The sequence below is a fragment of the Budorcas taxicolor genome, chromosome 5, assembly GCF_023091745.1.
Source record: "Budorcas taxicolor isolate Tak-1 chromosome 5, Takin1.1, whole genome shotgun sequence".
Classification (NCBI taxonomy): Eukaryota; Metazoa; Chordata; class Mammalia; order Artiodactyla; family Bovidae; genus Budorcas; species Budorcas taxicolor.
This window is the reverse complement of record NC_068914.1, coordinates 157,437,786-157,508,073: the sequence shown is the minus strand read 5'-3', so window position 1 is coordinate 157,508,073 and position 70,288 is coordinate 157,437,786. Positions and strand designations below refer to the sequence as shown.

The following is a 70,288-nucleotide window of genomic DNA, read 5'->3' as shown; positions in this document are numbered from 1 at the left end:
GGGCTCCCCTCTCTGGGGACAGATCCTGGGCTGCCTACTCCTCTCTTTCCACGCCCTCAAGCCCACCTTTACACCTTCTGCTGCCTCCCCAGGTTGGCATCAGGGACCTGCATATTCCTCCAGGCTCAGAACTCTCCTCCTCCCAGGACAGAATTAATTGCTCCTAACCCAGCACCTTGTGTAAACAGACCTGGATTAGGCACACAGCCCATGACAGTCTCATTAAATGTTTACCTGTCTGTCTGCCCTGGCTCAGAGCAGGAACTAGTGAATGAGGACAGCCCAAGGGAACCAGATAATACAAGGTCCAACAGAACGAAGGGACTGGGCTCACAGGACAGTCAGTTCCTGGCCAGGGCACGCTGGACTGGACACGCTCAGCTTTTGAGAGGAGGCAGAGGTTGCGTGCATGGTATACAGCAGGGTCCCAACCCCTGGCCCACAAACCTGGATAGGTGCGCGGCCTGTTAACAACCCAGCCACACAGCAGGAAGTGAGCAGCAGGTGAGCGAGCAAAGCCTCATCTGTACCTACAGCCGCTCCCCGACGCCCGCATGACCACCCGAGCTGAGGAAAACAAGCTCGGGGCTCCCACTGACTCTGCGTGATGGTGAGCTATATAATTGTTTCATTCTATATCACAGTGTAATAATACCAGAAAGAAAGAGCATGATCAGTGTAGCGTGCTTGAATCATCTCCAAACCATCCCCTCCCCGCAAGTCGGTGGAAACCGATCACTAGTGCCAAAAGGGTTGGCGTATACAGTCAGTGCTCACTAACGGGAGGCTCTTGGTCCATGAACTTGGAGCTGAGCAGAGGTGCACGCCCACCCAGTTCACCGCTGGGATTTCCCGGATGCGTCATTGTCTGCAAATGGGAAATCCGCCCATCTCCCTGGCCGGCCTCGAGCCTTCGCTGAGTTCCATGCCAGACTCAGTGCCTCTGCCCAGACAGCCAGGTGGGCTGCCCGCTCCGGCCCCGAGCTTGCCTCTCCTCTCAGACTCTGGGTGACCCCGTGTCTTCTCCCACCTCCAGAAAAACAGGTTTACCAGCAGCGCCTGGCAAGGCCCTGCGGTGTTTTGTGTTGTCACAGCCCAATATTGACACTAGGGAAATCAGCTGCCCTCCCCAAGCCTGCCCCAGGGCCCTGACCACCAGGCCCGGCCTCTCCTGCCCGCCTCCAGGCCAGCGAGGGGCTCCGGCCGGGGAGTTATTTGCTTACATTCTGTATTTCACCCAGGGCCCAGCCCCAACCAACCCACGGCAGGACAAAGCGCCAGCCGCACACGTCCACTCAGACCCGCCGCAGGCTTCCTGGTGGCCGCCGACAACAAAACCCAAGCGTGCCGGGAACTTCCTTGAAACACCGAAGAATTGTTCTGGGCCAAGAGAAAAACAGTCCGACTCTCGTGGGATCCACTACGGCCACGGGAGGGGAAGCCAGAAGCCATTAATTGTCTACAGACTTAATGGGATCACTAAAAACAGGATGCTTTCCAGGGAGAGGGGGAAACACCTCGGAGGTCAGGGTCAAGACTCACTGGTGGATGGAGCCGTTCACCGAGGACCCCCGTCCACTTCCTAGATGACCAGACGTGAGAAAACAGACGGCCACTGCTCTCTCCTTTCTTTGCAGCTCAATTTCTGTATCTGCGCCTGTGCTCAGCCGCGTCTGACTGTGACCCCGTGGACTGCAGCCCGCCAGGCTCCTCTGTCCATGGGGATTGTCCAAGCAAGAAGACTGGAGGGGGCTGCCATGCCCTCCCCTCCACGGGATCTTCCCAAGTCAGGGAAGGAACTCAGGTCTCCCGCATTGCAGGCAGATTCTTTACTGTCTAAGCCACCAGGGAAGCCCAGTTTCTACACTTACTGACCACCTAATAAAACTTACAATAAACATATTGATGCATATAACCAGCTATGTTTAGAAGCTCTAACCAGCTTCTTCCCAGAGTGCCCAGGTTGTGATGGGCAGAGGGGATACTCTAGTGTGATCTTTCTCAACTCCTGCTCTGGGACTTCCCTGGCAGTCCAGTGGTTAAGACTGCACTTCCAGTGCCAAGGGGCTCAGGTTTGATCCCTGGTCAGGGAATTAAGATCCCACAAGCTGCGCGGCATGGCCAAAAAGAAAAAGAAAAAAATAATAATAAATTCCTGTTCCAGTGGAGCTACGGGCTTGTGTAAATCAGACTAAGTGAGCAGGTGTAATTTCCACACTGTCTTAGAGTCCTGAAAACAATACAGTAAAATCCTCGGCCAGCCCACACTGTCAGTAGAGTGTATTTCTCCCAAGGCTGTTCCCGCTATTCTCTATTCTGTCTACAGCATGTGTATCTCTCTAATAAATTCACTTCTTACTTATCAAAAAAAAAAAAAAAAGAGAGAGAGCTTTAGGGCAGAGGAACCCCCAGGAACAGAGGGAGGGCTGCAGCTCGAGACCAGGTATTCACAGAAGGCTTCTCGGAGGAGGAAGCAATTGAGACAGTGAGTCTGGCATCCAAGGGGCGCTGCTACAGTGCATCACTCCACTTATTTTAGGCCTCACCCGCTCCCATGGAAGGCGGCACAGAACCTCTGGTGCTTAGAGAAACATTCCCATCAAAAAAATAAAATAAAGTCACCTGGCAGCCATCTTAGAGGGTAGATTAAAAATGTTTCCTGCCCCGAAGGACATTCCAAGGCACTGCCCCCCAGAAGCCACTCTCCCTAGACCCCACTCCTCCCAGACCAAACACAAGCAAAAGTAAACTTGTACAATCTAATGTTGGTAAGGCTGGAGAAGCCACAGTGACCTTGAGGTTAAGACAGTGGGAAATCCCCAAATCCTGGACTGAGAAGGGAAGGGAGATGAGACCGTGGGGAAGACCAGCACCACCAGCCCAGTGCTAAGACTGGGATCCCGGCCACTGAGGCATCAGGTGCCAATCACCCCAGATGTGCTGCTCCTCCTAAGAACTCATTCCAAGGGCAGCCCAGAGTAAGTAGAAATAGAGTTAAACAGCTAACTCCGGAGAAGTCACTAACGGCCACCAACACTCGGGAGTGGTATTCCTCCAGCCCTGGTGAGAAACCTCATGGACCTATTTTACAGAATGAGCAACTGAGGCTCAGGGGTGCCAGAACCCAGCGAAGACAACACAACCAGAAAGTGGCTGCGTGGAGAGCTTGGCTTGGCTTCTAGGAAACAGCTCTGGGCTTTTTGGCTAGACAGCATTTATAACGCCTCCTGAACTCAGGCTCAGTTTCTCCAACCGTACAAGGAGGCCTCCGGTCCTTGGAGGCCGGCCAGCACAGAGCCCTCCCTAAAGTGGTAAGGATAAAGCCATAACCCTCCCTTCCCGGGGAGCCGCAGCAAAGCTTAGGAAGGAAACCAAGCCGCATAGGTGCTCGGAAAATGCTACAATAGCAGCAGCGGCAAGAACAACAACGTCCTGGCGAAAACTATAGTAACAATTAACGGTTTACAAAACGACTCACACCCAGGAGGTGGGGAGCCCGGACCCCCTGGGGGCTGGTCCTGGCCGCGGGGGGCTGGCGGCGGGACGCCTCGCGGTCCCCGGATGGGGCGCGCCCGGCGGTCCCTGCTTTGCACCAGCGGCCCGGGCGCCTTCCCCGCGGGACGCACCTGCCCCGGGCGTGGGCAGGCAGAGGGCGCCGCGCCCGCCCGGCGCGCAGTTCCTGTTCCGGACTTCCCCGCGTCCCGCGTCCGGCCGGGCCCGGGCCCCCTGGCCGGTGCGCGGCGCCCAGGCACCCCGGGGCCGGCGGGAACCGGGGTCCGACGCCATCTTCCTCCCCCCGCCCCCATCCTTTTTCTTTTTTTCTTTTTTTGGTGGCCGCGCCGTCGCGGCCCTGGGCTGGCAGCCCTGCGTTCGGGTCCGATGCCCAGAGGACCTGGGAGTCCGGCCTCGGAGGGAGGAGAAGGGCGATCGGGCGCCGGGTCCCCTGGGCGCGGCGCAGACAGGCCGCCCCATTGCACAGATGCGGAGACTGAGGCCCCCAGGGGCCGCGGATGCCAAGATCGCCCACCGGGGAACTGGAGCTCCCCCCACCTCGGCCAGCGAGGTGGGTGTTTCGGAGCCGGGGTCCCCAGACGTCGCCCGCAAGTAAGTAATCCAGTCGGGACAGGAAAATATGGGGCCACTGGCCTCTCTACCTTCCAGCGGGCGCCCAGGGCAGCCCCGGGGCGCTCACCTGCCGGGCTCGGACTGGGCGGAGCGGCGGCCGGCAGCGGAGCGAGGGTCACAGCAGGGGCGGGAGGGCTCACCTCGCGTCCGGCGGTGGCAGTGGCGGCGGGTGGCGACGGCGGCGGCGTCCACAGCGCTCCAGCCGCGAGGCGTATTGTCTGCGGCGAGGGGCCCGCGTGCGCCCGGGTGTCAACCGCCGGCCCCGCCCCGGCCCGCCCCCAGGGCCGCCTCCCCGCCAGACTCCAGGACCTAGCGGGGTCCAAAAGGCAAACAGAACTGCTAGGGGGTGATCTGGTTACTCGTTTAGTGTTTCTGCCTCCTGCGCTCTACAAGTTAGTGGTTCGCTCCGCAGAACTGTCCGGATGAATTCCCGACTGCATTTGGGTGGGCGATCCAGGGTCTTGACATGGATTGCCTCCAAGAAGTCCTTAGGGCTTCTTGATGCTTTTTTTTTTTTTTCATCCACATGCAAGAAAGAGAACTTAATGACCTGCTAAATGACAGCGTGACTTCAGTGCTCAAATATCCCAGCTCTCCGTGCTGGCAGCTTCAGGAGTTCAGTTTTGTTTGGGTTTGTTTTTTTCTTCAACTTTTTTTTTTTTTTAATTGCGCGGAAAGGCACAAAACAGAACGTACCATCTTCACTGTTTGGAAGTGCACTGTGTAGTGGTGTTCATGTCGTTGTTCAGTCCCTACAGTCGTGTCCGACTCTGCAACCCCATGGACTACAGCACGCCAGGCTTCCCTGTCCGCCACTATCTCTCAGTGTTTGCTCAGCTCATGTGCATTGAGTCAGTGATACCATCCAACCATCTAATCTTCTGTTGCCCCTTTGCCTCCTGCTCTCAATCTTTCCCAGCATCGGAATCTTCTCCAATGAGTCAGCTCTTCAAGGGTCATGGTGAAAAGTTCTGACAAAACGTGGTCCGCTGGAGAAGGGAATGGCAAAGCATTTCAGTATTCGTGCCTTGAGAGCCCCGTGACCAGTATGAAAAGGCAAAGCGCATTCATAGTGCTGTTCAACCATCACCACCAGCCATCTCCACAACATCCCATGTTTGAAAACACCTGCTAAACAGTAACTCCTCCTCCCTCCCCCAGGCCCTGCAACCATCAGGCGTTAGGCTTTTTTTTTTTTTTATAATTTATTTATTTATGGCTGTGCTGCGCCTGTGTGTTGCTCCCGCGGACTCTTTCTAGCTGTCTGGGCTTCTCACTGCAGCGGCTTCTGTGGAGCAAGGGCTCCAGGCAACTGGACTCAGTAGTTGTGCTGCAGGGGCCTCGTTCCTCTGAGGCATGTGGAATCTTCCCAGACCAGGGACTGAACTTGTGTCCCCTCCATTGGCAGGTGGATTCTTTCTTTATTTGGCTGTGCCAGCTCTTAGTTGCAGCATCAATTCAGTTCAGTCGCTCAGTCGTGTCTGGCTCTTTGCGACCCCACAGACTGCAGCACGCCAGGCCTCCCTGTCCATCACCAACTCCCGGAGCTGCAGTATGCAGGACCTTAGTTCCCTGACCAGGGATCGATCCCCAGGCTCCGTGCACTGGGATCTCAGAGCCTTAGCCATTGGACCATTGGGGAAGTCCCAGCAGGTGGATTCTTAACCACTGGACCACCAGGGAAGTCCAGGCTTTAGGTATTTTTAAGTCTTTTTCACAGATGTGAAAAGTCAGACTCCAGCTTTGTAGAAACAGCCTCAGCGGCATCCTACCAAAGCCAGGGGTCTTCCTGCCCCCGCTTCCTCCCACCCCCTATCCTTCCAGCTGTACCATCCACCTCACCTGTGTTCCTATTGCCATGGTGAGGACAGCCCCCCACTGCTCTGGGGCTCCTGGGTCTGGGGGGAAATGGGTGGCAGAGAAGGGCCCCAGAAACCTCCCGGGAGAGAGGAGGAGACATCAGAAAAATTCCAGGAGGGGTGGTCCCCAGCCCTGGGACGGTTAGGGAGGAGTAGGGTCTTGAGTTCCCAGCCTGATATTAAGCTGGAGTGTGTGGAGGTGAAGGAGGGCAGGGCAGAGCACTGCGATTACAAAGGAGCTGTTGTCCCAGGAACACGCAGGCTTGTGTGCCTCCATCCTGCTGCCTCTTCTGAGAGGGAAACAGCAGGTTCCGGGGAGCTCCCCTCCCCTGAGTTCTGCTGTTTGCTACCTACTGGAAGTCCCCCCACCCCTTCTCCCCGCCTCTGGAGTGACGACATGGGTATATATTTTTTTTTTCCTTCATTGTTCTCATCTGTAAAATGGGATGGCAGCATGCCCCTCCAACCTCCATCCTACAGGGTTAGAGGGAGGGTCAGAGGAGATAGTCATCAAAGGTTTAGTGAATTCCCAGCTGGAGTTTCGGCTTCAAGACCCCTCCTTCCCTCTCTTCTGGCCCTTCTGATATTGTAATCCTTTCTGTGAGAGCCTCTCAAATCAGGTGAACTCTAAACCCTACAAAGCCTGGATTGTGCTGGATGGAAGGAGGAGCCTTCCAAAACAGGGACTTCTCTCTAAACGCGCTCCGCAGATGAGAAAACAGACGCAGAGAGACGAAGCGGACTCCCCTGCTGGTCCAGCGGCTGAGGCCCCACGCGCCCGATGCTGGGGGCCTGGAGCTCATCTCTGGTCAGGGAACTAGGTCCACTTGTTGCAACTAAGACCTGGTGCAGCCAAATAAATACAAGTAAGTATTTTTTTTTAAAAGAGAGAGGGACAAAGCAAGCCATGATCTCATTGATATGTGTAAGAATGTTTCCAGAGGGGTCTCCAAGGTGAAGACATGGTGTCAGGCATATAGTAGGCGTGCTGCACTCAATAGGTCTGCAAATTTGGAAAACTCAGCAGTGGCCACAGGACTGGAAAAGGTCAGTTTTCATTCCAGTCCTAAAGAAGGGCAATACCAAAGAATGTCCCAACTATCGTACAACTGCACTTATTTCACAGATTAGCAATGCTATGCTCAAAATCCTTCAAGTTAGGCTTTAGCAATACATGAACCAAGAACTTCCAGATATAGAAGCTGAGTTTAAAAGGCAGAGGAACCAGAGGTCAAATTGCCAACAGTCATTGGATCTTGGAGAAAGCAAGGGAATTCCAGAAAAACATCTCCTGCTTCATTGACTACGCTAAAGCCTTTGACTAGGTGGATCACAACAAACTGTGGAAAATTCTTAAAGAGATGGGAGTACCAAACCACCTTACCTATCTCCTGAGAAACCTGTATGTGAGTCAAGAAGCAACACTTAGAACTGGATATGGAACAACAGACTGGTTCCAAATTGGGAAAGGGGTATGACAAGGCTGTATATTGTTACCCTGCTTATTTAACTTATATGCAGAGTACATCATGAGAAACGCTGGGCTGGATGAAGCACAAGATGGAATCAAGATTGCCGGTAGAAACACCGACAACCTTAGATAAATAGATGATACTACTTTAGTGGCTGGAGAAGGAAAAGAGAACCCACTCCAGTCTTCTTGCCTGGAGAATCCCATGGACAGAGGAGCCTGGCGGGCTACAATCCATGGGGTTGCAAGGGTCAGAACACGACTTAGCTACCAAATCACCACCACCACCACCACTTTAATGGCAGAAAGTGAAGAGGAACTAAAGAGCCTTTTGATGAAGGTGAAAGAGGAGAGTGAAAAAGCTGGCTTGAAACTGAACATTTAAAAAACTGAAATTATGGCATTTGGTTCCATCACTTAATAGCAAACAAAAGGGGGGAAGTGGAAGCAGTGACAGATTTTCTTTTCTTGGGCTGCAAAATCACTGGGGACAGTGACTGCAGCCATGAAATTAAAAGACGCTTGCTCCTTGGATGGAAAGCTGTGACAAATTTAGACAGCACATTAAAAAGCAGAGGCATCACTTTGCCAACAAATGTCTAGTCAAAGCTATGGTTCTTCCAGTGGTCATGTACAGATGTGAGAGTTGGACCATAAAGAAGGCTAAAAGCTGAAAAATTGATGCTTTGAAATTGTGGTGTTAGAGAAGACTCTTGAGAGTCCCTTGGACTGCAAGGAGATCAAACCAGTCAATCCTAAAGGAAATCAACCTTGAATATTCATTGGAAGGATTGATGCTGAAGCTGAAGCTCCAGTACTTTGGCCACCTGATGGAAAGAATGACTCTTTGGAGAAGACCCTGATGCTGGGAAAGATTGAAGGCAGGAGAAGAAGGGGACGACAGAGGATGAGATGGTTGGATGGCATCACCGACATGAGTCTGAGCAAATTCTGAGAGATCGTGGAAAACAGAAGAGCTTGGTGTGCTGTGCAGTCACAAAGAGTCGGACACAACTTAGCAATCGAACAACAGCAACAAACATTAGCAGAACAGATGGAGGGAAAAGGACAGTTTAGGGACAGATAGGGGATAGAAGTGCCCCAGGAAGGGGTGGGTGAAAATATTTGCCTTGCAAGGTTCCCAAGTAATATGCAGATTAAATGAACAGGAGGAAGCAAAAACTGTTTGAATAGGAATTGGGCCTGTAGCAGGCCTTGGCTTCCTGTCAGTCCAAAAAAGGATCAGATGGCACATGATAATAGCGATAACAATAACAATAGTAGCTTGCCATGATCCATTCAGATCCCTCAATCCCAGTGCCAAGCATGTTCTATTATTGCCTGCAGTCCTTACCTCTGTCCCATGTTACAGACACCGGTGCACATGAACAGTCCATGTATCAGTACAGGCAAGAGAATCCTGGTGGCCCCATCTTACAGATCAGAAACCTGAGGCTCTGAAAAAGAAGGCCAGCCACTTGTCAGAGACCAACCAGCCCATGGAGAGCAGAGGCAGATTCAAGCCCGAGTCTCCCTACTCTGGCTGCAGCGTCCTTTCCACCCACCAGAGCTGGCCTCAGCTTCCCTTTCCCCACTGAGAGTTGCTGGCCTGTCCCAGGGCCAGTGGACTGTGGATCCTGTTATCGGAGAGCAGCCCACCCCCACAGGGAGTCCCTTCCTCGCCTGGGAGCCTCCCTCCCAAAGACTCTCTGGATTCCCCTGGCCATAAGTAAGCCTCTCCTGCTGGGGCCACGACCACATCTCTCTGCAATTCAGGGATCCATGGGCCAGCAAACCCTCTGTGCCAACTTAGGGTTGAGTTTTATTCTTACTGTGATTTGCTTTGATCATTCATTTAGCAGATATTGACTGACACCTACCGTATGCCTGGCTGGGGTGTGGGTGACGGAGATCTAGAGATGACGCGTTCATGGCAGTGATACAGGGCTCCCTGCCAAATGGGGGACACAGTGGAGGAGAAACCAGCTGACCAGAAAATAGAGCTCTGGGCAGCTGCGCACACAGCAAGCACGCAGGGCAGAAGAGCAAAGCCCGGGAGTGCGAGGAGAGTGGGGGAGGGGTGGGCCCTTTAGCCACGATGCCCAGGGAAGCCACAGTGAGGATGCAGTCTTCCTGAAAAGACTTGAGAGACGCGAGGACATTCCCATGTCGAAGGCCGGGGACAGGAGGAGAGGGCAGCTGGGAACCCCAGGGAGAAGGTTGACCAAGCGTGTTTGCCAAGCGCTGGCCTCAGCATCCAGGGCCCACCCTGGGGACCCAGGGGTCAGAGCAGGTTTTATTTAATTTTATTTTTCTTTACTTTTACTTTATGCCTTGCCACGAGATATGTGGGATCTTAATTCCACCACCAGGAGTCAAACCCATGTCTTCTGCTTCGGAAGCATGGAGTCTTAACCATTGGAGATGTCCCCAGTGCAGGTTTAAAATGGCTGTCTCTCCATGCGCCATCCCAGACTTTTGTCCCAGCCTTGGGAACCTCTTGAGAGTTCCTTGGGCTGCAAGGAGATCAAACCAGTCAATCCTAAAGGAAATCAACCTTGAATATTCATTGGAAGGACTGATGCTGAAGCTGAAGCTCCAATACTTTGGCCACCTGATGTGATGAACTGACTCCCTGGAAAAGACTCTGATGCTGGGAAAGACTGATGGCAGGAGGAGAAGGGGATGACAGAGGATGAGAGGGTTGGATGGCATCACCGACTCGATGGACATGAGTTTGAGTAGGCTCCAGGAGTTGGTGATGGACAAGGGAGGACTGGCGTGCTGCAGTCAGTGCGGTAGCAGAGTCGGACACAACTGAGCGACTGAACTGAACTGACTGGGAACCTTGTTGGGAAAATCCTGCAGCTTTGACAGAGACTCTGTGATACCAGAAGAGACCCACCTGAGGGTTTCGGGGTTCTCTCCTGAGCTGGGCCTGAGCTCCTTGCCAGGAGGTAGAGCAAGCAGCTTCTCACAGTGTTCCACTCGTACCCGCTTGGTGGACGCTTTGTGGGGGCACCTTCCCAGGATGAGAGGCCACTGAGAGCCTGGTGGGCTGGGTGTCTTGCCTGGATGGCCCCCTGAAGGGTGGATCGCCCCATTGCACAGGTGGAGAAACTGAGCCTCAAAGAGGGGTCCTGATGGGTCCACGGCCACACAGTCAAGAGACTGGAGGGCTGGGGCTTGAACCCAGGACTTTCTGACCTGTCTGACCTGGGGGTCTGTAGCTAACCTTTGGGAAGTCTGTGAACCCCTTTGTTCTTCAGTCGCTTCACCCAGTCCTGTCCGACTCTTTGTGACCCCGTGGACTGCAGCACTCCAGGCTTCCCTGTGCTTCAGCATCTCCCAGAATTTGTTCAAACTCATGTCCATTTGAGTTGGTGATGCCATCCAACCGTCTCATCCTCTGTCGTTCCCTTCTCCTTCTGTCCTCAATCTCGGGTAAAAGCATTTTCTGAGTCAGGAACCTGCAGCCTGGTTGGCGAGGGCTGAGACTCCGGGTCACACAGCCCTGAGTTAGAATCCTGTCTCTGCCAGCTATAACTTGTGTGGCCTCAGGTAGCAATTGGGCCTTTCTGAGCCCATCCCCTGTGAAGTTCCCCCCGCCCAGGGCTGCTGTGAGGATGAACGCACAGTAAGCTCTCAGCACGATGCCCGATGCATAGTAGGTGGTGGATAAACCCAGAGGATGTTATTGAAGACAGGGTTTAAGAACTGATGAAGAGTTTGAGAGAATCCCCTGGTGGTCCAATGGTTAGGAGTCCACGCTTTCACTGTCGAGGGCGTGGATTCAACCCTTGGTCAGGAACGAGGATCGCATAAGCTGCATGGTGTGGCCAAATTAAAAAACAAACAAGCAAAAGAAACTGATGAAGAGTTTGACATGTTCACACAGAAACTGTTATCTTGGAGGTACATCATCTATTTAATGAAATACGCTTTACAAGTCAGTGTGTCCAGTATAGTCCAACATTTAAAGGAAATCCATACAGAAAATTCTGGAAGGAAATTCAGTCCTCGGCTAAGACCCCATGTGAGGGGTGTGTGTGTAACACTTCTGTGGTCATCCCTGGAGCTGTGGGGGAAGGAAGGGGTATTCATGAGGAGCTCATGGGGATCGGTCTCTCTCGAGCCTGGTGATGGTGGTCCAGGGTGGGAGAGTTGAACGTGTGCATGGGCAGTGCCCCCTGGGCCTTGGGCTCAGAGCCTGGGCTAGGCCAGCCCCACCTGGACTTGCTGCCAGGCTGGTGTAGGCTGACTCTGCAAGGACCAGGCTGTGTGACCTGTGTTGCACCAGGACCCCGGGCTTCAGGCTCTGGAGTCCAGGCTGTGTGACAGCTGCGGGCACTCTGAGAACTCCCAGGGACTGCGGGGCTGACTGAGATCAAGACCCAGGGCTGGGACCCCACCGTGTGGTGGGCCTCCGGCCGGGGGCCAGTGGACATGGAGAGGAAGTTGGAGGTGGGTTGAGAGCCCTGGGTGCCCGTCTGGAACCAGATACTTCTTCAGGTCCTGGGGAGAGGCCTCTGGGGACACGAGACCGCGGCAGTGAGCTTCCTTTTGAAGGTCAAGGCCGGTCCTTGGCAGCCTGAATGACACCTGGGAAGCCCAGAGGAGGGAGTGATCCCCGCCGCCATTTCCCTCAACTCTCCCCCGAAGCTTTGGCAGGAGCCTCCTCACAGCCCTGAAGACACTTGCCAATGGATTTCTGCCCTCCGTGGCCCCCTAGAATCTCCCACCTGTTGCGAACCCCTGAACATGAGCCAGTCCGGCCCAGGCTCCCCGGAGCTGAACTCCTGGGCCCCTTGCAGCCTCAGCCGGCTCTGCTCAACCAGGGCCTCTGAGCGTGAGGAGCTGGTGTGGGGGGTGCAGGGGGCACCTGACGCAAGAGAGACTCTGGCCTTGGAGGGAGGCCACAGCGCTGGCTTGTCTAGAGCCGGAGCGCCACAGAGAGTGGGACACCAGGGCCTGAAAACAGAGGGCTAAGACTGCCCCCACCCCACCCCGCCCCCAGGAAATGGAGTGGAGAACAGAAGTGGGCAAATCCTAGACGACAAAGAAATTCCTCCATCTTTGGGGACCGTTTTCTAAGGAACATAACGTGAAAGTCTGAGGTCGACCCACCATCACTAACTCAGAAAGACATCTATACTTGCGCCGTCTCAACTGAGATTCAAAGGCTGTAGAATAAGTCTTAATATGATGTGAGTCGATTCACATAGAAGACTATTTTTCATTTGCCTTGAAAGTTGTGTGGCTCAGTTGGTAAAGAATCTGCCTGCAATGTGGGAGACCTGGGTTTGATCCCTGAATTGGGAAGATCCCCTGGAGAGGGGAAAGGCCACCCACACCAGTATTCTGGCCTGGAGAATTCCACGGACTGTATCCATGGAGTCGCAAAGAGCCAGACACTGAGCGACTGAAAGTTGTGTAAGGAACATACCGGAAGGTTAAGATCGGGTAACAGGTGTGGGGATCACTCAGTGGTCTTTTCTTTCTCTTGTACAGTATTTGTAACTTTTGCTATTCATGTGTATTATGCTTCTAGTCATGAAACAGTAACTTTTTTAAATAAAAAATTTTGACTGTACCATGCAGCTTTCAGCATCTTCAGTTCTTAAACCCTGTCTCCAGTAACAGTGTTTGGGTTTCTCCACCACCTATATCATGCTGAATTCCCCAAACACTAATTTTTTTTAAATATATATATTTACTAATTCATTTTATTTTTGGCTGCGCTGGGTCTTCATTGCCGTGTGTGCTTTTCTCTAGGCGCGAGGAGCAGGCTTTCATTGCGGTGGTTTTTCTTATTGCAGTGCATGAGCTCCAGGGTTCTCAAGCTCCAGAGCGAGGGTTCAGTAGTCGTGGCGCTCGGGACTTAGTTGCTCCATGGCGTGTGGGATCTTCCTGGATCAGGGATCGAGCCCATGTCTCCTGCAATAGCAGGCTGATTCACTGAGCTTCACCGCTGAGCCACCAGGGAAGCCCCCTCAACAGTAACTTTTCAATAGACATTATGCTGAGTGAAGGAAGGTGGAAGAAGACACAAGAGAGAACACACTCTGATTCTGTTTGTATGAAGGTGGAGAGCAGGCGAAGTGGGTCTGTGTGATGGAGGGGCCAACAGCCACCTCTTGAGGTGGGGTGGGTGTTGGCTGGAAAGGGGCACGAGGGAGATTTCTGTCCCACACAGTGGTTGGAGGGGTATGTGTGTGCGTGCTCAGTCACTCCGATTGTGTCCGACTCTTTGAGACCCAAGGACTGTAGCCGATCAGGCTCCTCTGTCCATGGGGTTCTCCAGGCAAGAATCCTGGAGTGGGTTGCCAGGCCCTCCTCCAGGGGATCTTCCGGACCCAGGGATCAAACCTTCGTCTCCTTGCACTAGCTGAATGCTTCAGATTTGTGCACTCTGGGGTTTGTAAAATAAAGCTTGATACAAATTAAAATGCAATAAAACAAAGCACAGTGAATCAGACCTGAAACAGCCAAGAGTGAGGATTTACTCAAGATCCAGATTCCTGGCTGCCAGGGGTACTTGGCAAGCTGAGCCCATGGTGGAACCTGAGGAGAAGCCAGCGGTGCTGGTGACAAGGGGACTATCACAGTTGAAAACAGAGCCAGCACGTTTCAGAGCAGATTACGAGGCTTAACCAGCCAGGCCACTCCACTCAGAGCCAGGACAATTTAATAGGCACGCGCTCCGGCCAAGAACCGAAATGGCCGGTGTGACCAAAATAACCTAATCTCCTGCAACCTGTCAGGGGGATGGAGACCAGGCCTCCACTCTGTCAGACAATTCCAGGAATCCGGGGTCAGGGAGGGGGTGATATCTGCTCCTGAAACACTGTGGAGGCCCTGGGCAGCCGACTGTGGACATCCTGCAGCGATGGCCACCAGTGTCCCCTGCCAGGAGCAGGCTCAAGGCCCCAGGTTATCTCTCAAGTCGGGTCTGGTGGGAGGGACGAGACCCATGTGGGTGCCGGCAGGAAGGAGCCCCAGTCCCGCAGAACCTCCCTTCACCCAGAAATAACATCCCTCCTGACAGCCGAGTTTATCAGCACGATAGCAGATTTTTTCAAAACAATAACAGAGGTCCTAGCAGCTCCCTCGGCCCACACTCAGCAGGAATGACAGGCCATGGTGTCAGCAGCCGCTGCTGTCCACGCCTCTGCTCCAGGAAGGCCCCGTCTGTAAACCCCCGGAGGGGAGGCCGTGTACATGTTCACCCCTCCGCACCCCGCGTGATGAGCCCTCGGTAGACGTCTGTTTCACAGATGAGTGAATTTCCCCTTTGCCATCCTGGTTTTCAGTTTGATTTTATTGATTTGTTTATTTTTACATGCACACACTACTCTATTTATTTCTGGCTGCGCTGGGTCTTCGTCATGGCACGTGGGCTTTCTCTAGTTGGGGCGAGCGGGGGGCTACTCTTCCTTGCGATGGGTGGGCTTCTCGTTGCAGTGGCCTCTCTCGTTGTGCAGCACAGCCGCAGAGTGTGTGGGTGTGGTAGTTGTGACACACAGGCTTAGTCCACATGCCCTGGGGCATGTGGAAACTTCCCAGATTGAGGGTCGAGTCTGCGTCCCCTGCACAGGCAGGAGAATTCTGAACCCCTGGACCACGAGGGAAGGCCTTCCATCCCGTTTCATCATCAATAACAACCCTATAGGATGAGAACTGCAGCTCCCATTTTACAGAGGAGGAGACTGAGGGCCCGCAGGTGATGAGGTGCCTGCGAATCAGGACCCGGCTTCTCATTCCAGGTCCTGGGGTTTCCTCGTCTCACAACTGCTGATCATGGCAATCTCAGCTCCCCTTCCCCTGCCTGGAAGAATGATGAGGGGCTGGGAAACCACAGTGTTCAGGGCTGTTTTCTCTCATAGGAATTGTTTATTTATTTATGGCCTCCCCAACTAGGGATCAAACCTGGGCCCTTGGCAGTGAGAGTGCGGAGTCCTAACCACCAGATTGCCGAGGAACTCCCAGGAAATAATTTCATTTTATTTTAAGTTCTGCGGGGGGAAATTCCCTGGCAGCCCAGTGGTTAGGAGTTGGTGGTTTCACTGCTGAGGCTGTGGGTTCAAGCCCTGGTCTGGGAACTAAGATTCCCCCAAGCTCACTGGAAAGGACTCTGATGCTGGGAAAGACTGAAGGTGGGAGGAGAAGGGGACGACAGAGGATGAGATGATTGGATGTCTTCACCCACTCAATGGAGATGAGTTTGAACAAGCTCTGGGAATTGGTGATGGACAGGGAAGCCTGGCATGCTGCAGTCCATGGGGTCGCAAAGAATCGGACACGATTGAGTGACTGAACTGAACTGAACTGAAACTTCACGGAGCAGCAAAAAAAAAACACACACACAACGAAGTTCTGCGGTCTAGTCCTGTTTTCTGAAGAAGCGTATATCCCCATGAATAACGAAAGGAACGCACATAAAACAATACTGATACCGCCCAACGTGTGAGCCGTTGATAACACCCCGCGCGGGCAGAGCTGCGGAAACCCTGTCTTCTTGGGCAGCTGTACCGAGAACACACATGGATGCAGCCTCTCGGGAGGGCAGCTCGGTGCCTCAAAACATGCCAAACGCACGTTCTCTGACCCCGATCGTTCACGGGGGTACATTCTGGGCCGGAGGGTAGCGTGAGGAAAGGTGTGGGGGCTGGAAGCTCAAGACTGGACGTTTGCCTTGGAAGGAAGGGAGCTGTTCACCCAGCAGGTGAGGGACTGGGCTGAGCCCCCCTGAGTGGACCATGCTTCCAGAGAAGCAGAATTCTGGAGAGGAGGCCCTGGCCTGAAACCTGGTGGTGGTGTTGTTCAGTGGTTCAGTCGTGTCCAACTCTGCGACCCCATGAACTGCAGCACGCCAGGCTTTCCTGTCCTTCACCATCCCGCGGAGTTTGCTCAAACTCATGTTCACTGAGTCCACGATGCCATCCAACCATCTCATCCTCTGTTGCCCCTTTCTCCTCCTGCCCGCAATCTTGCCCAGCATCAGGGTCTGGAAACCTGCATAGCCGCCTACATTGAGCTGGTGCCCACAGCCCTAGGAGCCCGTGCAGCATGGAATTCTCTTCTCTCTAATCTGGGGAAGCACGCTCTAGGAGCCCAACTCACAGACGAGGAAGCCGCCAGGCCAAAGCCCCAGCTGGAACTCGGGTGGGACTGACTCCCAGCTTCAGAGTCCCTCACCTGTTCACTCCCAGCCTGCCCTTGGCGTCTCCCCTGAGCAGCCTGACTCTGGAGACAATGCAGGGCATCCAGAGCCCCTGCCCTTGGGGGCCTTAGCATCTAGACGGGTGGTTGGGTTTGGGAAAAACTATTCAGCCGACCCTGTAGAGGTCTGAGTCCTCTGATACCCGGCGTCTGTGAGGTGGGGCTATTGATTCTGGGGGAAGAAGCGAAGCCCCATGCAGCACTGTCAGGACCAAACATCCGCCCCTGTTAATCTTCTGCGGGGCCTGGGCCAGGTCTACATGGGCCCCAGGAGAACCGTGAGACCTGAGGCTTCCCTGGTGGCCCAGTGGTTAGAGTCTGCCTTGCAATGCAGGGCTTGTTGGTTCCATCTCTGGTCGGGCATCTCTGATCCCACATGCTGCAGAGCAACTAAGCCCGCATGCCACAACTAAGACCCGACACAGCCTGATAAATAAACTTTTTTTTAAGTTTGTTTTTTTTTTTAAGAAGAACTGTGAGGCCTGGGCCAGCCTCCTTGCCCCCACGAGCCTCACTCTCCAGCTGTGCTGAACAGGGAAATGGTGTCAGCCTTTGCAGCCATGGAGATGTGACACAGAGACCACGGTGTGACCTGGGCCAGGGGTGGGGGCGTCGTTTAATTCATCAGCCACTGCTTAGTCACTCCGTCATGTCCAACTCTTTGTGACCCCATGGACTGTGGCCCACCAGGCTCCTCTGTCCATGGGGACTCTCCAGGCAAGGATACTGGAGTGGGCTGCCATGCCCTCCTCCAGGGGATCTGCCCGACCCAGGGATCGAACCCACATCTCTTGTGTCTCCTGCACTGGCAGGTGGACTCTTTACCACTAGCGCTACCTGGGAAGCCCACTCATGCGGTGAGGACCCAGTAAGTTACGTTTCAAATGAATTGTGTGCTTTCTAATGCTGGTCCTGCCCTCTAAACAGAGCTCACAACCCACTCTTGGGCAACCATGGTGTCAAGAAATAAGCTATTCCTGAGGGGTTTTCCCAAGGGGGTCCAGGTCTTCATTCCCTCCCCATTTCTGTTCTCACCCATTTCTTTCTTTTTCTGGCCATGCTGTGCAGCTTATGGGATCCTAGCTCCCCAACCAGGGATTGAGCCCAGGCCCTTAGCAGTGAAAGCAGAGAGTCCTAACCACCCGACCGCCAGGGACATCCCCTCTCACTGAGCTCACAGGAACTCTGCTCCTTTGGCTCCAGACCAGACAGCTCTCACCCCCAACTCCCACTGTGGGTCAAAAATGGGTGTGACAGAGCCAGGGCCAGTACCTGAGCCCAGCCCCCTCCTCAGTCCTTAGAGCAGTGGTCCCCAACCTTGTGGGCACCAGGAACCAGTTTTATGAAAGATAATTTTTCCATGGACCAGGGTAGAGGGGTGGCTTCGGGATGATTCAAGCACATGGTATTCATTGCAGACTTTGTTTTTATTATTATTACATCAGCATCATCTCAGATCATCAGGCATAAAACCCTGGAGGTTGGGGACCCCTGTCTTAGAGGATGCTCAGTCTGGATCTTGGTTCTGGCCTTCTGGCCTCCACACAGCAGGGGCTCCGAGTGAGGGTGCTGGGGGCCTGGCTACACCAGGGCCTGAGCGTGGCACTGAGGCTGTAGGAGGCTTTGAGGGGGGGCGGGACAGCATTAGTGGGGGGCAGGTGAGGAGGCTGTGGGGCTGAGGGCCGTGTGCCTGCAGGGCCAGGTGTGCCGGCTGGCCTGAGTCTAAGCAGGGCGGTGGCTTGTGCTGGTTGTCGAGCAACACTGGGCACCCCTGGAGGTTCGTCATGGCCTCAGGGAACTGGGCTGGGGCTCCACCAGAACCCTCGAGTGGTTCTGGCTGGCACTTTGACAACGGCAGGCTGGCCTCCTCCGCAGCAGCATGAGTCAGTCAGGGCAATCAGTGACCGTCTCAGCTGGACTGATGATACGAATGGGCTTCATGGCATTGGGCAAGCTATTTCCTGCCTCCAAGCTTCAGGTTCCTTTTTTTTTTTTTTTCAGGTACCGTATTTAAAGAGTAGGGAAATCATATCATATCATCCTTGCTACTGAGATAAATACATAAACCTAACAACAGGAAATAAGTGTTGATGAGGATGTGAAGAGATTGGGACCCTTGTGCCTTGTTGGAGGGAGTGTAAAATGGGACTTCCTTGGTGGTCCAATGACTAAGATTCTGAGTTCCCAATGCAGGGGGTCCAGGTTTGAGCCCTGGTCAGGGAACTAGACCCCCACGTGCTGCAACTAAGAAAAAAAATAAATGCTGTAGCCAGGGTGGTCAAGGTGTGGAATCGGTGGCTGCGGCCTCTGGGCCACCAGGCTCAGGGTGCAGGCAGGCAGGGGAGCCGGGCAGGACCCACGGCCAGTAGAGGGGGAGCTGCTGGACTGATCACTCCTGCTGCAGGACTCGCAGGCTGTTTTCTGCCTCCACTCAGGTCAGGAAGCATATGGAACCTCAAGCAAAACCAGTGTTTCAAAGTCCAAATGTGCCTTCCGTGGCGGCTATGACAGAGGTGGGCTTGAACCCCAAAGGACAAAACGCGAGGCAGCACTGGAACCGGGCCTGAGTCTTACTGCCGATAAGGAAAGGTGAGCAATGTTTATCAGTGGATTATGCTTCTAAATCACAAGTACAGGGAGCATCTCCTCACATAGCAGTCGAAAATCAATGATGCTAAAGATTTACTAGAGGGTCAAGTTAAAACATGAAGTAAATGGATGATGGGTTTTTTTTTTTTTTTTTGCCAAGCTGCACAGTTTGTAATGTCTTTGTTCCCCAGAGACTGAAATCAGGCCCTCCACAGTGAGAGTATGGCGTCCTAACCACTGGACTGCCAGGGAGTTCCTGTATGGTGAAGTTGAAGTGCTTATTCATTTATGTACCGGCTTCCCTGGTGGCTCAGATGGTAAAGAATCCACCTGCAATGCTGGACACCCGGGTTCGATCCCTGGGTCAGGAAGATCCCCTGGAGGAGGGTATGGCAACCCACTCCAGTACCCTTGCCTAGAGAATCCCCATGGACAGAGGAGCCTGGCAGGCTGCAGTCCATGGGGTCGCAAAGAGTTGGACATGACTGAACGACTAAGCCCACACTCACGCACCAGCTTTTTTTAATAACGTGCCTCAAAACTTAAAAAAAGTTGTAGCCACTGTAGAAAACAGTATGACTGTCCCTCAAAAAAAAAAAAAAATGCACACAGAATTGTCAAAGGATCCAGCAAGCTCATATTTGAGAATATATCCAAAAGAATGAAAGCAGACCCTTGAACAGATATTTGAACACTCATGTTCAGACTTATTCACAATGGTCAAAAGGTCATTCACAACTCAAATCCATGCCCACTGACTGATGAATGAACAAGCAGCATGGTAAATACATACAGAGGAATGTTACTCAACCTTAAAAAGAAAAATAAACATTCCCACACAGGCTACAACAGGGATGAAGCGTGAGGATATTATGCTAAATGAAACAAGCCAGTCACCAAAAGACGCATTCTAAATGTTTTCACTTGGGTGAAACACCTGCAGGAGTAAGATTCGTGGAGACAGAAAGCAGGATGGTGGTCGCTAGGGCTGGGGGAGGAGAATGGGAATTAGTGTTCAGTGGGAAAAGTTTCCGTTTTGCAAGATAACTAAGTTCTAGAGATTGGTTACCCATGGACATACTGGATCACAACACTGAACTGAACACTTTAAAAGGGTTAATATAGGAAATCAGTCCTGACTATTCATTGGAAGGACTGATGCTGACGCTGAAGCTCCAATACTTTGGCCACCTGATGCAAAGAACTGACTCACTGGAAAAGACTGTGATGCTGGGCAAGATTGAAGGCAAGAAGAGAAGGGGACGACAGAGGATGGTTGGATGGCATCATCGACTCGATGGACATGAGTGTGAGCAAGCTCCGGGAGTTGATGATGGACAGGGAAGGACAGGGAAGCCTGGTGTGCTGCAGTCCATGGGGTCACACAGAGTGGGACACGACTGACTGAACTGACTGATAGTAAATTTTATGTTGCATGTATTAATATTTTACCACGTTAAAAAAATAAGTGTGAGATAAAACCACTCACCAGGTAGGGTCCTTGAGAGAGTGTAATGAAGGGAGTTCTGGCTAAGATCTTAGGGTGCTGTCCTGTACACAGGAGGGCGGGCTTCATGGGCCGGCCACCTGGGCAGCCGCCCAGGGCCCCCATGCTCAGATTGGCCCCTCACGTGGTTAATGCTGCTGTAGTTGTTCTGAAATTCCTAATAATTTTTGAACAAGAGTTGCCACATTTTCATTTTGCATTGAACCTCAAAATGGCATAACTGAGAGTTCTGGCCCTCAGTCAATGAGAAGCTGGTGGTTCTTAGCAAAAAAGACACCGGGAAAGACTTTGTCATCAACCTTGTTGGGATGAGCTGGGTGAAGGACATGCCGTGTTCAGGGTGGAGAAGGGTGTGGGGGCCGCATGAAGACAGCACCCCTGCCTGGGGGCGGGGGTGGGCAGCAGGCCCACCTGCCAAGGAAGCAGAGAGCCATAGACAGTAGAGGCTGGGAAGGGGCTGGGCCAGATCACCCCGAGATGGGGTCTTGACCCCACGGTGTTGTTCAGTCGCTGAGTCGTGTCTGACTCTTTGTGACTCTGTGGACTGCAGCACGCCAGGTTCCTCTGACCTTTACTATCTCCTGGAGTGTGCTCAAATTCATGTCCATCGAGTCACTGATGCTATCTAACCAGCTCATCCTCTGTCTCCCCCTTCTCCCCCTGCCCTCAATCTCTCCCAGAATCAAGGTCTCTTCCAATGAGTTGGCTCTTCACATCAGGTGGCCAAAGTATTGGAGCTGATCCCATTCCTTGCTGGTATTTCAAGACTCCCTTGGTGGAATATGACCCCGAGGAACCAGCCTCAGAAACCAGTCACTGCAGGGACGTCTCATCTGGGAAACAGTGTTTATTGAACACCTGCTACGAGCCAGCAGTAAGCACATCATCTGTGAACTTCTGGTTCTCATTACCTCCCGGGGTTAAGGGCTGAGGCGGGAACCGAGGCAGGAACCGAGGCGGAGCAGGGGCAGCAGCAGGGTGCATATTAACTCTGGCTCCACTAGATGGCGCCAAACATAAATGATGATGGACCCAAAGCACTCCCGGGCCTGGGCAAGGCGGTGCGGAGGCCTCCGGAAGCCTGCAAAGCTCACAGCATCACCTTGAAAGTGCACCCATCTCTCCGGGAGGTGGCTCTTTGCTTTTTTGCTTTCAGGAGGCAGTAGTGTGAACCATCAGCCTTCGTAGGTTCAAATCCAGACTCTGCCACTTAAAAGTTCCACACATTTTCACAACTTAAAACTTTTATTTATTTCCCTTGCTTAATGTAAGTTTTATAGTCTCATTAGCTTTTCATTACTTTTTTAAAAATTCACAATTTTTAATTGATTAAATCAAAATAGAATAACAACTGAGATCTACAAATGAGACCAACGGATTTCTTTGGGGGTAGGAGGGGAGATAATTTCACTTATTTGGGGTACAAAGTTAGTGTGTTCACTATCATCAAATCAGTTGCAAGTGGTCACAAGGAAACAGCATTCTTAGCTTTCTGGAGCAGGTAGTGGGCTGGATTTGACCGATTGTTTGCTGACTCTTGATCTTGTGTATTAACTGTGTTAATATAATAGGGAAGAACATTTTTGTATTCTATTACAAGTTAATCACTGAAGGAATGCTGCCTATAAACTTAAGTTATACATAATGGCCCATCTCTGGGGATCCTGCTCTCCCAGTAAAGAGTATTAAGCTAAAATACCTTTGTTTAGCTCATAGGAAACCTCCTGACCAGGTTCACCTGTGAACGGTGGCAGGAGGGAGAAATTAACAAATCCCCTCTGGAGGCTGACAGAAGCCAAGAAGTGTTTGACTTTACTCCCTTCCCCTTTTAGTATAGAAGGAGTCTGAATTCTAACTCAGGCAAGATGGTTCTTTAGGACACGTGCCTACCATCTTCTTGGTTAGTCGGCTTTTTCAATAAAGTCATTATTCCTTGCTCCCAAAACCTGTCTCTCGATGTATTGGGCTTATTGGCCTGTCATGTGACAAGCAGTATGCGCTTAGACTCTGTTTCCTTGGCATTGTTTCCTTTTTCCAATTAAAGGTTTGTTTTCTGATGTCTAGACCTACATGTGCACTAATTATAAAAAAGTGTTATAAGCAGTGAACTGCTGCAGAATGATATACACGGCAGCTGCAGATTTGTGCCCTGTAATAATGATGTTGGTGATTAACAAATTCAGAAGAGTGACAAGCACTAATGCATTTTGCGTGTCATAAATAATGAGTTACTCTTTCAGGAACAAATGCTAAAAGAAAGGTAAAAAAGAGAGAGAGACTGCAACTGCCCTATGCCCAGACACCTAGAACGTGACAGAGCAGGTTTGTAAATTGTTGCTCCTCTTTTCACGCTGCCTTCAAGGATATTTTCATGGCTGACAAATGTCTGGGGTACGTGCTGTTTTATTGTGTATGAATTCAACAAATATTTGAGCAACTAGTGTGTGCTATACAGAAGCACCTTTAAAAATTCTTTTAAAACTAATCTTCCCAACAACCCTTCAATGTAGGTGCTATTGTCTCCATTTATGAATAAGAAACTGAGGCTCAGACAAGTGACATGACCTACCACAAGCCACAGAGCTAGTGCATTCTGGAGTGAGGGTTCAATCTAGACCTGGCTTCAGTTTTAAATTTCTCACTAGCCCGGTTGCCTTTTCCTAACAGATGGAGTTTCAAAACTTTTCATGCAAAGTTGGGCACAATGAAGGACAGAAATGGTTTGGACCTAACAGAAGCAGAAGATATTAAGAAGAGGTGGCAAGAATACACAGAAGAACTACACAAAAAAAGATCTTCATGACCCAGATAACCACGATGGTGTGGTCACTCACCTAGAGCCAGACATCCTGGAATGTGAAGTCAAGTGGGCCTTAGAAAGCATCACTACGAACAAAGCTAGTGGAGGTGATGGAATTCCAGTTGAACTATTTCAAATCCTAAAAGATGATGCTGTGAAAGTGTTGCACTCAATGTGCCAGCAAATTTGGAAAACTCAGCAGTGGCCACAAGACTGGAAAAAGTCAGTTGTCATTCCAATCCCAGAAAGGCAATGCCAAAGAATGTTCAAACTACCGGATAATTGCACTCATCTCAAATGCTAGCAAAGTAATGCTCAAAATTCTCCAAGCCAGGCTTCAACAGTATGTGAACCATGAACTTCCAGATGTTCAAGCTGGATTTAGAAAAGGCAGAGGAACCAGAGATCAAATTGCCAATATCTGCTGGATCATCAAAATAGCAAGAGAGTTCCAGAAAAACATCTACTTCTGCTTTATTGACTACACCAAACCCTTTGTGTGGATCACAACAAACTGTGGAAAATTCTTCAAGAATGGGAATGCCACAGATCGGAATACCAGACCACCTTACCTGCTTCCTGAGAGATCTGTATGCAGATCAAGAAGCAACAGTTAAAACTGGACGTGGAACAACAGACTGTTTCCCAATTGGGAAAGGAGTATGTCAAGGTTTATATTGTTCCCTTGCTTATTTAACTTATATGCAGAGTATATCATGCAAATGCCAGGCTGGATGAAGCACAAGCTGGAATCAAGATTTCCGGGAGAAATAGCAATAACCTCAGGTATGCAGATGACACCACCCTATGGCAGAAAGTGAAGAGCAACTAAAGAGCCTCTTGATGAGAGTGAAAGAGGAGAGTGAAAAAGCTGGCTTAAAATTCAACATTCAAAAAACTAAGATCATGGTATCTTGTCCCATCACTTCATGGCAAATAGATGGAGAAACAATGGAAACAGTGACAGACTTTATTGTTTTAGGCTCCAACATCACTGCAGATGGTGACTGCAGCCATGAAATTAAAAGATTCTTGCTTCTTGGAAGAAAAGCTATGACCAACCTAGACAGCATATTAAAAAGCAGAGACATTACTTTGCCAACAAAGGTCCATCTAGTCAAAGCTATGGTTTTTCCAGTAATCATGTTTGGATGTAAGAGTTGAACCATAAAGAAAACCGAGAGCTGAAGAATTGATACCTTTGAACTGTGGTATTGGAAAAGACCCTTGAGAGTCCCTTGGACTGCAAGGAGATCAACCCAGTCGATCCTAAAGGATGGAGTATATTCAGTCCTGATTATTCATTGGAAGGACTGATGCTGAAGCTGAAACTCTAATCCCTTGGCCACCTGATGCAAAGAACTGACTCCTTAGAAAAGACCCTGATGCTGGGAAAGACTGAAGGCGGGAGGAGAAGGGGACGCGACAGAGGATGAGATGGTTGGATGGCATCACTGACTGGATGAACATGAGTTTGAGCAAGCTCCAGGAGTTGGTGATGGTCAGGGAAGCCTGGCGTGCTGCAGTCCATGGGGTCACAAAGAGTTGGACATGACTGACCAACTGAACTGAACTGAACAGAACAGGAATTTTAAAAATCTAGTTTGAGGAATTATACCTGTCCCACGCTCAGGGAACACTTCATAAATGAGGTGACCTTTGAGTAGGCCACTTACTATTACTTGCTGATCGCAACTTGTATGTTATCCCTATGACAAACCCTACGTAGTTGGTGCTATGAACAGTCCTAGTTTTACAGATACTGAAGCTGAGCAACAGAGGAGATGAAGAGAGGGACTAGAGCCCAGGGCCCCAGGCATCATACTGCTCTACTTGCCACTATCAGGCTGGATCCCAGGCCCTGATCCCTTGCAGTCTCATTTCTGGGCCCCTGAAGGTTGCGAGACCCCTGGGGATGGTGGTCTGGGTGGTTCCTCGCAGGACATCTCTCAGTCAGTTCAGTCGCTCAGTCGTGTCCGATTCTTTGCAACCCCATGGACTGAAGCACACCAGGCCTCCCTATCCATAGCCAATTTCCAGAGTTCACTCAAACTCATGTTCATTGAGTCGGTGATGCCATCCAACCGTCTCATTCTCTGTCGTCCCCTTCTCCTCCCGCCTTCAGTCTTTCCCAGCATCAGGGTCTTTTCTAAGGAGTCAGTTCTTCGCATCAGGTGACCAAAGTATTGGAGTTTCAGCTTCAGCATCAGTCCTTCCAATGAATATTCAGGACTGATTTCCTTTAGGATTGACTGGGTTGATCTCCTTGCAGTCCAAGGAACTCTCAAGAGTCTTCTCCAATACCACAGTTCAAAAGCATCCATTCTTCGGCACTCAGCTTTCTTTACAGTCCAACTCTCACATCCATACATGACTACCAGAAAAACCATAGCCTTGACTAGACGGACCTTTGTCGGCAAAGTAATGTCTCTGCTTTTTAAAATGCTGTCTAGGTTGGTCTTAGCTTTTCTTCCAAGAAGCAAGCATCTTTTAATTTCATGGCTGCAGTCACCATCTGCAGTGGTTTTGGAGCCCCACCCCAAATAAAGTCTGTCACTGTTTCCATTGTTTCCCCATCTATTTGCCATGAAGTGATGGGACCGGATGCCACGATCTGAGTTTTCTGGATGTTGAGTTTTACGTCAACCCCCGAGCGTAGCGGGCTGTGCAGGTTGGAGGCGCAGCTGCAGAAGAGGGGACAGTCTAACCCCGGAAGCAGTCGCGGCGCCGGCAACGCCGCGTCTCCGGTTGCCAGGGCGCCGCCCCGGAAGTAGCGCGCCACGGGTGGAGGGCCGGTCCGCGCCGGGTAAGCGGGCCGTGTCCTCCGGCGATTGCTGAGTGGGGCTGGAGGCGGGGCCGGGCCGTGGCGCGGGGCCGCCGTGCTCCGGGCTCCCGGGCGCTTCTCAGCGCTCTGCGCCCACAGGTGAGGCTCCGCCACCGGCGCCGCCGCCTCCGGGACCGAGGGTGTGGCCGTGCTGGGTGGGCGAGTGCGCATGCGCGAGCGCTTGTGGGCGCCGGTCTCCGCGGTTTAGCTGCTGCCGGCCCGACTCGCTGTCCCTGGGGGGAATCCCGCGCTGACCACTGTGCTCCTTTTCTTCCTCCGAGTTCCTATGACTTGTGCCTCTCGATCCTTGTAATTGCATTCCTCTTATCAGTTATTCCAGAATTTAATTGTGCCTCGGCTTTTTCATTCATTTGCAATCTGTATTGTTTCTGTAGGCGTCTTGCAGGGCACCGTGTACCTGTGGCCAGCGCTCTGGACGGGAGACAGGAGATGAGTGTCCCCCCGCTCCGCTCGCCTGTCTCTGGGGATCTGAACGTCGGCGTTTCCCCTCTTTTCCCTCTCTGTTTTCCCATCATTAGAGGGGGTGAGGTAGACATACCCCCTTCCAGTAGCCGATGCATAGGGGGATTCATTCTGGAACTAAAAATATCTTATTGTTGTAAGCCGTTTGGGGTTTGCAGAGCGACTTTTCTTAAAGGGAATGTTCAGAACCGTAATTGGGGGCTGGGTTGTGCCGGTACTAAAAAGATTGGCCCTGCCCTGCTCTCAGGGAGTTACATGCGCCGGTCAACACGTGCGAGCAGTGGGAATGAGGAGACTGACCGGGCGACGCAACTGTAACCGGATGCACCGCGCCCATGTGAAGTCGGCGTTTCTATTATGGTTTTATTTCTAGGTGGCTCTTTTTTTTTTTTTTTTCAAAAAAAGACAAGCTAAAAAGGGATGCACATGTCCTGGGATCCTGGCGGAGCTGGGACTTTATTGAAACTCATAGTGATCAGACTGACTGGGAGAGTGGGATGAGGGCAGGGCAGAGAGTGCGTCCATGGTCCTATAGCTGGAAGAGTGAAATGACTCCCGCGAATGTGGGTTCTGCCCGCAATCTGCTTTTTCTCCTGAGAGGTTGTTCTGGCTTTTGTCCGGGAATAGTCAGTCGTAACTCCAAGAGGTAGAGGCCTCTTGGCAGAGTTCTGTCTTCCTGGGCACAGAGATTCCCCAAGACGTTCCACTGTTCAGCGGAAATCAGCTGGACTCCCTCCCGGCCTCCTACTTCTCACCCGGATAAATCTGTAGAAGTGTTTACGGATGACCGTGTCCTGGGTGTCCCCCCTGCGAGACTGATGGCCGCCGTAGGGCTAGGCTGCGCCTGCTTCACTGCTTGGCACTTGTTTGCATGTGGCAGGAATTCGTGCCTTTTTTTTTTTTTTTTTGGCCTCGCAGGGTCTTTTTGCAGCATGTGGGATCTTCAGTCTTCATGATGGCATTCGGGATCTTTAGTTGTGGCATGTGTGATCTCGTTCTCTGACCAGGGATAGAACGTGGGCCCCCTGCATTGGGAGCACAGAGTCTTAGCCACTGGCCCACCAGGGAAGTCCCTCATGTCTTTTGTTAAGTCATCAAATACTGACTGACAGCCTGCTGTTACCAGACGCTGTTCTGGGTGCTGGGGGTTCGGCAGAGATAAGATGGAGCAGCATTCCTGCTCCCATGGTGACATATGTATTGAAGACAGGTGGTCGCCAAGGGACCAAACACGTGAACTACACCAGGTCTTTTCAAACTTGAGCACTCAGGAATGCCCTGAGAACTTAAAACACAGATTCCTGGGGCCCACCCCCAGAGATCTGAATGCATTATCCTACTGCGTGTGCGTGGGTTGGGGTGGAGGATTTGTGTTTCTGATAAGCACCAGGTCATGATGCCGATGCTGCGGGCTCACAGATCGTGCTTTGAGTCGGCACCGGATTAAACAGTCATGTACACCATGATCGCCATAGAGAAGTGACAACTTGGTAAATGGGGAGGACTGAGATGGGCTTGGGAAGGCTGCTGTGAGGGGTTGGCCTTTGAGAAAGGGCCAAATTTGGGGGATGAGCAAAGGCTTAAGAGTGGACGTCACTTGGTAGGCGAGAGGGCTGAAAAAGGCTGGAGCCTGGAGAGGGAAGGCGGGTGGAAGGATGCTGGGGGACAAGACCTGAGAGGCATGGGGGGGCTGCAGGTGGACTGCGAGCTTTAATCTCAGCACAGCGGGCGGCTGCTTGCAGGCTCGTGAGCAGAGTGACAAGGTTTGCTTGTGTGTGTAAAAAGATTGGCCTGCTGCTGGGTGAAGGATGGCTAAAGTGGGGTGACAGTGGGACCAAGGAAGCTCGTCATCGGGCCTGCTGTGTGTGTCCCTGATTGTGGGGACACTGGGGAAGTCTCTGAACGTGGAATCTTTTGGGTAGATTGGGCATGATTTGCCGCTGGCCTGGATTGATGGTCACTTTCTCCTCAGGACTACAGTTGAATTTTGTTGGGCTCTTAAAGCACTTGGAACACATTTCTTTTTTTTTTTCCTTTGGCTGTACCTTATGGCATGTGGGATCTTAGTTTCCTGACCAGGGATCACACCATGCCCCCTGCATTGGCAGTGTGGCGTCTTAACCAGTGGACTGCTGGGCAAGTCCCTGAATGCATCTCTTGCCTCCTCTGGATTGGGACTGTCCGGGAGAACCTGGTCCCAGGCAGCTCTGTGTCTCTCGTCACCCGTCTGACACAGAGTGGCTGTCAATGCCGAGTGAAACCAGACAGATGAGAAGCTAGACTCTTGGTGGCCCGGACGCCCAGGGGTGTCCCTGGGGAAACCAGTTCTCAAGCTTGAGCACATCCTGCCCACTTGCCCCAGGAGCGGGACCCTTAAATAACCAGCAGCTCTCTGGATTCGGGATGGCCGACATACCTCAGCTGGTGACAGCCCACTCTGACTTCGAGCTGTGTTCAGCATGAGGGCTCTCTCAACAGTCTCTGCTTTTCCTGCTGAGGTTTTTATGGTGCTCAGTTTTGAAAGTAGCTGACCTCGTGGCTTGAAAGTCTGAGGCGTCAGTTCCTATGAACCGGTAGAGAGGTGAGGTGTCAAGTTCATTACACAATACCACTAATCCTGCTTGGTTTTTAATTTTTTTCTATTTTAGGAGGAAATCTCAGGAAAACAATCTGACAATCAGGTGTTTATTTACTTTTCTAAGGAAAAGGATTTCTCAGGTTTGAGGAAATGGCAGCCCACTCCAGTATTCTTGCCTGGAGATTCCCATGGGCAGAGGAGCCTGGTGGGCTACAGTCAGTCCATGGGGTCGCAAAGAGTCGGACACGACTGAGCGACTTCACTTCGCTTCACTGGCTGCTGTACTGCCGGGACTGGGCTGATGGCTCCTTTGTTCTAAGACGATTCCTGAGCCCCCTCACTGGCCGTGGCTGGGTGCTGGGGTGCCTGGGGCCAGCGTGAGGAACTCCGCACATGGCAAAGGTCATGAGGAAGGAGGCTTGGCATACGCAAAGGCGTGATCAAGCCTCAGGAAACCCCCTGTTCCCGAGCATCTACCCCAAAACCAGAGTCTTATGCTCTCACATCTCTGACTTTACGGGGGGCTCTCCCCCATAACCGTTTCTCTCGGAGAAGGAGTAAACGTGCAGCTCCAAGGCAATAAAAATTCTTGGGCGTGACAAGAGTGTTTCAGCTTACTGACTCCTCTGAAGGTTATCTAGCCCACCTGTATAGGTTCGTCCGGCCACATGTGATTGTTTACAGCCTCCCAATCTGAGAGGCAAGAGATGTTTTAGACTTACTAAAGGCAAATTCTTTTGGGGAGTTGGAAATTATTAGTATAGTGGGTTGGTTAGGAATTATATTAGTGAAGGGTTTTTCATTTGTTGTGCCAATAATTGCTGCTAATTCCCTGCCCTGGGTGTGACAAGGATGTCTTAGGTCAAACCTCTCTGCTGACAGACTAGCTTGTGTGACAGGATTATCCATACTCCTGCCACTATGCACATGATTGTTTACTACCTCTTAACCATAAACAGCACAGAGAGTTTTGGAGTATTTTGAGAGTCTTAATTAGCATAGGGCTTTTCTCATTGTTGAGTCAATGATTGCCGCCAGGCCTCCATATCCTTAGGCACCTGGGACTATATTAATCAATGTATTGGGAATATAGAAAAGGAAATATAATAGTTTTAAGGTTAGCAATACTAGACTTTTGAGTTAAGGAATTTTCTCTTTTGTAATAGATCACTGTGCTTTGTTATAAATCACTGTGTCCTTGCTATGTAAAAATGTAACTATCACTATCTTAAGACTAAATAGATCTTAAGGGGAGCATTGGTGAAAGGATTTTCATTTGTTGGGCTGATGTTTGCTGCTAAATCTCCATATTCCCTGCCCTTATAATGAATATAACTAACATACAGGAGAACTAAGTATTAACCTTTAAGCATATAGGAGAAATAAGTATTAACCTTTAAGATTAATCATGTGAACCTTGGGTTAAATAAATTCCTTTCTTGATTGTAACTCACTACACCCTCACCCTATAGGAATGTAACTTTATTTGGAGGGTGGTGCCTGGTTTAAGAAAAAACACCCTTGGAAGAAATAAGTTTTTTGGTTATCAGAAAGAAAGGATCATAAAATGTCAGCAGGGCTCACTCATGGCCAGAAGATGATGTAAAATCCCTAAGACCTTTTTATGTGAAGCACCTGATTTTGATAAAGGTCAGGACTGCTGACCCCCACGTGACTCTGTATTCATCCCTATGTGTAGCAAAAGGTATATAAGCAAACCCAAAAATAAAGAAATCGGATCAGTTTCCGGAAAGACTGATTCCCCCATGTCGTTTCTTTCTTGCTTCCCGTTTTTCTGGCTGAATTCCCATCTGGAGCATGGATGCTATTCCACGTAAGCCAAGCTATTCAGCCTCTTTTTCTCCACTGATTTTCCTATTACACTCTCCGTTTCTAACCTCTCTATATATCTACAATTAAATATGTATTTTTCCAAGGACGCCGACGCCGTCCCCACCTTCGAATTCCCTGGAAATCATTTAAAGTTAGTAAACAACCTCTCCGCAGCTTTAAAGGGGCATTATCAGTTTTTAAAATTTTTGGCAGACCTGACTATGAGAAGCAAGTAAAGAGGTGTTGCACAATATCTTTATAAGCTTCTCCAGTTATCCTTTTGTAACCTAAATCTGGCCTATAGCTTTTTAGATGACAAGCAACCATCCCATCTTTGATTGAATATCTCCCACAACGGGGAACTCACTACTCTCCAAGGTTTTAAACTCTCCCTCACCTTTTCCTCTGCAGCACTTCCACTCCGCATACCACTTTTTAAAATCCCATCAACTCATTTTCAGTAGTATGGGTGGGCCAGGAGCTGGGCCAGTAAAGATCTGTTAAAGGCCTAGAAGGCGTAATTTTCTGCACCCAAAAAGCTAGATTACTAGATCCAAATCCTCTGGGGCTCTTGGCTTGAGAAGTCAAAGTTTTTCCTATCTGAAAGCAAAAGCTGTGCTATTTTTTGGCCTTTATTAATTTGCACAGTTTTAGTAGGCAGCGAGATCAAAACTTTAATTTTCCCAGTATAACCAGAATCTACTACACCAGGCCGATATTCTTTGAAAAGAAATCGAGCTATGCCCTAGCACAAGTCCAGAATGTCCTCAGGCAGGGGGCTAGCCACGACCATTGGAATCGGAGTTACTGCCACAGGAGTTAATATTGATGCGGTGGTGGAACTGAGGTCTAGGCCTGAGCTACCTGGGGTTGATTGGCACGGCTTGTTGTCTCTGTTTAGCAGGACACTGCCGACAAAGTGCCTCATTTGGCCACAAGAGAAACACTTTTTATTTTTAGAATCCTTTTTGTTAGGATTACTTTTCTTTTTTCCTTTTTTTTTTTTTCTCGTTTTCTCTCTTTTTTTTTTTTTTTGCTTGGGTGAGGCCCACCCGAGGGGGTTTTCTGCTAGCAGCAGGCTCTGCTTTAAACGCTCCTTTGTTTTAAAAAAAATTTCCCTATCTTTTTCAACTTTAGGCAATGTTCTGGGAGGCTTTTGAAGTGAACTGAACTGAACTGGGAGGCGTATGTGGAGGTGGGGTGGTCGCCTTAAATCAGAAAATGTTGGATAAATTTTTAAAGGTTTGCGTAGAGGGGGAGGTGGCTCGGCAGGGCGCCCGGCCGCAGCGTCCTGTAAGTCCTCTCCTTCCCCGGGAGGTATAGTGTCCCTCCTTTTGTTCACCAATGGCAGAAAATATGATCTGCGTAGAAGGTGGAGACCCACTACCAACCACCGCTATAGCCTCTCCCATAGTCTATCTAACAGCCTCATGACGGGGGTCCAGAACATTTCTAATCATATTCCACAGAGCAAAAGCATTTACAGGCCCATGTAAAGTATAATAAGTTTTTAGCTGTTTCCTTAGCTTCACCCAAGTATCTAAGTTCACAGTGTCCTTCTTCCGGAAACCAAGGACACTGGTCTGGTACAAATGAAAAAATGACTGAATATTGGATTTCTTAACTTTAATTCCTCTCTTACTTAATGACTTCAAAATTACTCTTATAAAAGCTGTCTTTCTTTTGACTCACTGTTACCCATGTCAGAAAATTAAGATTTATAGAAAAGTCTGCCTCAACAAAGGTTTTACCTTTGCAAGGGGGGTTTTCTTTTCAACCCTAAGAAAGCAGGTTTCCTTCAGCCTCTACAAAACCAGGTTTCTCTTAAACCCTTCAACACTTCCCACTCCTACTCACCCTGTCTATCCTACAGGGGGGTCCGCGGCACCCTAAGTGGGGTCCTATCCGTCCCCGAACACTCTACACTGGGGGAACAACAGGGCTGATGACCCTAGCTGTCCAGAGCAATAGGGCTGATGACCCTACTTGCTCCAAGGGGGTGGCAATAGGGCTGATGACCCAATTGCTGGGGGAACTTACCTTCGAATAGCCTGTTCTGGGTGCCACTTGCCGGGGTCCAGCCCCGGTGGATCCAGGGAATTCGAAGGTGGGGACGGCGTCGGCGTCCTTGGAAAAATACATATTTAATTGTAGATATATAGAGAGGTTAGAAACGGAGAGTGTAATAGGAAAATCAGTGGAGAAAAAGAGGCTGAATAGCTTGGCTTACGTGGAATAGCATCCATGCTCCAGATGGGAATTCAGCCAGAAAAACGGGAAGCAAGAAAGAAACGACATGGGGGAATCAGTCTTTCCAGAAACTGATCCGATTTCTTTATTTTTGGGTTTGCTTATATACCTTTTGCTACACATAGGGATGAATACAGAGTCACGTGGGGGTCAGCAGTCCTGACCTTTATCAAAATCAGGTGCTTCACATAAAAAGGTCTTAGGGATTTTACATCATCTTCTGGCCATGAGTGAGCCCTGCTGACATTTTATGATCCTTTCTTTCTGATAACCAAAAAACTTATTTCTTCCAAGGGTGTTTTTTCTTAAACCAGGCACCACCCTCCAAATAAAGTTACATTCCTATAGGGTGAGGGTGTAGTGAGTTACAATCAAGAAAGGAATTTATTTAACCCAAGGTTCACATGATTAATCTTAAAGGTTAATACTTATTTCTCCTATATGCTTAAAGGTTAATACTTAGTTCTCCTGTATGTTAGTTATATTCATTATAAGGGCAGGGAATATGGAGATTTAGCAGCAAACATCAGCCCAACAAATGAAAATCCTTTCACCAATGCTCCCCTTAAGATCTATTTAGTCTTAAGATAGTGATAAAGTTACATTTTTACATAGCAAGGACACAGTGATTTATAACAAAGTACAGTGATCTATTACAAAAGAGAAAATTCCTTAACTCAAAAGTCTAGTATTGCTAACCTTAAAACTACTATATTTCCTCTTCTATATTCCCAATACATTGATTAATATAGTCCCAGGTGCCTAAGGATATGGAGGCCTGGCGGCAATCATTGACTCAACAATGAGAAAAGCCCTATGCTAATTAAGACTCTCAAAATACTCCAAAACTCTCTGTGCTGTTTATGGTTAAGAGGTAGTAAACAATCATGTGCATAGTGGCAGGAGTATGGATAATCCTGTCACACAAGCTAGTCTGTCAGCAGAGAGGTTTGACCTAAGACATCCTTGTCACACCCAGGGCAGGGAATTAGCAGCAATTATTGGCACAACAAATGAAAAACCCTTCACTAATATAATTCCTAACCAACCCACTATACTAATAATTTCCAACTCCCCAAAAGAATTTGCCTTTAGTAAGTCTAAAACATCTCTTGCCTCTCAGATTGGGAGGCTGTAAACAATCACATGTGGCCGGACGAACCTATACAGGCGGGGTAGATAACCTTTAGAGGAATCTGTCAGCTGAAACACTCTTGTCACGCCCAGGAATTTTTATTGCCTTGGAGCTGCACGTTTACTCCTTCTCCGAGAGAAACGGTTATGGGGGAGAGCCCCCCGTAAAGTCAGAAGTGTAGGTGAGAGCATAAAACAGACTCTGGTTTTGGGGTAGATGCTCGGGAACAGGGGGTTTCCTGAGGCTTGATCACGCCTTTGCGTATGCCAAGCCTCCTTCCTCATGACCTTTGCCATGGGCGGAGTTCCTCACACTGGCCCCCGGCACTGGGGGACCACCTGCTGCCTTGCGAGTGGTCGATGATGCCTGACAAGGGGGCTGCATGTAAACTGAGGGTTGACATCCCATGTGGGAGGGAGGCTGTGTGCGTTCCCTCTTACTCTCTGAGCCCCACTCTCCCGGCTGTAAGTGGGGACAGTACCTGCCTCCGGACGTCAGGTGAGCTGTAACGGCGTGCCCAGTAGACAAGGATCTGCACAGACTGCCCAGCCCGGAGCCCGGCGTGTCCTGGTGCTTCGTGAGTGGTGGCTATCATTTCAGTGATGACAGAGACATGTCATCACTTCCTGCGCGAGGTGGGCTGGTCTCCGGACCCCAGTGGCGGGAGTGTGCAGGGCCGAATCAGGGGCAGCTTCACGGGCAAACTCTTTCCGCCTGACACACTCGATTCAAACTCAGTTGACTGTTCGGAGAACCTGCCGTGTGCCAGGGCCACGCCCGCCTGACCTTGCGGTAATCCCTGCAGTGCCGCTGAGGGGCTGTCACTTTCTTTTTCCATTTATTGCACTGGGGAGGCTGAGGCCCCAAGGACTTGCCAGGATCCGTGGCTCAGACGTTTCTGTGCGGGAGCGAACCGGGTCTCTGAGCCTCGGGTGTGGAGGGCGCCTCCGTCCTGCCTCTCTTCTCAAGGTGCCTTTGCATCAGCTCAGTGGTGGAGTCCACGTCGATTTGGTGTATTTCTGAAAAGAGGTTCTTTTAAAGGAGAGGGGGCCTTACTTTCTTTCCCTTCTAACCACGAATGACTGTCTTCTTGCTCAGCACTTTATACCATGCTCTGCTTCCAAAATTCGTATGCATGCAGCTCCTTTTGTGTGTGAATTTCTTCTTCTTTTTCCCCTAGTGTTTAGGATGGTCATGTCTTGTGTTGGTTTCCTAGGCCTGCAGTGTCAAAGTGCCACAAACTGGGCAGCTCCGTGAGGCAGGAGCCTGGAATCAGCGGGGGTGGGGGTTGGCAGAGGTGTGCTCTCTTGAAGGATTCCAGGGGAGTGGGTCCTCGCGGCAGCCAAGTTCCGGGAGCCCCAGGCATCGTGGCAGCATAGCTCTATAACCTCCGCCTCCGTCTTCCCACGGCCGCGTTCCCTCTGTGTCTGTCTGTGTGTCCCCTTGTCTTCGCAGGGTGTTGTCTGCCCCATGTGTGTCTGCGTCCAGCTTTCCATCTCGTAAGAGTATGTGGCGTTGGATTAAGGCTGACCTGAATGACCTCATCTTTTTTTGAGAACAGTTATTTATTTGGCTGGAAATTAAGCCCTTGTCAGTCACATGATTTGCAATTATTTTTTCCCAGCCCGTAAGTTGTCTTTTCATTTTGTTTATGAGTTCCTCTGCTGTACGAAAGTTAATAAGTTGATTAGGTCCCATTTGTTTATTCTTGCTTTTATTTCTGTTTCCTTGGGAGACTGACCTAAGAAAACCTTGGTACCGTTTACGTCAGGATGTTTTGGCTGTATTCTCTTCTAGGGGTTTTATGGTGTTGTCTCTCGCATTTAAGTCTTTAAGGCGTTTTATCTTTGTGCATGGTGTGAGAGTGTGTTCTAACTCTGTTGGTTTACACGTAACTGGCCAGCTTTCCCAGCACCACTTGCTGAAGAGACTGTCTTTTCACCGTCGGACATTCTTCCCTCCTTTGTCGAAGATTAATTGGCTGTAGGCTGTGTGGGTTTATTTCCGGGCTCTCTGATCCTTGTATCTGTTTTTGTGCCAATCATTTGTGTATTCGTTTTGTTTTAGGTAAGAACCCGAGGCAAGAGTCAGGGAAACTGAAGAGAAATTGGATGTTCCTGTTGGCTCCATAAATACCTATGGTAGGTCAGGCGTGAGATGTTTCCCTTGGTGACCGCCTGTCCAGGTGGCCGAAGGAGAGGGCAGGGGGCCGGGAGGAAACTGCCCCTCCTTGGCGGCTCCACTTCCTGCTGTAAAGTGAGGATGGGGCTTCCCTGTAGCTCAGACGGTAAAGAATCTGCCTGCACTGTGGGAGACCTGGGTTCGATCCCTGGGTGGGGAGGATCCCCTGGAGAAGGGAATGGCAACCCGCTCCAGTATTCTTGCCTGGAGAGTCCCCATGGACAGAGGAGCCTGGCGGGCTGCGGTGCATGGGGTCGCCAAGAGTCGGACACGATAAAGCGGGTAACGGTACAGTGCGGCACTCAAGTGAGGGTAGGAGTATTCGCCCCATCCGGCTTCCTGGGTTTGGGGTCGTGCCCCTGGAAGCATCTTCTGCCTGTTTTGTGACTGGAGCACAGTGTGGATATAAAGCGCTGCCTGTGCAACTGCGTTACGTTTCTGCTCTTACTTCTGCGTCATCTCCAAGTGGACGTCTGTGACAGGGATGAGGCCGCCCAGGAAGGCTGATGTTCAAAGTGCAGGGCGTGGGGTGTGGTTTTGGCCCTGCCTGGCTTCGGGGTTGATTCTCACCCAAATCCTGTGTCTGCAGTTGGACTCTAGGGGGCAGAGTCGGAACAGGATCCCTCAAAGAGGCAGGGCTGTTCAGGGTGAAGTCAGATTACAGGCTGGCCTCCCAAATACTGCAGATTCCTGCCCAGACTACCCCAGTGAAGTGACTGTTGCAAGAAAGCAAGTCACATGAATGTTTGGCTTCCCTGGGGTATAATAGTTAACTTTATACCATACTGCAGACTGTTCTAGGCATTAGCTACTTGTCTAAAACCGTGTTGTTGCTGCTGCTGCTGCTGCTGCTAAGTCGCTTCAGTCTTGTCCAACTCTGTGTGACCCCATAGACGGCAGCCCACGAGGCTCCCCCATCCCTGGGATTCTCCAGGCAAGAACTGGACTGGGTTGCCATTTCCTTCTCCAATGCATGAAAGTGAAAGTGAAGTCTCTCAGTCGTGTCCGACTCTTAGCGACCCCGTGGACTGCAGTCCACCAGGCTCCTCCGTCCATGGGGTTTTCCAGGCAAGAGTACTGGGGTGGGGTGCCATTGCCTTCTCCGTAAAACCGTGTACGTGGCCTTAATTTAAAAATGTTGCTGCTGCTGCTGCTGAATTGCTTCAGTCATGTCTGATTCTTTGCGACCGTATGGACTGCAGCCCGCCAGACTCCTCTGTCCATGGGATTCTCTAGGCAAGAATACTGCAGTGGGTTGCTGTGCCCTCCTCCAGGGGATCTTCCCAACCCAGGGATCGATCCCAGGTCTCCTGCATTGCAGGCAGATTCTTTACCATTGAGCCATCAGGGAAGCCCTAATTTAAAAATACCTTATTGCTAAAAGGCTTCCCTGGTAGCTCAGCTGGTAAAGAATCCGCCTGAGTGCAGGAGACCTGGGTTCAATCCCTAGGTTGGGAAGATCCCCTGGAGAAGGGAACGGCTACCCACTCCAGTATTCTTGACCTGGAGAATTCCATGGACTGTGTAGTCCACGGGGTCCCAAAGAGCCGGACACGACTGAGTGACTTTCACCTTATTTCTAAAAAATGTTAATCACCACCTGAGCCTTCAGGGAGTCATGGTAGTAACACCAAAGATCACAGGTCACTGTAGCAAACAGACAATAATGAGGGATTTCTTGGCAGTCCAGTGGTTAAGACTCTGCACTTCCAGTGCAGGGGGCGCAGGTTCAATACCTGGTCAGGGAACTAAGATGCCACGTGCTTCATGGTAGGGTCAAAACAGATAAGTGAAAGGTGATCATGAAGACGTTAGAAATATGATAGGAATGCTGTGACACAGAGACAGGAAGTGAGCAGACGCTGTTGGAAAAATGGTGCTCATAGACTTGCCCCATGCAGGGTTGCCACAAGCCTTTGGTTTGTATAAAAAACAAAACAGTGCCTGCAAATTGCCTGTAGTAGAAAAGCACACCCCCCCCACCAAGTCGGCCTCGACACCGCTGTGCGGGCCGGGCTGGTGGGGTTTGCTCGGGTGCGGACTGAGCTGCCAGCAGGTGGGGGCCTCGCGGAGCTTCTGGCGTCACCCCGAGGCAGGGGCTGCTGACCTTCACGCGGACCATGGCTGATAGGTTAGCAGCCTCCCGTGGCAGTTACATGACACCTAGCGTTTGCAGAGACCGGTTCCGTTTACCCCTCACTTTGACCTTGTGAGCGTTGGCGGCATCCTGAGGAAGCCACGTTCACAGAGGGAAGGGGTGATGGGCTGTGGAAGAAGCAGTGACGTTAGAGTAGGGTCACTCAAGCCACCATCGTGTCCTTTGGTCCTTTCTTACACTGGCTCTTAGGAGCCGCGGCTTCCTCATCCGTAAACAGGGATGACGACGTGATTCCTTCCGTGCCAGGCGCCCTTCTCAGTGCTTGACGCGTGTTCACTCGTCTACTTCTTACTTTCACCTTCGACGCAGGTCAATACTGTCGTCACCCCCGTTTCACAGATGAGGAAACAAGTTCAGAGAAGTCAGGTAACTTGCCCAGCGTCACACAGCGAGTGCGTGGCAGAGCTGGGCCTCGAGCTCCACAGGCTGAGCTTGCCCACAGCCGCGCCCTACTGGGCACCCTGCAGAGGGTGTGGCTGCCCTGTGTAGCAGCGCCCCGAGCTGCACCTGGTGGACAGACACTCTCAGAGACTGCCTTCCCGTTTCCTCTCCCAGGCAGCGCGTACCGGAGTCCCCACCTCCACATCCCATGCTTTTTTCTGCCTGGTGACGTTGCTCCAAATGTGAAGCCATGACAAGGAGGATGTGCGTCCTTCATAAAAGGCCCTCGACGTCCATGGGGCCCCAGGGCTTCGAGCCTGGGCTGGGAAAGCCCTTCCCCTCCTGTCTTCAGGAGTGTAACAAGGCAGACTTGGTCTGGTGGGAGCTGGGGGAGCCTGGAACCCTGGGCTGCTTGAACAGCTCAAAACCCACAAATTCAGAGGAGGAACTAGGTGCAGAAAGGTCCCGTAAGCCTAGAGTCCCACGGTGGCACTGCCAGGCCTGGGACCACGGTCGCTCGTTCTCCCTGAAGTGATGATCTGCTGTGTGCCAGGCATGTGCCAGGCCCTGGGCACGAAGCGGGGACAGAAAAGAGGCGACTCCTGCCCCCCAAGCAGGGACAGAACTACAGGTGCCGAGGGGCTAGGCAGCTGGTCTGGAGAGTCAGAGAGGCTCTGCGGGAAGTGACACTCACTTCTGCCTGCAGACAAGCGGGCAGTAGCTTAACTGGGCAGAAGGGAGGCTGGAGTGCTGCAGGCAGAGCACGTGCCAAGGTCCTGAGGTAGACGGGAGTCCGGGTTGGCCAGAACAGTGGGTGAGTGAGACGGTGGTGCGTGACGCATCTGGAAAAGCAGGAGAGGAACAGGGCACTGCACATTTTAGGGGCGGTGGGAGTCACGTTGGTTGTTAAACAGGAGCGATGTGGTCAGACAGACGCTGAGATCACCCACTGTGAAGGGGTGCACTGGTGTAGGGCAGGAGGGCCGCAGGGAAAGTATAAGCAGGGCTTGAGGGGCTGGGTGAGGGGTGGTGCACGGATTAGAGCAGGTACTCTCATCTCTGCCCGTCAGAGTCAACTCCAGGGTCCCCTGCCCAGGATACCCTCCCACCCGCTGACCCAGCCCCCACTGCCCAGGCATGGCCCCTCGTGGCGCCTGCCACAGCTGCCGTTCAACGTGTGTAGCCTTCATTTCCTGCTTGAGCAGACTCTCAGGCTCAGCACAGCTGGTATTTGGGACTGGGCGGTTTGCTGTGCGGGGGTGAGTAGGCATCCTGCACATTGTGGGGTGTCAAGCAGCTTCTCTGGTCTCTGCCCACGAGGTGTCAGAGCCTCCCCTGAACCCCGCTTGGTCCTGACGAGCGAGATGCCTTCAGATGTGGCAGGATCCCCCAGGGGTGTGTTGGGGAGACCTCATCCAGGCTGAGAGCCTCTGTCGGGGAGACGGAGCTCGGCGCACAGAGGACTCCTTCGGGCGAGCGGAGGTGAGGCGTGGACGTTCATGGCTCTCATGAGGCACTATCTTCCAGGATTATGGCAGGAAAAGTGAAGTGGGTCACTGACATCGAGAAGTCGGTGCTGATAAATAACTTTGAGAAGAGAGGATGGGTCCAAGTGACAGAAAACGAGGACTGGAATTTCTACTGGTGAGTATGGAAGGCAGGCTTCTCTTGCCTCCGAGCCCGTTCACGAGTGTGATGGCGGCGTGTCCCGGGGCAGTGTCCCGCGAAGGCCCCGCCGCGTCGTGTGCCGCCCCCACTGCACGCACTCTCGTCCCGGGCCCTCTGTGTGCAGGAGCAGGCGGCCCTGGGGTAGTGCACATGCTCGAGTGACATGGCTCTCAGGAGGCCCGGGGGGCGTCTCAGCCCCGCGAGTGTGGTTGCGTGGTGTGCGTCTGGGTGAGAAACAGGAGCCCCCGCCCTGGGGCTGGTGCTGCTCACAGAGGTGCCCTGTTGCCTGGACCTTGGGGGAAGTTAGCGTCCTGTGGGGTGGCGTGGGGGGTGGGGAGGACTGTGGGAGGGCTCCCTGCTCCCTTTCACTGGGTCATTAGGCCAGCAGGGTGCTGGCAGACTGAGAAATCCCGGAAGGGCCAGTTACGCTGGAAAGGTAGCATTCCGACACTTAGTCCCATGACACTCAGTCCTACGGAGTCTTCCCACTTCCTCTGGGTGAGCTCCCCTGTCCTGCTTGGTCCAGGCCTGGGCTGCTCCCTCCCTCGGGACAGCATCCACACACCTGGCGGGTTACTCACCAGAACGCTTCCCCAAGCTGCAGCAGCTCCTGGGTGCAGAGCGTGGGAGCGAGGCTTTGGGGGGACAGTGGGGGGCTGGTGGGGGAGCACCTCACGGCCTGCAGGGGCCTTTCCACCCTGACTCTCCCCTGCTGCCACCCAAGGCTCACTCCCCCTACCGCTGCCCTGAGAGATGGTCCTCGGCCTCTCTCCAGCCCCTTCCCTTCTCTCCCGCTGCCCCCGCCAGTGCAGCAGGCTGCACATTTTCCCCACTGACCCACTGAGAACACTGTCTTTCTTTTGCACTTTCGTACACGCTGTGCTTTCTGCCTCTCCTCAGCCTACCCTCCAGAGACAGCGCACCCGGGTGTTAGACATTCAGACCCTGGAGCCCGAGCCACGTGTGGCTTCAGCCCTGGCTCCTTCACCCCACTGTTCGCGGAGGCCTTGACCTGTCTTCCCAGGTTCGGTTGTTTGAGGTTTCAGGGAGCACGGAATGTGAGGTGGTGCTGGCATAGGGCAGGAGCCCCACCGGCACCTCCCTCACGCACCAGCGCATGTGCCCTGGAAGCCAGCTCTGCCCCGCAGGCCCTCCCGGGCTACCCTGCTCAGGTGGCAGCAAACGCCATGTCTGTGATTCCCCACCTGTCCCCTGTCGGTGTCCCTGCGAAGCCTGGAATATTGAGGACCCGGCCTGGCTTCTCTCAGCCTCCCCGGCGCGTGGCCGGGCCCCGGGCACAGTGGGCAACCCCCAGCCCCCAAGCTCCGGCAGTGGACGGAGGGATGACATGAGCTGTGCTCCCGACAACTCTGAAGTCACCTGCTCTTTAAACCTGATTTGCCCCTGGAGGAGCGGGGCCGGCAGGCAGGGAGGGCGTTTGTGAAGTGGGTCAGCGTCTGTATATGGTTCACCTCTCGGAGGTAAAGTGACGTCATTTATCCAGAACCCTGCTTCACGGGAGCTCTGAAAGGAAGGCTGAGCACGACAGCTTTTAGTACTTGCTGTCTCGTGTCCTGCTGCCTGGTGCCGTGGACCCAGCGGAACTCAGTGTGTGCTTTCGGCTTCTCATGCCGGGGTGGGGGGTGAGGGGGAGTTCAGTGCTGCTGTCTTCACGCTGAGAAGGGTTTTGGAGTGCTTTTATTTTTTTTTAACTTTTTATTTTGTATCAGAGCATAGCCCATTAACAGTGTTGTGACAGTTTCAGGTGAACAGTGAAGGGACTCAGCCTTATACGTGTATATATACTCAGCCATATACGTGTATCCGTTCTCCCCCAAACTCTCCTCCCATCCAGGCTGAGGATAGCACTGAGCGGGGTGGAGCTCTCCTGAACCCAAGAGTGAGAAGAGGGAAGGGCTGACCAGTTTAATAGGAGCTGGATATTTGGAGATGTTGAGAGCTCATGCTTGAAGCACTGAGTGTCTCGTCAGGTCTTGGAAATCGGTTAGGGAAAATTACTGCAAACAGCTAAATATTAACCGGTTGGGGAAAGGTAATACAGTAACCAAGCAGGTTAAAGTGCAGCCGTTAAAATACTGTGATGATCGTAAAACAGTTTGGGAAACTGAACAACAATAAATGAGAAGAAAAACATATTATGAAATTGTATTTGTATCCTGACAACAGCTGTGCAAAAACACCTTGCACATGGGCAGGAAGTAGACGGAGCGTGAAACAGGTAAACAGTGGCCGTGCTGGAGGGAGTGCATGGATCATCCATTGCCAGACAGCGAGGAACAAGCGCCAGAAAACCTAGGGGCCTGGGGGCTTCCCTGGCGGTCCAGTGGCTAAGACTCTGCACTCCCAGTGCCAGGGGCCCAGGTTCGATCCCTGGTCAGGGCACTAGATCCCGCATGCCTCAACTAACTGTCCCAGACGCCGCAACGAATGTACGTGTGTCATGTGTCACAACTAAGACCCAGCGCAGCCAAAGAAATAAATATTAAAAAACAAAACTTAGGGGCTCGAAACAACCACTTTCCGTTAACATGAGTTTGTCGGTTTGGCAGAGCGGTTCTCTTGGTCTCGCCTGCTCCACTGACCCTGCCTGGGCTCACGCAGCATCCACTGTCACCTGGCGGGTCATCCGGGACCTGGCTGGTCTAGAATGCCCTTGGCCAGGACAACAGGGGCTCCTCTCCACAAAGCTCTCACATCCCTCCAGCCGGCTAGTCTGGGCTTGTGGGGTGTCAGGGGCCCAAGAGAGAGGTGGCAGCTCTCAAGGCCATTAAGGGCCAGTCTCAGAAATGGCACGCCATCACTTCTGCCGTTCTTTTTGGCCAAAGAACTGCATTGAAGTGAAGTGAAAGTCGCTCAGTTGTGTCCGATTCTTTGTGACCCCATGGACTATACAGTCCGTGGAATTCTCCAGGCCAGAATACTGGAGTGGGTAGCCGTTCCCTTCTCCAGGGGATCTTCCCAACGCAGGGGTCAAACCCAGGTCTCCCACATTGCAACCAAATTCTTTACCAGCTGAGCCACAAGGGAAGCCCAAGAATACCGGGGTAGGTAGCCTATCCCTTCTCCAGTGGATCTTCCCGACCCACGAATCGAACCGGGGTCTCCTGCATTACAGGTGGATTCTTTACCAACTGAGCTATCAGGGAAGCCCAAAGAACTGCATTGGGTTGGCTCAAATTCAAGGGGAAAGTTATTTCACTTCTCCAGAAGGGACTTGATACAAAATGACACAGGATATAGAACAAGGAGGGTGGAGCATTGGGACCCTTTAACAGTCAGGCTACTCAGTAGGTGAATGTTTCCCTTGCTCCTTGCAGAAGTGTCTGTCGCCAGGCCTCAGGAAGGCTTGTACAAGGTGAGCTCAGAGTAGCTTGTCTTATGGGAAAGCAAAGACGTGGTCGAGGACTACTAGATTCACATTAATAAGACTCAGAAGGCAACTTAGAGAGTTCCTTCTGCCCAAAATAAGGAGAACTAGGGCTTCAGTAAGAATTAACTGAAACAGATTGAAATTCATGATGCGTGTTTGAATCTATGAGTTCATAAACATGCCCCCCTAAAGAACTGAAACCAAACACCATGCCTGCTGCTCAGTCGTATCCAACTCTTTGTGACTCCATGGACTGTAGCCCGCTAGGCTCCTCTGTCCATGGGATTCTCCAGGCAAGAATACTGGAGTGGGTTGCCATTTCCTTCTCCAGGGCATCTTCCTGACCCGGAGATCAAACCTGTGTCTCGCATCTCCTGCACTGGCAGGCAGATTCTTTACCACCCGCCTCATTTGTGACACATTTGAGATGGCCACAGTGGGGAGCTCCCTGGTTGCCTAGTGGTTAGGGCTCAGTGTTTTTCACTACTGTGATCCAGGTCCAGTCTCTGGCCGGGGAACTGAGATCTCGTAAGATATGCTGTGTAGCCTCGCCCCTCTACAAATAGCTGTGTTTTTGATACTACTTCCCTCTGGAGGTGGGAGGAGGGTCTTGTCCCCTTCTCCTGACCTTGGGTGGGCTCTGTAATCGCTTTGACGAGTGGGACATGGTCAGTGTGTTCTTTGTCGGGGCCCAGACCTTAAGAAGCCGGCAGCTTCTAGTTCCTGTGTGGGAAGCCCCAGCCGGAGCCTCAAGCTGTCAGATGAGAAGCCTGCCTGTCCCAGGACTGTCGTGTGGGGGAACCGCACCCCCCCAAGGTGCCAGCTGTGGACAAAGCCTGCTCGGGCTCCCAGACCAGCTGGCTGAATCCCCCTGAGTGACCTCAGTGCCGCGTTAGGCAGAGCGCTCAGCCACACCCCGCCCAAATTCTTGACCCCACAGAACCTAGAGATAGCATACCATGGTGGTTATCTTAGGTAGCGAACGTTGGGTCGTTTGTTCTGCAGTGATAGGGGCCCAGAACATAGCTCGTCACACATTCTTGGTCTGGGGGTGGGGGGCAGGGAGCCAGCTCACCGTTTGGAAAACTGATGCAGGAAAAAAGTCACTCAGTCTTCCCTGGAGAAACCCTTCGTGGGCTGTCTGAATTGTCCATGAAGGAAAATTTCTCCTCATAGAAACATTCCTGCCAATAAATGAAGGAGGAATGAGAAAGGAGAATTTTCACCATTTTGTAACCCCTCACGAAATAAGGATCTACGTCTGTGCAGGACAGGAGCCGCTGACCACAGGGCGAGAGGGCACTTGCGTGTGACTGATGCAAACACAGGTGTATTTGCCCGAGTGGTGTACGCTGCTGTTTCCAGCTTGGAGAAACGAGTGTAAAGTCCCTCACCACTAATTTCTGTGTTGATTATATGTTGAGATGATAAGATGTTGAACTGTTGTTTGTTGTTCAGTCGTTGAGTCGTGTCCCACTCTTTGCAGCCCCGCGGACTGCAGCATGTGGCAGGCTTCCCTGTTCTTCACGGTCTCCCAGAGTTTGCCCCATTAAGTCGCTGATGCCATCCAACCATCTCATCGTCTGTCACCCCCTTCTCCTCCTCCTGCCCTCAAACTTTCCCAGCATCAGGGTCTTTTCCAATGAGTCAGATTAAAATTATTCTTGCCTCTTTAACTTCTGTTTTAATGTGCCCACTAGAAAATTCACCGTATGACTCAGCTGCGTGGGTCACATTGTATTTCTCTTGGGTGGAGCTGCTTAGTCACTGACATCCCGAGGGGAAAGGCTCCAGGATGGATGTGCCGGCCTGTGGGAGCGCGTGCTGCCCCGGCCACAGCTCTGCTCCCCGCCCACCTGCAGCTTGTTGGGCCTCCAGGTTTGACCCCCAGTTTATAGAAAGTGCAGGGCCCCGGGGAGCAGAGTAAACAAGGAAGCTGTGAGAACCCCTGCAGAACACGCAGCCAGTGTCTTCAACAAATAAATTGCCTAGAAAAAAAATTTAAGGAAGGTGGGGGAGAAAGTATAGATTTAAAGACATGAGAGAGAGCAACTAATGAGAAGGCCTGGCTTCTCATTTGCAAAAGCTCTGAAAAGCATTTATCGGACTATCGGGGAGATTTGAACCCTGAATAACATTTGATAGTATTCAGGAATTACAGCTGCTTTTTTTTTTTTTCCTCTTGTTGTGGCAACAGTGTAAAATAGGATATCATATAACATAAAAAGGAGTTCTTGGGGGTCCAGTGGCTAAGACTCCATGTTCCCAATGCAAGGGGGATCCCTGGTCACTTTTAGGTTCGAAGGATTCATTAACAAAAGAAACATTATACACAAACAGTTTCAATATTTAGTAGAGGATTACTTGGCTTAATTTCAATATACAGTCATTAAAAGAAGAAAAACAGAAACAGCAGAAGAAAGTAACGGCACGCGCATCACCAAATTGGGCCGACCAACTCCAGACTTGACCAGCACTGGCACATCCCTTAGTATCTGGAGTCTCAGTTGGGAAAAGGTCCCGGAGGGCGTGCCCACCCCACAGGTGAGACTTCACGTTGCAGTTTGGGCAGCTGATATTATCAACAGTTTGCGTAAACTTCAGAGATGCAGCTCTGGTTCCACTTTCACAATCCTGTTTGTCTCAAACCTTGTGAGATACAGGATTTTCCTGACCCAAGAGGGCTGGCCAGGCCTCCAGGGGCTCAAGAGAAAATCCAGGGTCCTCTCCCTCTCTTATCCAAAGTGCCGCTTGACTTGCTGGTAGCAGTTGGTGTGCTTGCAGGCAGGCGTGTAATCCAGGCGGGGCGAGGAGTCGGTCAGAGGCCTGCTCTCCGGCTTCTGAAGCCTGAACAAGACTGCTTCCATTTTGACGTCCCTGACAACCGTGAGGGAAGTCCCTGGGGCTTTGGTTTTAAGGGGTCCCTGTCCTTCCTGACTTGGGGTGCAGATATTGAGTCAGTGAATTTCTTGACTTCATAGTCAGAAAGGGTCTGGCTCGTGTAATATCGATAATCAGTGTTACCATTAACCGAGAAACATTTATTGAGCATCTACTCTGTGCCAGAGAGCACAGCCAGTCAGGGCACAGACTCAGAGCAGCCCCCGCCCCAGACTGTTCAGGTATCGTCTCAGACACACATCCTGCTGCCGTAGGCTGGACCCCTCTGGGCTCAGGTGCGAGCTGGGGACAGGTAAGCTCTGAGGAACATGCTTCCTGGTCGGAGGTTCCTGGGCCTTAATGAGTCCTCCTTCCACGTGGACACACCCTGAGCTTTCGTCCCGCACGTCCCTTCTTCGCTTCTCTTTCAGGATGAGCGTGCAGACCATCCGCAATGTTTTTAGTGTCGAAACTGGCTACCGGCTCTCGGATGATCAAATAGTCAACCATTTCCCGAACCACTATGAGCTGACGCGGAAGGACCTGATGGTGAAAAACATCAAGAGATACAGGAAGGAGCTGGAGAAGGAAGGGAGCCCGCTGGCGGAGAAGGACGAAAGCGGGAAGTACCTCTACCTGGGTTCGTGTCCTTTCTGCCACTTCACCTTTTAAATAAATAGCCGTGGCGTTTTTTCCCCCATCGGCACATGGCACGGGGATGGCAGCTGTTGGCTCTGAGGGATGAGTGTGTTTGTGCGAGTTGTGAGCACCTCTTTCTTTCCGAGTGTTTATGGGATACGGAGGAGCAGGGCAGGGGGCGGGGAGGGCTTCAGCTTTGGAATCTTAAGTTTGTGTCACTGCCTTGGAAATGTGCTCAGGAGGGCGGGGGCCACTCCATGGGCTGCAGACTGCCGGGAGGGGTAAATCCTGTGTCTGGGAAGGCCCAGAGAGAGCGGTGTGTCCATGCAGCATCCTGTAAGAGAAACTGGGCTGGCGGAAAGTTTCAGAATCCCTTTGCACACTTGGGGAAAATGATATGTGACTTCTCTGGGCCTCAGTGTCCTTGTCTGATAAATGGGAATAATAACAATGCCGAGCTCAGAGGTTGCTGTGGGAATTAAATGGCACAGATTTACAAACTGGCACGCAGCCAAGAGAGAACTCGTTACAGGCAGACCTCGGAGAGACGGTAGGTTCAGTTCAAGAGCACCACGAGAATGCAAATTCCACCGTGGGAATTCGCTGGCGGTCCAGTGGTTAGGACTCCATGCTTCCCCTGCCAGGGGCCTGGGTTCAATCCCTGGTCAGGGAACTAAAATCCCACAAGCCGTGCGGTGCCACCAAAAATAAATAAAAAGAACAAAATTATAAAAAATAAATGAAGCGAATATTGCTATAAAGCAAGTCACATGAATTTTTTTGGTTTCCCACTGCATGTAAAAGTTATCATTACACTAAACTGTGGTCTATCGAGTGTGCAGTAGCATTATGTCTTCAGAAAACAATGCACATACCTTCATTTAAAGATACTTTATTACTTAGAAATGCTAACCATCATCTGAACCTTCTGTGAGTTGTCATTCTTTTTTGCAGTCGTATTGGCTTGGCCAGAAAGTTCCCTTGGGTTTTTCCGTAAGTCTCAGCCCACCCAGTAACATCAAGATTGCTTATCATAGTTCACCAAACATAATAGCAAACGTAATAATGAAAAAGTTGGCAATAGTGTGAGAATTACCCAAATGTAACACAGAAACACAAAGTGAGCCGATGCTGTTGGAAAAATAGCGCCAACAGACTTGCTCCACGCCGGGTTGCCACAAACCTTCATTTTGTCAAAAAACACATTATCTGTGAAGCCCAATAAAGCAAGACGTACCTGTCTCACATGGATTGAACAGCAGAAGTCCTCGCTGCGTCAGATGCTGGGCAGGGGGCGCTGGGTAACGACACAGGCCCTGGAAAGGCAGTGGCGGTATTTCTCTGCTGTGGCCCCTGTTGGGCTGACTCACCGCTGTCCCCTCTCCCATATCCTCAGACTTTGTCCCCGTCACCTACATGCTGCCCGCCGACTACAACCTGTTTGTGGAGGAGTTCCGGAAAAGCCCCTCGAGTACGTGGATTATGAAACCCTGTGGCAAAGCCCAGGGAAAGGGCATCTTCCTGATCAACAAGCTCTCGCAGATCAAAAAGTGGTCCCGGGACAGCAAAACATCTTCGTAAGTGGACGGGCGTCCCGTGCGCGTTGCAGCAGCTGTCTCGTGTCATTAGGCTTTCGGCCACAGGCTGGTGGGCTGGGCGGGGAATGGGGGGGTGCTTGCTTGCTTTCCCGGTGGGCAGCAATTGTGCATGTGTACACTTGGCGGCAGGGCAAGGCCTTGTGGCCACAGCAGCATCACCAGGCATAGAATCTCACCTGGAGAGAGGTGTGTAAAGCAGGGTAAGGTCACAGGAGCAGGGAGCCTTGCCAGCTGCTCTTTGTTCTGAAAGTTGGGGGGAGACCCGTCCAGTCCTGGTGCTTCTGAGGGGGCGAAGCACGTGCTTAACCCCTGGGTGCCTGGGCTTGCACTCCATCTGACACCCACCGCCTGAGTCAGTTTTGTTGTATGGACTCTTGGGTTTTTCATCTGGGTAAACTGGGGACACAGTGGCACCAGCCTCACGGGGGCGAGTTGGAGATGGACCCTAGCACCGGGCAGTGTGTGCAGCCAGGGTGAGAGAAGACCTGGGCACAGTCAGGTCAGGCCTCCTCCCTGGGTTGGGGGCTCCTTGGAGCAGAGGACCCCAGGAGATTTAGGCTGAGCCTCACTCCTTGACTCTGTGAGGTTCTTCACTGCTGGGGAATGCCTGGACCATGGGTGCCGTCCTTTAGGGGTGGGCGATGTCAGGATTTCCCAGGAATGGCAGGGACACCGCCTCGTGTCCTGCATTGAAGTCTGACCACATGATGCCAGCCCCCGGGGGTTCCTCCATGGATACTGCCCCCAAACCCCAGCCCCTGTTTCCTCCCCACAAACCAGCCTCTCACTTGATGAGAGGCAGCAAGCTTGTCACCAGCCAACTAAAGATCTCTGGTCTTTAAAAATTTATTTTATTGAGGTAAGGCATATTTATAATATTAATTTCTGCTGTTCAGCAAAGTGATTCAGTTATATATATATATATTCTTTTTCATATTCTTTTCCATTATGGTTTATCACAGGATATTGACTACAGTTCCTGGGTACTACAGTAGGACCTTGTCTATCCATTCTGTATGTAATATTGATGCCACTGCTGATGCCAAACTCGCCATCCATCCCTCCCTGACCCCCTCCCCCTTGGCACACTCAGGTCTGTTCCCTGTTAAAGCCCTCTGGTGTTTACATCTAAGCTCAGCCTTCTCTATCGCACCCAGGTTCGTGACTCAGTCCACCAAGGAAGCCTACGTGATCTCTCTGTACATTAACAACCCGTTACTGATCGGCGGCAGGAAGTTCGACCTGCGCTTGTATGTTCTGGTGTCTACGTACCGCCCGCTGCGCTGCTACATGTAAGAGCTGGGGGATTGTTTCCATCCTTAAAACTGTGCTTTGGGAATTCCCTGACAGTCCCCCCTTCTTAGGACTCAGTGCTTCCACTGCAGGGGACCTGGGTTCGATCCCTGGTCAGGGATTAAGATCCTGCAAGCCACGAGGTGTGGCCAAAAAAAAAGACCAATTTGACGTGACGCCTCGTACTCCTCAGGACCCTTGCAAGGGTTGTTAGGCTGGTCGTTGGTCAAGTTCCCCGAACTTGCGGTGCCTGGCACATGGTCCATGTTGAGTAAGATGATGACTTTGACAGTAATGTGAATCTTAAAACTAAGAAGCAATTCTTTGCAACCTTGCAAACATACTCAGAGAAAGAAACCAGACACAGAAGGCCACATGTTGTACACTTCCGTTTCTATAACATGCCCAGAATAGGCAGAACTGTAGGAACAGAAAGTAGCTTGGTGTTTGCCCGGCACTGGGATTGGGAAGTGACCGCTGATGGTCACAGGGCTTCCTTTTGGAGTGTGATGGTGATTGTTGCACAACTCTGAATATACCCAAAACCGTTGAGTTGCACACTTTAAGTGGATGAGTTTTATGGCATATAAATTATATCTTAATAAACCCCTTATATAAAAAGAACCATAAAAATTTTACAAGGCAACTCTTCTGAAAGGTCAAAACAAAAAGCGACTCTTTTTTTTTGCAATTTTTTAATATGTTTATTTATTTTGAACTTTTTATTTTTATTGGGGTATAGCCAGTTAATAATGCTGTAATGGTTTCAGGTAAACAGTGAAGGGACTCAGCCATACATATACATGTATCCATTCTCTCCCAAACATCCCTCCCATCCCGGCTACCATATAACATTTGAGCAGAGTCCCCTGTGCTAGACAGTAGGTCCTTACTGATGATCCATTTTAAATATAGCAACGTGTACATGTCCATCTGAAAACCCCTAACTGTCCCTTCCCCCATCCTTCCCCTGAGCCCTGACAATCATAAGTTGGTTCTCTTGAGTCTGTGAGTCTCTTTATGTTTTGTAAGTAAGTTCATTTGTACCATTTCTTTTCAGATTCCACATATAAGGGATGTCATATGATATTTCTCCTCTGTCTGACTTACTTCACTCAGTATGACCATCTCTAGGTACATCCATGTTGGCAGCTCTTTTAAGACAAGAAAGTGTGATATTTTGTTTATGCTTGTCCTCAGAGCATTGAGTTAATCCAAATTCCCACCTAGGTATAAACTTGGATTTTGCCGCTTCTGCACAGTGAAATACACCCCGAGCACCAGTGAGCTGGACAACATGTTTGTCCATCTGACCAATGTCGCCATTCAGAAACACGGGGTAAGTGTTTCTTTTCAACTAAGCTTAAGGAAACGGACTGATTTCATGGGTTTCTTTGTTTTTTCTCTTTGCAGGACAGGGTGGGTGGGTAGAAGAGTTGGATTCAAGATGCCCTGGCACTGATGAGGGGGAGCCCCAGGTATCCAGTTTGGTTGCCCAAGCCGAGTGCCAGCCTGTGTCAGGGTGGGGCACTTGGAGAAAGAAAATCCCATGTCCAAGCCCTGTCTTTCTAGTTCTGTGACCTTGGGGGTAAGTTAACTGAGTGTCAGGGCCCCAGTCTCTCCAGTTGTGAAAGGAGATAATATTATCACCTTGTGGCAGCTGGGAGGATTATAGGAGAGGATTCAGGCATGGTCATTCACTCACTGAGCACCTCCCTGGGTTGGCCCCATGTTAAGGGCTACAGTGTGGGCAATATTCCCAGGCGGCTCAGGGGTAAAGATTCCACCTGCCACTGAAGAAGACGCAAGACAGGCGGGTTTGATCCCTGGGCCCGGAAGATCCCCTGGAGAAGGAAATGGCAGCCCACTCCAGTATTCTTGCCTGGGAAATCCCATGAACAGAGGAGCCTGGCGGGCTCCAGTCCATGGGGTTGCAGGAGTCAGACACAATTTAGCGACTAAACCCCAACCACCACCACCACCACCACCACCACCTCAACAAAATCCTAAACCTGTAGTTTGCCCGCAGAGCTCTGGGTCTTACACAGCCACCAGTTGGCCTTGTCTCTGTACATTTCCCTGATGGCTCAAGCGGTAAAGAATTCGCCTGCAAGACAGGAGATGCAGGAGATGTGAATCAGATCCTGTGGGTCGGGAAGATTCCCTGGAGGAGAAAATAGCAACCCACTCCAGTATTCTTGCCCGGAGAATCCCATGGACAGAAGAGCCTGGCGGGCTACAGTCCATGGGGTCAAAAAGAGTTGGACATGACTGAGCACACGCACGCACAGTGATGGGAAGAAATTCCCTTGATCTCTGCGCTCATGGAGCCCAGAGCCTGCGGGGGAGATAGTTGCCCGGTAACCGTGTGGAGGAATGTGTCACCAACGGTTTGCGTGCTCTGAAGGTAGAGACTCAGCGCTGGAGGAGCTTGGAATGAAGGATCCCAGAGGCCAGCTGGCCAGAGGCTGCTGTGCAGAAGCAGGCTTGAGCAGACACCTGAAGTCTGAGCCAGGGATTCCCCAGGTGGAGATGCAGAAAGAACATTCTAGCAGAGGGCGCAGCCCGTGTGGAAGGAGCATTGCAGGAGCTGAAAGCAGTCAAGGCTGCTGGAGCCCCAAGCGAGGGTGCTGGTGAGAGAGGGCCCTGGAGTGGCCAGTGAAGGCTGGGACACCGGGAGCTATACCCAGGCTCTGACCCAGTCCTGGCAAACAAGTCCCAAAGGTCTCATGTCTCTATGAAAGACCCTCCTCTACTTGCATCTTGCTTGAATGGAAGCCTGAATACCCTGGTCTTTTTCTGTCATTGGAGCAGAAAGAGGGTAAATATTGATCGAAAGCAAGCTTTTCTGAGTAACCCTACTGAAGAATTTGGTCAGACCCGCTCGGGCTCAATCCGATGTCCATCACTCACCCGCTGTGTGACCTGGGCAAGTCACCCAGCCTCGCTCTCAAACAGCAGCCCTGGTTTCTACCTTGCTGGTCGTGGAATGATGTGACCACGGCCACCTGTCACTGGGGGTGGCAAGTGGCTTCCACGTGAGGCCGACCCCACGTCACCTGCCCGTCAGGTTTTTCTGAGAGCAGCATCATTACAAGGTTCACAGTTAGAGGAGAAGGGGTGACGCGGCCAAGATGTCATACTCACTTCAGGTGGCACAGCACAGAACTGATGAGCATTTGGGGGACAGCTAAGCAACGGCAGGCCCTTCGTGGCCAAGTAGCACGTTGCCTGAGGTCTGGGCGGAGCTGGGGAGTGACGATGACTGACCTCTTGTCCATTTCATGTCCTAGGACAGTGCACAGTGGTTGACCTACAAAGCCGCCTCGACCTGGGGGTGCCAGACTGAAATTGGGAGGGTGGTCTCATCTGAGGAGCCTTCTCAAGACATCAGTCACTAGGTCACCATTTCCATCAATAAGGGACAGAAATTATTCTTTTTTTTTTTTTCTTTTGGCTGCACCACCTGGCACGTGGGATCTTAGTTCCCTGACCAGGGGTCGAACCTGCATCCCTTGGTTGGAAGCGCACAGTCTTTACCACTGGACTGCCAGGGAGGTCCCCAGAAACCATTCATTTAAAATGGCAGAAGAAGAGAGCGGAGGCAGTACAGTCAGTCTGGCGTCTCTCCATGTCCCAGACGCAGCAGTACTTGCCACATTGATCCTAATTGTCAGTGCTTTGCTTTTTAACGTAAAAAGTGCCTACTCCGAGAAACCTCGGTTTCAGTCTTGCATGCCTCTAGTTTAGCCCTGCAGAGAGGACTGATGTTATATGGAACACAGAAAGGCTGTGAAGCAGTGTGACAGGCTGTCCACCGGGGGCCGCTGGGTGCAGAGTGCCACCCTGCACTCCGTACCAGGATGGCAAGACAGTCTCTGCTCTCGGGAGGCTCAGAATCCAGCCAGAGGGGCCGACTGCAAAGGACTGCCTGTAACTGAAGGTCAGGAGACCTCAGAGCTGCCCTGGGATTGCCTGCCAGGAGGCTAGATTCATCCTGACTGCTGGAGGGTTTCCCACAGTGGAGGATGAGCAAGAGAAGGAGATCAGAGACCAGGGCCAGGTCCTGAAATGCACAGTCTTGCAAGTTGAGAGGAGAGCAGTGCTGTGAGATCATTCAGATAAAATAATGCTCCTACAGGCCCCCAAACGGACGTGTCCTCGTGTTTTATATATCTGCGCCTATGTCAGTGTTTTGCATAAAGCGTATACTTCATGCCTCTAGAGTTTTTTTTTTTAAGTAAGCACATTTTTCTCGATGGTAGAAAGAATCTGTGACTGGAAAAGGACAGGTACTTCTGGACAGTTGGCCTAGTTTTTCCTATGATTTCTCTTAGGGATGTTGCTGTTAGTTGTGTCTGACTCTTTTCCACCCTATGGACTGTATAGCCCACCAGGCCCTTCTGTCCGGGGGATTTCCCAAGCAAGAATACTGGAGTATGTAGCCGTTTCCTTCTCCAGGGGGTCTTCCCAGGGACCAAATCCACGTCTCCTGCATTGGAAGGTGGACTCTTTACCCCTGAGCCACCAGGGAAGCCCGATGTGTAATCTAGGGGTGATTTAAAGGACACGGGAGATGGGGAGGATGTATGTAGGTTACACGCAAACACTGTGCCATTTTGTGTAAGGGATTTAGGCATCCAGGGATTTGGGACTCTGAGTGAGCCCTGGAACCCATCCCCTGCGGATACCCAGGGATGACTGTATTTTAAGAACACACATCTCAGATCCCCAAGGGGCACAGCCCACGTGCCTTGTCTCCATGTGCCCGCCCCCCACAGAGGAGGGCCCCAGGAAATGCTCAAGGGTGGGAACAAGCGCTGGGTCCCCTGGGTGCCTTGCCTGTCCCCCACCCCACCGCCTCATTTCCGTGACCAGGAGGACTACAACCACATCCACGGGGGCAAGTGGACCGTGAACAACCTGCGGCTCTACCTGGAGAGCACCCGAGGCAAGGAGGTGACCGGCAAGCTGTTCGACGAGATCCACTGGATCATCGTGCAGTCCCTGAAGGCCGTGGCGGTAAGCCCTGAGCCCGGGGGGTGGGTGGGAGCCCCAGGAGCAGAGGGAGCGAGGAGGCAGCACAAACCCAGGAATGGTTTGGGACTGGGGGGCGCTTGTGGCTCTTTTGCTAAAAACACTGGTTTTTATGGCCTTACCTCCTGCAGCCACGGCCTCGGGACCTCCAGAGACGGGCTGGGTCCGCTTGACGTCCATCACCCCTGGCTCTTCTGTGCCCCCTGAGTGGAGAGCAAGCCTTTGTCACAAGCTGAAGCTTTGGAGATAGACTTTTCAGCAGCCTCCTTGTTTTTAGGCCGCCTGCTCTGCTGTTTCATAGACATTTAGGGTGGGAGAGAGTCCGCTCTCTTTTTTCAGTCATGTCTCCTATCTGTTGGCTGGTTTGCAGTTTTTGCTTTGTTTATTGTCCTAAAGCAGGTGTGCATCTGTTTTCCAAGGAAAAGTAAAGAATACACCTCGGAGCACCAGCATGCAGGCCGCTAGTTCTAGCGTAGAAGCCGGTGGGCAGACTGGAGTAGGCGCCCACTCACTGGGGGTTGAGGAGCCGGGGGGCAGAGCTTCACTCCCTGGACTCGGAAACGTGGGGAGACGAGCTCTTAGAGGAAGTGTGATACGGGCTTCGCAGCGAGGTGGATGTGTGTGGAAATACATATGTGCAGTCTTCTCAGTGGAAGAGTAAGGTCTTCCTCGACCCCCTGTTCTTTTTTTTTTTTTGGCCAGGGCACAGGACCTGTGAGATCTTAGTTCTTCAGCCAGGGACTGAACCCAGGCCCATGGCCGTGAAAGCACCGAGTCCTTACCACTGGACCCCCAGAGAATTCCCTCTCTTATTTTTTTAAAGCAAACTATATCTGTTTGCCTGGGCTGGGTGTTAGTTGCATCGTGCGAGATCTTTTAGTTGTGGCACGTGGGCTCTCGTTCCCTGACCGAGGATCGATCCCGGGCTGCCTGCATTGGAAGCACCGCTGGACCATCAGGGAAGACCCCCAACTCCCATTTTATCTCGGAAAATGACAGTTTATGCTGTTTCCCCTATGTGTGGAAAGCTTTGTTGAAAGAGCCTAGTAAAATTATGGATGGAACAATGGCGCTTCTAGTGGACACCCTGGCCTTCCTGTGTCTTGACCCGAGCTGTTCCTGTGTCACCGAGCGCTCCGGAGCCCTGCCAGCTCCTCCAGTCTGCGTCTTGGGCTCACAGGGTGGACTCGACAGGGGAGGACGCAGGGTCTAGTTGGTCTGGTTAACTGTAAGAGAAAGGCGTCTCAGGGGCCACATTCCAAGTCTCTTACCCCACGGAAGCCACGTCTTGAACTTCGACACTTGGGTGGGGTTCACGGTGGGGATGTGTGTGGAGTCCTGAACTCAGATTTCAAGCCAGGCTGTAACACGGGGGATGCGGGCGCCTTAGTGCCTGGTTAAACCAGCTCCCTCCACCTCCTTCCTGGCCGGCTTCAGTCCCCCTGGCTGGCAGAGCTCTGAGAAATCGTTGGCTGTCCAAGAACGCCTGTACCCTGGCCCCGGGTGGTCAGCCGTCTTGAGGCCGGCTCCCCTGCCAGGTGCCTCTGAGGGTCTCCTCCTGCACTTTGGGCTCCAGAGCTGAAAAGCTGTGGCATTTCTAAGGCTCTGAGGGTTTGGGGAGCAGCAATTCATTTATTCCATTTTTATTCATTTAGGATGTCTCCTTGTTTTTACCAAGTGTGTTGCCTTCTGGGAATTTAGGGGAGAGATAGGGACAGGGGCGGCTGCAGTACCTTGTGAGAAGGGCGTGGTGCAGGGGCAAGGACCACGCAGGGGTACCCAGACCCAGAACACAGGACATGGGACATGATGGAGAAGCTGGGAGCCACAGCTTGGGGGCAGGATGCTCGGAGGGCCAGAGACAGTGGGGCTGGGAGATGACAGAGGGTTGTGACTGCCTGTTCTGCAGAGGCTTTTTGCGACTGTGGTGTGGGTGGTATCCAGGTCACGACACCAGAATTCAGTGTAAATGCAGCGGTTCCGCTAGATTTCCATGTGATGAAACAGCCCACCCCGCACGCTGGTTTTCCTCCAACAAGTGGGGCTGCACTGGGCTCCCCCCTCCTTAGGTGTTTCCTGTTCTGAATCCAGCGTACTAAGTAGAGTCCACGCACCCACTGCCGCATAAGAAGCCCTCATGGTCCTCACGGTCGTGTCTGTGTTTCTCCCTCGCTGTGCAGTGCAGAGACAACCCCAGGGAGCACCACTGTTTGCTGGCCTTCTCCCAGAGGGTCTCATTCAGGCAGCATGGAGTCTGTGTTGTAAGCAAGCAGCTGGTGGGTTTTTTATACACTTGGAGAATAGTTTATGAAGTGGAATTAAAAACTGAGAAGAAGATCCAAAAATCTTAAGTAAATGGATTTGACTTTTGTCACAGAGAACAGAGGTTCATAAGCTGCATCCCAAGGGGCCTATGAAGGGACTGGCAGCCTAGTGGGCCCTGTGCGTGTGTGCGTGCACATCTGTGTAATGTGTATGTCTGTGTCTGTGTGTGCATGTGTGTGTATGTATGTGCGTGTATGTCTCTGTGTACGTGTGAGTATATGTGAGTTTGCATGCACGTATGTGTGTGCATGTGTGCATCTCTGCGTGTATGTGTGTGTATGAGTATATTATGTGTTTGTATGCACGTATGTGTGTGTACACGTGTGTACGTGTGTACATCTGTGTGTACCTATGCGTGTATGTGTGTGTGCATGTGTGTCTGTGTGTGCATGTATGTGTGTGTGTCTGTGGATGTGTCTCTGTGTGTGCAAGTGTGTGTGCATGTATGTGTCTCTGTGTGCATGTGAGTATACGTGTGTGTGTGTGCATGCGTGTGTGCATGTGTTTGTGTGTGTCTGCATGCATGTGTGTATGTGCATGCAAGTGTGTGTGCACGTGTGTGCACGTGTGCATGCATGTGTGTGTGCGTGCATGTATGTCTATGTGTATGTATGTGTGCGCGCGCGTGTGTGCATGTATGTGTGTCTGTGTGCATGTGAGTACGTGTGTGTGCATGTGTATGCACGTGTATGTGTGTGCATGCGTGTGTGCGTGTTTGCATGCATGTGCGTATGTGTATGCATGTGTATGCAAGTGTGTGTGTACGTGTGTGCGTGTGTTTGTGCGTGTGTCTGCATGCATGTGTGTGTGCGTGCGTGTATGTCTGTGTGTGCATGTGAGTATGTGTGTGCACATGTGTGTGTCTGCGTGTCTGTGTGCGTGTGCGTGCATGTGAGTATATGTGTGTACGCGTGTGTGTGCACGTGTGTGTGCATGTGTATGCAAGTGTGTGTGCGTGTGTGTGTGTGTGTTTGTGCGTGTGTGTGTGTGTGTGTGTGTGTCAGGACAGTCTTGTGCCGGTGGGGACCTTCACTGCTGGTTGTTGAGCCTCTGATGAATGAGACGCAGTGGTTGCTTCCCGAACGCCCTATCTGAGGTTGAGGGGAGCGTCCACCCTGGAGCCCCATGGGAGGAGCAGGGAGAGGGAGCGGGGCCCTGCTGCTGTGACGCGCTGCGTGTCCACACGCCAGGGGTCTCAGTGGGCCCCCCGACCCGGCCTCTAACCGCAGCCCTCTCCCCACAGCCCGTGATGAACAACGACAAGCACTGCTTCGAGTGCTACGGCTACGACATCATCATCGACGACAAGCTGAAGCCCTGGCTCATCGAGGTACCTGTGCCCCGCGACCTCGCGCCTGGCCACCCCACGGCCTCCCCGCGCTCCTGCCCAGCCCCGACTCTGAGGCCCCAGGCCGGGGCGGGCGGAGACGAGGGCGGAAGGATGAGGACAGATGATCAAGTCTGAGGGTTTGCTGATGCCTGAGAAATGTGCACACTGCCGTCAACCACCTCCTGCAAGCCCAGCCCACAGCGCCAGAGCCTGTGGTTCCACTTCCGTTGGGGGATTTTTTTTTTTTTTTTTTTGACCATACTGTGCAGCTTGCGGGGATCTTCATTCCCTGACCAGGGATTGAACCTGTGGAAGCTCGGGATCCTAACCACTGGACCACCAGGGAATTCCCCAGAAGTACTTTATTTTTTTAATTTTATTTTCTCCCCCTTCCAGATGGGTCCTTCCAGGTGAGTCCAGCTCCGGAGGCCCCAAACATCTTCTTGGGGGACACTATTCCCATTCAGGAAGGGAGCTCACAGCCCCGGAAGTCCTGGGAGGCAACAGTGCTCTGTCCAGAGATCAGGAACACCATGCTCTGGGGACAAAGGCATAGTCTGGAAGTGGACTTATCAGCCCATCTGAAGGCACAGACAGGGTGTAGTGATGCCTCTTCTGGAAAGGAGGGGGTGCATGTGCCCTTTTCCTGATGACAGCGGTGGTGGGGGAGGGGCTGGCATGTCCATCAAGGCCCAGACACAGAGCCCACCTTGCTGGGTGGTCCTGCTTCGCTCTGCTGCCGGGGAGAGGAGCATGGGGCCAGGCGGGCAGTGAGAGTGCAGGCGTCCACTCTGCCCACTCATCTCCTTGTGTGGGCCTTGTGTGACCCACGAGGTGGGTGCACCTCATGTCCTTTAGCTCAGGCTGTTTCCAGCCAAAGCTGAGTCTCCGGAGCAAGTCACCGTGAGTGGTCCTTGCAGGGAAAGTGAGGACCTCACGAGAAGCTGCCAGGAGAGCCAGGTTATAGGAGAAAGTGGTGTGGGTGTGTGTGTGTGTATGTAGACATATGTACACGTAGAGAGATAGCTGGGCTTCCCAGGTGGCGCTGGTGGTAAAGATCTTGCCTGCCAGTGCAGGAGACATAAGAGAGGCGGGTTTGATCCCTGGTTTGGGAAGATCCCCTGGAGGAGGGCATGGCTACCCACTCCAGTATTCTTGCCTGGAGAATCCCACGGACAGAGGAGCCTGGCTTGCTACAATACATGGGATCACAAAGAGTTGGACTGAGGCAGCTTAGCACATCTGCAGAAAAATAGCTAAGTCAGTCTTATCTACAGACATAAAATAATTTATATTTTCTTTTCCTCCATCTTCAGTTCAGTCGCTCAGTTGTATCCGACTCTTTGCAACCCCATGGACTGCAGCCTGCCAGGCTTCCCTATCCATCACCAATGCCCTGAGCTTGCTCAAACTCATGTCCTTCAACATGAAGTTTCTCCATCTTATGTGACTTCAATGGAAGTCAAGTTTTCCTTGATGAACTAGAATCTTAACTGTGAAAGTTATTGCTGAGATAATATAACAGATCTGAACTGTAGCATGTTTGTAATGAGAATCGCAGGATGGCCTGATAAAGCGCAGTGGTAATTTCCAGGGCACCCGAGGTCCGCACCGCCCCTGCCACTGTGCACATCAGCTGCCTCGCTGGCAGCGCAGACACACGGTCTGACCATTCGGGGGAGGAGCCTGAACGACTTTCAGATTTGCTGCCTCTTCCCTCCCAGGCCTGAGAAAGCAGCCCGCCAAGGTTGTTACAACTGTGCACAAAGTAAGAGTCAACAGGCGCTGACCAGGGGCCCGTGGGATTCTCTGCAGAGTCAACATCTGTGCTTGGTGACTTTGCTTACCTTCCCAGAGGCCTCTGGGACTAACTTTCCACTTGCTGGATGGGCTTCTCCTCTGCTCAGAATGTTGCTTTGCTGGGCAGGCAGCACACGAGTGCACTTCCTTTTACTTCAGACCACGATGCTGCTTGGTCAGGGTCACTGGCTCACCGATTCCAGCAAAGCTCTGGGCAGCTCTCCATGCTGAGGATGGAGCTCACCACACAGGTAGACGCTGAAGTTATGTTTGTGGTGGACGTTGACCTAAGATTTTTATTTGTGTGGTGATTGATTTGTAGGTTCTGTTCCTAATCCTGTCCTTAAATGATTATTATTATTATTATTTTTTTGGCCGAGCTGCACAGCTTGTGGGATCTTAGTTCCCTGACCTGGGATCCCAGCCTTGAAAGTGCCAGGTCCTAACCACTGGACTGCCAAAGAATCCCCTAAGTTATACTTCACCTAAGGAAATAGATCAGAAAGTGCTTCCTGAAGGTGTTAGGTATGACAGTGTAAAGCAACCACCTTACCTGCACTGTGGGGTGGCCAGTGTTTGCTTCTGCCCTGCTCACCCATGCTCCAGGGTGGGTAGGTGATTCAGCTGAAGGGCGTGGTCTGTCTCCTCTCTTGCAGGTAAACGCGTCCCCGTCCCTCACCTCCAGCACTGCCAACGACCGAATCCTTAAGTACAATCTAATCAATGACACCCTCAACATCGCGGTCCCTAACGGTGAAATTCCAGACTGTAAATGGAACAAGTCACCCCCAAGGGAAGTCCTCGGCAATTATGAAATCCTGTGAGTTTGTGGGTCTGTGCCACTGGCCGCGTGAGTGTCAGATTGGGGCGGCGGGGGGTGGAGAGTGTGCCAGGGCCCAACCAGGATTTTCTAGGCGCATGTGAACTCGCCTTATTGGGTAGAGTATTTTGCCTTTTGATGTTATGGGAAAGATCTTGTTGCCGATGAGTGTTGGGTGCTGAACCAGGCCTCTGTCTAGTCTCTGTCTAGTGCGTGAGAAATATTAAAGCACTGGCCAGGTGAGCTGTCAGGGCGGAGCTAGTCACTCACCATGGAGCAGTGACCAGCCATGCCGGGCCCACCCCTGAGACCTGTGTGACACCGGGGAGCTCAGTCTGCACACCTGTGAAAGTGTTACTCGCTCAGTCGTGTCCAGCTCTTTGAGACTCTGTGGACTGTAGCCCACCAGGCTCCTCTGTCCAGGGGATTCTCCAGGCAAGAATACTGGAGTGTTTTACCATTCCCTTCCCCAGGAGATCTTCCTTACGCACCATTTGAACCTGGGTCTCCTGCATTGCAGGGGGTTCTTTACTGCCTGAGCTGCAAGGGAACTCGGTGCACACCTTTTGATGGGGATAATACTGTTGAGAGGAAGGCAGACAGCATTTAGGGCCTGACACCCGTTGTCACAGCTCATTTCCCCAGCAGCCTTGTGAGGTGAGGGTTGTCACTGGCTCCATTTTACACATATGGGAACAAAGGCATGGAGGGTTATGTGGCACCCTGATAGTGACATAAAGCGGCGGAAAGTGAGAACCCATCAGAAGGGCAGTGGCTGAGCGGGTCTGACTCGTTCTCAAGGTGGAAGGGTGAGTGGACGTTGGAAGGACCGGGGTGGGGCTGTGCTGGGGGCTGGGAGGCGGGGGGAGGAGCTGCAGGAAGGGTGTGCAGTGTGATCCGTGTGACCCGGGCAGTGGTCGCCGTGCCCCCTCCCCCAGTGTGGCCGGCATTTCCGCACATGGCGGCTGGTCCGAGAGTGGACGGGGCAGGAAGTGTGGGGGGACATTCCGTAGGGGTTGTCACGGGCACCACTGCTGCAGAAGGTGTGGGCTGGGGAAGGGGGCTAAGAAAAGAGGGAAGCAGCGCTCAAGCACAAGGACTGAAGCTGTTAGGGTCGCACTAGCTACTTCTGTAAAGTCTAAACGTACATTTAACAATTTCATTTCTTTAAGTTTTAAAAATGTTTGTATCTACGTGTGGCTGTGCTGGATCCTCACTGCTGGGCAGGCTCTTCTCCAGCTGCACGTGGGGGCGACTCTCTAGCTGCAGGGTGCTCGGGCTTCGCACCGTGGTGGCTGCTCTTGTGGGGCACAGGCTCCAGGGTGCTCGGGATCCAGTAGTCGTGGCTCGTGGGCTCAGTGGTCACAGCTTCCATGCTCTAGAGCTCAGGCTCCGTGGTTGTGGCCCACGGGCTTACTTGCCCCGCAGCATGTGGGGTCTCCCTGGAGCAGGGGTCGAACCCGCATTCCCGGCATTGGCAGGCAGATTCTCCACCACTAAGCCACCAGGGAAGCCCCTCACTTCACATTTGAAAACGGTGAAGAAGTAGTTGTGAACTTTAGACCCGTGCACTGATCGCAGGCCCCTGGCGGGTAGCGCCGCTGCTGTGTGGATATAAGCATGCAGCCCCGGGAGCGCAGGTGAGTCCATGAGAGCAGCACTCGGGGCCCGGGGAGGGTGGTCACAAGCCTGAAGGGCGACCAGCTGGCTGGTGGGTTGTATCTTCCAGCACGTCTGCTATCCAGACGAGGCATAGAGTAGGCAGAGCGTGGAAGTGCCCAGGGTGGGGTGCTCGCCAGGTGAAGGGGCAGGACAGGGAAGCAGCAAGTCTGAGCAGCTGAGGACAGGGAGAGGGCAGGCGGGGGGCTGTTGGACACCGTGCTGGGAAGAGAAGGGGCAGAGGTCAGGATAAGGCTGGCGGCTGAGGTTTTGCAAGGGATGCGGTCACTGAACATGATGAGGTCGGGTGCCCCCGAGGTGGGGCTGAGCTGGGGTGGAGGTCATCAGAGAGGGCAGTAGGTCAGGGGATCAGGATCTCATCTGTTTGGTCACTGAGGTCACCAGCAGCAGTGAGCCGAGAGCCTGAATCTTAAGGAATTAGGGTCAGTGACCTGGAGGATTAGAGGTGACCAACATGGCGGGGAAGGCTAGTGGACTCTGCTGACCTGGGAAGGAGGTTTTGGAGAAAAGTTGCGGGGGGAGAGGGGGTTCCCCTGCAGACCCAGGGGCATGGTCTGTGGGAGAGAAGACAGGCCCACTCGAGGGGCAGGAGGGGAAGCCAGGTTCAGAGCAGGAAGGTGACGGGGACCTTCCAGGACAAGGCGGAGGACGGGGGAGGCTCTGTCCATTGCTGCCGACGGACAGAGAGTCCTTGGTACAGAGGAAGAGTTTGGGCGTCGGGCCGGGTAGGGGCATGTCCAGAGCCTCCCGGGGTTGGCACTGTGGGCGGCTCAGGGTGACAACCGTGATGCAGGGCCTTGTGGGCTCCGTCCTGACAGCCCTGAGACAGGCGAGGGGGCCCTGGGTGAGCCCCTCTTCATCGAGCTGAGGGTGCTGGGGAGGTCGCGGAAGTGGGCTCTAGGCTCTTGGCCCACCATCAACCCGTTGCCCCCTTGAGGGTGTGGGCAGACACCCCGTTTCAGTGAGACGCATGGTCAGAAGCCTCAGTGCTTCCAGTTGGAGAGACAGAAAGGTGACCTTCCTTGCGATGCCTTCGGCCACTGTCTCCCCGGGTGAGGTAGTAAGGAGAGGTCCCACTGCAGAGCCTGTGGTTCTGGGTCCTTCCACTCCAGGCTTGCTCCCCAGCGCTTCAGTGACCCATCAGAGCCTCTGCGGGCTTGCAGCCGAGGTGCTGGGGGATCGGGGAGGATGGGTCTGGGGGAGGGGGGCGGACACGCCCCCGACATCACAGGCTCCATCCTGTCCTGCCATGCCAGGCACTCTGCATTCCACTGGGTGCCCTCAAGAGCCCTTCAGGTGTCCCAGCGGGGGCCAGCTCTCTTGCCCGTGGTCACAACCCTGGTGTGCCCCCTGGACATAGACACTCTTGTTGCCGCCCCAGCTCCCCGCCCCGGCCTCGGAGCTGCAGGGCTGGTACTTTGTGTCTGCTCCATCCAGGGCCCAGCTCAGAAGATGCTGGTCTGCTTTTACGCTCTTCTCAAAATGACTGTTCTGACCCCTGTGAGTGGATCCTGCCTGTGAAAAGCCCCGGAGAGCAGCCCACCAGCCCAGGAGGGGCCTGAGAAGGGCCATCTGGTCTCTGACCCTCCTCCACGCTCGCCCCGTCGGTGGGCACACCACCCCCAGGAGTCACCCATCCCAAATGGCAGCTGCTCACCAAGTGCTCATTTCCGTTTGTTTTTAAGCTGCACAGACCACCACCAATGCCCAGGGAAACAGGAAACCCACCTGTGTGTCTCCCCTCTGCTTATTCAGTAGGTTCTTACTGCACACACGCTCCCCACGAGAGGAGTGCTGGGGATGAGCCAGACAGAGGGGGTGGTCACTCCAGCCCTTTGGTCAGTAAGGTAGACACGACACAGGCAAATAGAGTGATTACGTATGAACAGGAGTCCCTGGCAGGAAGAGGGGCCAGTACACCTCCTGGGAGACCCCCCCACACACAGGCGGAACCACCAGCATCCCTGGGGAGTCCTCTGTCCAGCATCATCTCTCCTTAGGGAAACAGGAAGGGGAGGGACCCACAGGTTGTGGTCTGACCTCCCCGTGTCTGGCAGAGGGAAACCCCATTGTGTTTGCCACGAAGATGACACTCAGCGGACTGGCCTCCCTTCTCCCCACCCTCCCCTTTCACCCCCAGTGTGGAAAATGCATCCTTCATCCTCAGAAATCTCTAACCCAGCCCACCCTCAACCCACACATGGTGATTCTGGGAATAAGCTTTAATGGAAACACACCCTCTTTCAGAGGTCAGCAGAACGTAGTTAATACAACATCACTGAGCATCTTAGTACCTTTTGCATTTGATGTGGACATCTTGGTGGGTACTCAGCCAGGGTGTGGTCAGCAGTGACACCTATACACACATTAGAACAGTGGACAGAAGCTTCACACTCTGAGCCTCAGGTTAAAAAGTTCCAAATTAAGAATCCTAAGTGAAGTTAAGTTGCTCAGTCATGTCCGACTCTTTGTGACCCCAGGGACTGTAGCCTGCCAAGCTCCTCCATCCATGGGATTTTCCAGGCAAGAATGCTGGAGTGGGTTGCCATTTCCTTCTCCAAGAATCTGAAGTCCTGGGTTTCATTTAACCCTACCTTTGCCACGTACCAGCTGTATGACCTTAGAGCACTGAATAAACCTCTCTGAGCCCCAGTTTCCTCCAACAGGAAGTGGGACTCATGATGCCTACAGATCTGAGTCAGGAGGGTGGTGGAAGCCCTGGGAGGGATAGGAGACCCTGTCCATGGAGGTGCGCAGTGCCAGGGCCCAAAACACCTGTTGTGGGTTTCACCCCTGTCGTGGGGGCCCCACCCCAGCGAGACAAGGTCACCAGATGCCTTATGGTCAGGGTCCCTGAGGTTCTAGCTTCTTTCTGGTTTAGAAGCGCCAGCTGTACGTTGTCCCTGGGCCGTGCTTTAGCACTGCACAAGCCCGATGCAGGAGCGTTGATGGGGAGGGGTGGGTAGGTCATAGCTGGTGGAGGTGAAACTGGCCTCTCCCTGTCCTGGCTGCCGCCTCTGGGCTGGTCACTCACACCCTGTGCCCTGTCTGGACCGGGGTTAGTCATCCTCGCCCCACAGATGCTGAGCGAGGTGCTGAGTGTAATGTATTTTCAGACATCGCTTGTCTCCCTGGCTACCCTGGTATGTCATGCCTTTCCCTGAGGCCATTGCCAGACTGTCTGGTGGCCTGTATGAAAACATCAACTGCAGGGTGTGGGACCTGTCCGCAGTGACAGTTTAACAAGGTTGTGCTTGTGTGTTTTGTGGCCTGGGGTGGCCCTTGATGGGCTGCCAAGGCCACCTGCTGGGCAGGCGGGTTTGGAGGCCCGTGGGCTGCTTCTTAACCCTGGAGATGGCCCTCTGTCTCTAGGTATGACGAGGAGCTGGCGCAGGGCGACGGGGCTGACCGAGAGCTGAGAAGTCGGCCGGGCCAGTCGCTGGGGCCCAAAGGGAGCCGATTGAGAGATGCCGGGAGGACCGTCCTCACCACCTGGAAGTGACCACCGCCAAAAGCGAGACTTACAGCCCGGACCCGGTCAAAACCTGTCACCGCGCCCAACCCTTGCCGAAGACACCTATTTTGGAATTTCCTTTTTCTACACCTTTTTTTTTTCCTTTCCTAAACCCTGTAAATAAATAAAGGTACTTCTTTGAAAGGTTAAGAAGTCTGTTGTTGGGGGAACGTCCCTGTTTCTCCATCACTCCCACCCTCACCATACTTCTGGCTCCAGGCTATCAGGATTTTTCCCACACCAAGCAATTCTGCTGTGGCCCCAGATGTCCCACCCTGTCCTACCCCTGGAGGCAGGGGTTCCCCAACCTCCAGGGTCTAATGCCTGATGATCCGAGGTGGATCTAATGTAATAATAATAGAAATAAAGTGCACAATAAATGTAATGCCCTTGAGTCGACCCGAAACCACCCCTCACCCCCCAGTCCATGGAAAAACTGTCTTCCATGAAACGGGTCCCTGGTGCCATAAAGGGTGGGTACCACTGTCCTGCGGTTCACTCTGTTCGGACACCTGGAGATGGAGTCAGATCCCACAGGTAAGGACTCAGCCCCACAAGACTGCCCACCACACTCACAACTTCAGGCACCAATCGCAAGTCCAGTTGTTAACGCTTCCTACCAACTGGCTACAAGTCGGAGGTTCCCACAACCCTATCCTTGGGTTCAATTTTGTGAATGGGGCTTGCGAAATTCAGAGGAACAGTTTACTTACTCCATTACCAGTTTACATAAAGGATACAACTCAGGAAAAGCCAGAGGGCAGAGATGCACAGGGCAACGTGTGGATGAAGGGGCCCCGAGCTCCCATGCTCACTCGGAGCATCACCCTCCCAACGCGTCCATGTGTTTGGCAGCCTGGAAGCTCTTCCAATTCCATAGTCCGGGGATGTTTATGGAAGCCTCATTATATGGGCATGCCTGCGTGCATGCTAAGTTGCTTCAGTCATGTCTGACTCTTGGCAACCCTATCAACTGTTAGCCCCCAGGCTCCTCTGCCCATGAGAGTCTCCAGGCAAGAATACTGGAGTGAGTTGCCATGCCTTCCTCCAGGGGATCTTCCTGAAGCAGGGATCAACCCTGTGTTTCTTATGTCTCCTGTGTTGGCGGGCAAGTTCTTTACCACTCTCACCACCTGGGAAGCCCCTGTACATGGCAATGATTAATTAAATCACTGGCCATTGGCGACTGACTCCACCTCCAGCCCCCTCTCTTCCTCGGAGGTTGAGGGGTACGCTTTGGTTCCCCAGGCAGCCAGTTCACATCCAAGGCCATCCAGGAGCCCCAGCCACCAGTCATTAGCACAAACTCTGGTTTGCTTGAAAGGGACTTGTTAGGAATAACAAAAGATACGCGTTTCACCTTTCTGCTCTGTAGCAGTTTCAGGAACTGGAAACAAAACTAAATATAACAGAAAGATGTCCCTGTAGCTCTTAGAAAGAAAATTACAAAGGTTTTCTATGCTGGGAAAGGGGATGGAGACCAAATACATATTTCCTAAAAATCACAGTATCAATCTATTTCATTAGGGCTGAATAACTAATTCACGAATGTATAAGACGAGCCCTTTGGACAGAAAGAAACAGCTTCAGAATGTGATTTAGTTTATTATAAGGTAGGTCACATTTTTAAAATTTGGCACTAAGTTCAAACCCAAACCCAAACCTGAATATCTTACTGCTGCTGTAAAGCAAAAGCATTTAATCTGACAACTACTTTGGTTTCATTCCTTTCAACTCGACTGTGATCTAGAGGAAAACAGGCAAGTAGAAATATTAATACCTCAGCAAGTATCATTACAAAGGGCCTTGTCTCAGTGCCCTGAGGAGACGCACTGGGTTTTGTAGGTGAGTCTGTCGGTCAGATAAGCCCAGACAATTCCTGCCATGTGGCTTCTATGACATCAGCCTCCGGGCTTGCCGCAGACGCAGAGGTAAGCACTGTTGGCAAGTCATTGTCGGCAGGATAAGCTCTTGACATGATGTGTTTACAGCAAGCCAGCCTGGACTCCAGTGACCTACAGAAAAATACAGGGAGGCAACCCACGTACCTCTGTAGAGCGATCGATGCGTCTGAATCACCCCGGGGGTGTTCTCTTATAAGAACATTTTATTGTCACGTTTGACACCTGTTCACTAATGCTTCACTCATTGTCCTGAGTTTCTCTTTCAACTCCCCACCTATGTTCCATTACAATGTTAGGCATAAGATTTTCTTGTTATGTAATTGTGCCAAGGACATAGAAGATAGAGGTCTTCTTCCCTGGTGGTTCAGTGGATAGGAATCCGCCTGCCAATGCTGGGGACACGGGTTCGATTCCTGGTTCAGGAAGATCCCACGTGCCACGGGGCAACTACTGAAGCCTGTGTGCCCTAGGGCCCTCGCCCTGCAATAAGAGAAGCCGCTGTAATGAGAGACCCAGGCACTGCAACGGCAGAGTAGCCCCCTCTCGCTGCAGCTAGAGAAAGCTGAAGAGCACCAATGAAGACCTAGCGCAGCCAAAAGTAAAATAATTTTTAAAGAATATGAAGCATGGGTCTAGTTCAATATGTGTGCTGGGTGCTCACTCGCTCAGTCATGTCCGACTCTCTGCAACGCCATGGACGACTATACGCAGCCCGCCAGTCTCCTCTGTGGGATTCTCCATGCAAGAACACTGGAGCAGGTTGCCATTTCCTCCTCCAGCGGATCTTCCCTACCCAGGGATCAAACCTGTGTCTCCTGCATCCCCCGCGTGGCAGGCAGATTCTTCACTACCGAGCCACCAGGGAAGCCCCTGCTGCTGCTGCTGCTAAGTCGCCTCAGTCGTGTCCGACTGTGCGACCCCATAGACAGCAGCCCACCAGGCTCCCCCGTCCCTGGGATTCTCCAGGCAAGAACACTGGAGTGGGTTGCCATTGCCTTCTCCAATGCATGAAA

General features: G+C 52.1%; 1 protein-coding gene across 3 annotated transcripts; it reads left to right on the top strand.

The window, feature by feature from the left end:
- The first annotated feature begins 26,364 nt into the window (after positions 1-26,364).
- TTLL1 (TTL family tubulin polyglutamylase complex subunit L1) lies at positions 26,365-67,465 on the top strand. Of its 3 annotated transcripts, none has more exons than XM_052640672.1 (11): positions 26,365-26,496; positions 36,744-36,817; positions 40,924-41,040; positions 47,767-47,975; positions 49,371-49,551; positions 50,730-50,864; positions 52,096-52,204; positions 55,744-55,887; positions 59,471-59,557; positions 62,014-62,177; positions 67,230-67,465. In XM_052640672.1, exons 3-11 carry the CDS (start codon positions 40,928-40,930, stop codon positions 67,357-67,359), a joined length of 1,272 nt encoding a protein of 423 aa, XP_052496632.1. In that variant the 5' UTR covers positions 26,365-26,496; positions 36,744-36,817; positions 40,924-40,927; the 3' UTR covers positions 67,360-67,465. The 3 variants fall into 3 exon arrangements, with proteins under 3 accessions (XP_052496632.1, XP_052496634.1, XP_052496633.1); XM_052640673.1 differs by lacking the exon at positions 26,365-26,496 and adding an exon at positions 36,330-36,431; XM_052640674.1 differs by lacking the exon at positions 36,744-36,817 and having other exon boundaries at positions 26,389-26,496.
- Positions 67,466-70,288: the final 2,823 nt, after the last annotated feature.

Bases quoted from the DNA above. Each gene is read 5' to 3' on its own strand.
- TTLL1 (XM_052640672.1), top strand. From the start codon at position 40,928: ATGGCAGGAAAAGTGAAGTGGGTCACTGACATCGAGAAGTCGGTGCTG. The intron at 52,205-55,743 runs GTAAGTGTTTCT...TTCCGTGACCAG, and splicing joins TCGCCATTCAGAAACACGGG to GAGGACTACAACCACATCCA. The intron at 59,558-62,013 runs GTACCTGTGCCC...CCTCTCTTGCAG, and splicing joins TGAAGCCCTGGCTCATCGAG to GTAAACGCGTCCCCGTCCCT.